At 33.8% G+C, this 53501-nt stretch overlaps 6 protein-coding genes across 7 annotated transcripts; 3 read left to right on the plus strand and 3 right to left on the minus strand.

Annotated features, from left to right (window-relative positions):
- The first annotated feature begins 368 nt into the window (after positions 1-368).
- On the plus strand, positions 369-6123 carry LOC120577612 (beta-galactosidase 3). Its single transcript, XM_039829261.1, has 19 exons — positions 369-660; positions 777-872; positions 972-1084; positions 1299-1365; positions 1465-1557; positions 1826-1969; positions 2378-2466; positions 2554-2659; positions 2755-2842; positions 3007-3125; positions 3210-3374; positions 3457-3635; positions 3726-3835; positions 3918-4027; positions 4271-4381; positions 4458-4571; positions 4673-4875; positions 5144-5480; positions 5568-6123. Exons 1-19 carry the CDS (start codon positions 490-492, stop codon positions 5700-5702), a joined length of 2550 nt encoding a protein of 849 aa, XP_039685195.1. The 5' UTR covers positions 369-489; the 3' UTR covers positions 5703-6123.
- A 1683-nt stretch (positions 6124-7806) lies between these two features.
- Positions 7807-8452, plus strand: LOC120577759 (uncharacterized). Its single transcript, XM_039829692.1, has 2 exons — positions 7807-7962; positions 8070-8452. Exons 1-2 carry the CDS (start codon positions 7900-7902, stop codon positions 8319-8321), a joined length of 315 nt encoding a protein of 104 aa, XP_039685626.1. The 5' UTR covers positions 7807-7899; the 3' UTR covers positions 8322-8452.
- A 2752-nt stretch (positions 8453-11204) lies between these two features.
- LOC112417875 (uncharacterized) lies at positions 11205-15495 on the minus strand. The gene is made up of 8 exons (XM_039829150.1): positions 15363-15495; positions 14964-15287; positions 14547-14888; positions 14373-14462; positions 13845-14289; positions 12824-13752; positions 11513-12736; positions 11205-11428 (listed from the first exon to the last, which is right to left on the minus strand). The coding sequence occupies exons 1-8, from the start codon at positions 15493-15495 to the stop codon at positions 11205-11207; spliced, it is 3711 nt and encodes a 1236-aa protein (XP_039685084.1).
- Positions 15496-16034: 539 nt separating this feature from the next.
- LOC25501606 (uncharacterized) lies at positions 16035-19105 on the minus strand. Its single transcript, XM_024771892.2, has 8 exons — positions 18987-19105; positions 18812-18902; positions 18543-18675; positions 18300-18457; positions 18091-18211; positions 17801-18001; positions 17551-17703; positions 16035-16422 (listed from the first exon to the last, which is right to left on the minus strand). Exons 1-8 carry the CDS (start codon positions 19060-19062, stop codon positions 16342-16344), a joined length of 1014 nt encoding a protein of 337 aa, XP_024627660.2. The 5' UTR covers positions 19063-19105; the 3' UTR covers positions 16035-16341.
- A 3780-nt stretch (positions 19106-22885) lies between these two features.
- LOC25501608 (protein MICRORCHIDIA 2) lies at positions 22886-44760 on the plus strand. 2 transcript variants are annotated; one of them, XM_013590915.3, is made up of 18 exons: positions 22886-23215; positions 23331-23405; positions 25170-25204; positions 26717-26795; positions 26910-26999; positions 27672-27747; positions 29003-29081; positions 29169-29297; positions 35020-35118; positions 36914-37021; positions 37114-37260; positions 38016-38108; positions 39713-39764; positions 39849-39960; positions 42433-42667; positions 43566-43642; positions 44211-44253; positions 44345-44760. In XM_013590915.3, the coding sequence occupies exons 1-18, from the start codon at positions 22990-22992 to the stop codon at positions 44441-44443; spliced, it is 1854 nt and encodes a 617-aa protein (XP_013446369.2). In that variant the 5' UTR covers positions 22886-22989; the 3' UTR covers positions 44444-44760. The 2 variants fall into 2 exon arrangements, with proteins under 2 accessions (XP_013446369.2, XP_024628569.1); XM_024772801.2 differs by having other exon boundaries at positions 43569-43642.
- On the minus strand, positions 31724-32988 carry LOC120577387 (uncharacterized). The gene is made up of 2 exons (XM_039828683.1): positions 32855-32988; positions 31724-32666 (listed from the first exon to the last, which is right to left on the minus strand). Exons 1-2 carry the CDS (start codon positions 32921-32923, stop codon positions 32343-32345), a joined length of 393 nt encoding a protein of 130 aa, XP_039684617.1. The 5' UTR covers positions 32924-32988; the 3' UTR covers positions 31724-32342.
- Positions 44761-53501: the final 8741 nt, after the last annotated feature.

Consider the following 53501-nt stretch of genomic DNA (forward strand, 5'->3'; position numbering starts at 1 on the left):
GAGTAATAGAATAAGATTCAATCTTTAACTACCTACTTGAAAATTTTAGTTACTTATCAACTTTATTACACCATATTGATTGATGTATCATATTCATACCAACAGAACACATATTTTTCATAATAATTATAACCTAGCATTAAATAACCGTTGTACATTTTTAGTAAAACAAATAAACAAATTTTCATTCATTAATTTTGTTTTCACTTTTATTACTACCTTCACGTGAGACCAATTTACACTCTCCATTTTTCTGTTAATACTGAATGCTGACACCATAAAGAGTTTACACATTTTCACTGTTGACAGATACATACCAGTACACTTGGTAGTAACTCTCATCACAATCACAGCCACGCATTATGTCATTCTCAGTACAACTATAAATTAGTTAGTTAGCTATCTCACTGTCACTACTACTCATCATCATCATCATAAAAACTACACCCCCACCTCTGTTTTCATTTCTTCTATTCCCACCCCTCTTCAATGGAAACTACCTCGTTTTCCAAATGGATGTTCACATTCTGCTTTGTTTTATGTTTGGTCTCACAATTCATTCACTCTAGTGTTACATATGATAGAAAAGCAATTCTCATCAATGGACAAAGAAGAATTCTTTTTTCTGGTTCTATACATTATCCTAGAAGTACTCCTGATGTAATAATCTTTTTCTTTTCTTCTTCAAATGAAAACAAAGATTGTAACATAACATTATGATTGAAACTTATGTTTTTTTGTAACAGTTTGAGAATTATGTTTTTTTTCATGTGTAGATGTGGGAAGATCTGATTCAAAAGGCTAAAGAAGGAGGTCTTGATGTGATTGAAACTTATGTGTTTTGGAATGTTCATGAACCTTCTCCTGGCAATGTACTTGTTCTGTTGTGTTGTGTTCTGTTTTTGTTTTCAACCTGTGTTTCTTTGTCTGATTTTTATATATATTTTTTTGTTGCATGCAACCGAATTTAGTACAATTTTGAAGGAAGATATGATCTAGTGAAATTCATAAAGACAGTTCAAAAAGCAGGACTTTATGCTCATCTTCGCATTGGACCTTATGTTTGTGCTGAATGGAATTTTGGGTACCTTCTATTTCTTACTCCTTTATTTTGTTTCTTTCAAATGTATATTTATTCTTATCATAATTCTAAACTATATATTAAATTATAATATTTTAATATATTAAATCTTATAGTTTCTATATTCAAATGTAGTATGATGTATGTATTTATCTTATGTAGTGTTTTTTGAGAGTGTTTTGTGATTTTCTAATATTGTTTGTTTGTTTGTTTGCAGAGGATTTCCAGTTTGGCTGAAGTATGTTCCAGGCATAAGCTTTAGAACAGACAATGAACCTTTCAAGGTTTTTACTTTTCACATAAACAATTATTTTATTTATATAATATTTTCCTAAAATATAAACTTTTTTTGTTAGATTTATGACATATAAATTGTGTTGCAGAGGGAAATGCAAAGGTTCACTGAGAAGATTGTAGGATTGATGAAGAGTGAACAGCTCTTTGAATCACAGGGTGGCCCTATCATTCTCTCTCAGGTGAATTTTCTGAGGTTACTCTTTTTATATATAAACTTATATTTTAAACCTACTAATTTTCATTTAGTAATTGAAAGCTTATACTAGTGACTAAAAACTTGTTGAGCCTAGATCCTCTACGGTCGGCTATAAGGTGTATCCGGTCTATGTCATGATCTAACGGTCTACGGCCGGCTGAACCATAAAGTCAGCTGTACATTATCCAATTTGAAACTTGCCACTATAGATCTAGAAATAATGATGATATTTTTGCAATGTGTTGTTTCAGATTGAAAATGAGTATGGAGCACAAAGTAAGTTACAGGGTACTGTTGGCCAAAATTATGTGAATTGGGCAGCCAAAATGGCTGTAGAGATGGGAACTGGAGTTCCTTGGGTGATGTGCAAGGAAGATGATGCACCAGATCCAGTAGTGAGTATACTAATCTCAGTCTTCATCTTGAAAGCTGTGTAACATGAAATGAAACACATTCCCATGATACCACTTGGTACTCCTTATTCTACTCCCTCCATCCCATTACGAGTGTAACAATTTTACGAGGTTAACCTTAGCAAGTATTGATGTATTTTCTATTATCGTAAATGCAAAGTGGAAAATATTGATTTCAGAGTGGTGCATAAAGTATTGATACGAGATCACACTTGGAAAAAAGTATATAATATTACATTTAAAAATTGAATTGACACTCGTTTTGAGATGAATTTTTTTCCATATGTGACACTTATAATAGGACGAAGGGAGTATTATTTTAAGTTTCTGAGATATATCATTAAACTAATGTGTTAGTTAAACTAATGTCTTTTGTTTATGTGGTAACAGATAAACACATGTAATGGCTTCTATTGTGACAAGTTTACTCCAAATAGACCCTATAAGCCTACAATGTGGACTGAAGCTTGGAGTGGCTGGTAAGCTTGTTCATTATCACCACATTACACTAAAGTTTGAAAATAGAGAAATGAATATCCTATATAACTTTAATTTTAAATATGAAGGTTTACAGAATTCGGAGGTCCAATTCACAAAAGACCTGTACAAGATTTAGCATTTGCAGTTGCTCAATTTGTAACAAGAGGAGGGTCATTTGTAAACTACTACATGGTTAGTTAGTTACTTTAAATAGCTTAAATAAAATAAAAACTGGCACTTACTATTATAAGTGTAATTAGCCTGATTTGTCCTGCATTTTCCTGTAGTATCATGGAGGAACCAATTTTGGACGAACCGCAGGAGGCCCTTTTATATCTACTAGTTATGACTATGATGCTCCACTAGATGAATATGGTGAGAAATTACTGTTGAATTTTAACAATTTTACTACAATAAATAAAAGAGATAGATTATTTCTCAAATGCTTATGCTTGGGATTCAATAGTCGGCATAGTATCTCAAACTACAGTAGTGATTATTAACTGAATAGTTCTGTATTCTGTTATAAAACAATGCAGGTTTGATTAGGCAGCCAAAATATGGTCATCTGAAGGAGCTTCATAGAGCTATCAAGATGTGCGAGCGAGCTTTGGTTTCAACCGACCCAATTGTTACTTCATTAGGGAGCTCCCAACAGGTTTCAACTCAATTCAAAATTATTTTGCCAACCACGCATGTTTAGCTTATTTACCAATCCTATGGTATATGTAACTTTTTCCAGGCTCATGTATACTCTACGGAATCCGGAGATTGTGCTGCTTTTCTCTCAAACTACGACTCAAAATCCGCTGCTAGAGTGCTGTTCAATAATATGCACTATAGTTTACCTCCTTGGTCCATCAGCATCCTTCCCGATTGTAGAAATTCGGTCTTTAATACAGCAAAAGTATGTAAAATGTCAGACACAATTTCTTCCCCTTTGACGCGTCCATTCAACATGATTTAATAATAGAAACTTCTTATTTTAGGTCGGAGTGCAAACATCTCAAATGCAAATGTTACCAACAAATACTCATATGTTCTCATGGGAGAGTTTTGATGAAGATACTACTTCTCTGGATGATAGCTTCACACTCACTGCTCCTGGTCTCTTGGAACAGATAAATGTAACACGAGATGCAAGTGATTATCTTTGGTATATAACTAGGTAAGCCTGATTTTCTTTACCCTTGGAATTCTTTAACCTTATAACTGGTTTCGGCATTTTAAAAATCATTTCATGTCTTTGTTTCTTCAGTGTTGATATAGGTTCGTCCGAACACTTTCTGCATGGAGGTGAACTCCCAACTCTTATTGTTCAGTCCAAAGGCCATGCTGTGCATGTTTTCATCAATGGTCAACTTTCTGGTATGTGAATTTACTTGCCTTCGGTTTAGTACCTCATTCTAGCTGATTATTGAAAGTAAACGTGATGCCTGATAAAAACCAGGTACTACCTATGGAACAAGGGAGTATAGGAGATTCATGCATACCGGCAAGGTAAAGCTTCGCGCCGGAACAAACAGAATAGCTCTGCTCAGTGTTGCCGTCGGACTTCCTGTAAGTTTTGCTTTTCTCTTCTACTTTATAATTAGAAGTTGTTGATTTTGTGGTCAAGTTTACTCATTTTGACCTTTCTATGATTATGAAAGCCATGTAACTAGGTTGTTGGATATTAATATTCATCTAATTTGGCAAAAAAAATTAATAAATAAATATCAGTAATGGCTCCGTTCCTTGTCTGCTCATGAGTCTTGACTGCAATTATTGACTTAATTTTTTTTCTATATTTTGTCATCAAAGAATGTAGGAGAACATTTTGAGACGTGGAGCACAGGAATCCTAGGTCCGGTTGCACTCCATGGACTCAACCGGGGAAATTGGGACTTGTCCCAACAGAAATGGACTTATCAGGTTGCATATTCTTGCTTTAGATACTTAAGTTACATACTTTAAAGAAAAATTCTTACCAAGAAATGCTTACAAGCAGGTTGGACTGAAAGGAGAGGCCATGAATCTTGCATCTCCTAATAGTATCTCATCTGTTGAGTGGATGCAGTCGGCAATAGTTGTACAAAGAAATCAACCATTGACATGGCACAGGGTAAAAGAAATTAAAGAAAAAAAAATTGTACACAAGTTTGACTGCAAATAAAATACTAGCTTCAAATTATATGAAATTTATCTGTAAAATGTGATGTGCAGACTAATTTCGATGCACCTGAAGGAGACGAACCACTGGCATTAGATATGGAGGGTATGGGTAAAGGTCAAATATGGATTAATGGACAGAGTATTGGAAGATACTGGACGATATTCGCTAATGGTAATTGCAACGACTGTAACTATGCCGGGTCGTTTAGACCTCAGAAGTGCCAGCTCGGTTGTGGCCAACCGACCCAACGATGGTAAGTATCGCAAATTTTGTAGCTTCTGCAATTGCTATCATATTCAGAAATAAAGCATGCAATGTTCATTGAAGCACAAAATAGGCTTCATATTCTCTACAGTCATGCAGTAAGCTGGTTATTACTGTCTGCACAAACGATTTTGATTTTATGTTTGGAAATCGTCAAACTTGAAATCCGAGTTGTACGTCTCGACTTGCATGGATTTCATTAAGAAATCTGGATCCAGCATAATACATTGTATCACATTTCATATAACATGTTTCAGGTACCATGTCCCTCGATCATGGTTGAAGCCAACTCAAAACCTATTGGTTATTTTTGAGGAACTTGGTGGAGATCCTTCAAAGATTTCACTTGTAAAGAGATCAGTGGGCAGTGTCTGCGCTGATGTGTCTGAGTACCACACAAATATTAAGAATTGGCACATTGACAGCTACGGTAAGTCCGAAGAATTCCGTGCACCAAAGGTTCACTTGCAATGTAGCCCTGGCCAGACCATCTCTTCAATTAAATTCGCAAGCTTTGGAACTCCTCTTGGGACTTGCGGTAATTACGAGCAAGGAGCTTGTCATTCCCCTACATCCTATGCCACTTTAGAGAAGGTGCTTTACCACATACTTTTGAAATGATTTCACAATCCACTACATTGACTTATAGTTAACTAGTTTTCTGTTTGTCTTTTTTCACAGAGATGTGTAGGGAAGCCAAGATGCATAGTTGCTGTATCAAACAGCAATTTTGGGCAAGACCCTTGTCCGAGGGTGATGAAGCGGTTATCAGTTGAAGCTATTTGCACTCCTGCTACTACAAATTGGAGGGGTTGATCATTTAATTAGTTAAGGAAGCGTCATTTTACGTGTAGAGTGCAGTTACTTAAACCGCAAGAAATAGGAATGCATAATAAATGCAGTTATTATAGGTAAAGTTCTAGTGCAAAGGGGTTGTGTAAATTATTGATAGATAGCTAGGTGAATCTGAAAACAAGGTCTGAATGAAATTCGGACCCTTGTGTGTGAATTTAGATGACCAGTCCCCGGCCTTTTAACCGGATATGGGCACTGGTGGGAAAGAGGAAATTGAATTGGTTTGAGTGATTTGTGTTTTTGTGTGAGTTGAGGTATGGTGCAAAACAGGTTCAAATTAGGAGTGGATCCTAATGTAACCACTGTTTGATGAGGTTTATTATAGAAAGTTCATTGTTCTGTCTACTTTGTGCAAAACATGAGAATGTGAAGTTTAAATTAATATTTTTTTTGCATAAAGTAAGTTGTTATGGCTAATCATATTTTTTTCACCATCAAACTAGTTACAAACCCGTGCTTCGCACGGGTTGAATTACCTTTTTTCGGAAAATATTGTTGTAAAGGAACAGATTATTGTAGGCAAACACATATTTGTTAATTTGGTTAAAAGGATACTAATTCAAATCATACATATTACATGTATATAAATCCGACTTGCCTTCAAATTATTCGTTTACCAGAATTTGAAAAACAATGATACATAAACATAGAAGTTGAATGATGAACTAAAATTCTAAAATTCTTATAACAGCGTTAAATCAACATTCTTCTTTTCTAGACATTGTTCGCGGAATATAGAGTGTTCTAATATCTGTAATATGAAGAAATGAAATTATTTGTAATATTGTATTTGAAATCAATGTCAATATAATTTCTTACCAGAAATCCTTAGTTGATATCGAGATTGTGCAGTGACTTTTCTTAGTAGAAGCAAAAATTATTCGAGTTATGTGGTTTGCCTTGCAAAAATCTTTCCACCTAAGTCCCAAGTTGGTAGTAAAATTGACATTAGTCTATGCAAAAATTTGGAAGAAAAATAGTTTTGTGAATTTAATCAGCATTTCATTTCTAAAGTCGTTTGGAGTAAGTGTTATGTCAAAAAACTTAGTTTCATTTTCTTTCAAGCTTTGACTATGAAAACTTGGAACTGAGTTTTCTGAACATGACCACACTAAATATAGATTGTGACCATAGTATCAAAAAACAACTTCAACATTATCCGGAAAACCATGAAATTCTTTTAGTTGAGCACATCCATCGGATAAAGTAGGATTAATTAAACTTTCATTAAATTTTAATGGATTGACTCCTCCATCCTCATTCATGATTGCCCAGGGATCACGGATTGTGTGATGGAATTTTTCTACGAAAGTAGGATCAACTTCTGCATAGGACTATTAATAGTGCTATATGGTTATATATGTGATAGTAAAAAGTTAAAATTGTAGGAAGCATGTTGTAAAAATCATCAGTTGTTATGTTTTAAGTTGCCACATATTCCATATGCAAGTTAATGTGTTTCTTTCTCCTAGCAACAAATGTGCAAATTTATTTGTGTAAGCTATACGTTGTTGCACATGTATATTATATAATATAGATTGTTATTATAATAATATGTCAATATTTTTTTCCATATAGCATTAATTGAAAAATTAAAAGATGTTTTTGTATGATAGTGTGTATAAAAATATTTTTGAAGTTGTAATGATTAAATGACATTGAAATTACTTTAAAAAAATAATGAAATTAAATAAATTTTGTTTTATCTTAATTTTTTTTAAGACGATTAATAATATAGTAGTGCTTATTTGTGATTTATAGACACATGTTAAGAAACATTAAAAAACAAAATAAATGATTTTTGTATTTGAACTATTAATTTATATCTTGAGAATATAAGTTAATATTTTTTGTAATGATATTGGAAGGGACAATTTTGTTGTTTATGATGTCACATGAATTGTTTATTTGATAGTTTCTACATATCATAAAAATGATTGATTCTGCATTCCTAGGTTGTTACATGTGTCATATATAGTGTAATATATTTCATTCTCTCAACAACAACTGTATAAATTTATACATGCAAGATAATGATATTGGAAAAAATAATTTGGATGTTTATAGCGTTGTTTTTAATCTCTTTAGTATCTATTTAAAGACCTTTGAATGAGGTATCATGTGCATGTACACTAAATGATAGCAAAGTAATATTGAGATGGAATCTATTTCTTGGACTCATAAGTTAACTCAAAGGTGTATTGATGGCACAACTGCTATGGTAATCCTTTTTTTTTTTTTTTTTTTTATTTCTACACCAATCTATCTATATTTTTTTTTATACGATCATTGATAATGTTGATTTGTATATGGTTAATTTTTTTACAGCCTTTTCCAAAAAATGTTTCTGAGAAACTAATTATGAACGATCACAGTAGCTTAACTTTAGTAGATGAAGAAACAGAGACATTATATGAATGTGCTATTGTGACCGATCCAAGAGATGAAAATTTGAGGTACATTGGTGATGGTTGGTTTGAGTATATTGCCTCAAAGAAATTTGCAGTTGGATCTAGTTTAATATTTATTTATACGATTGAATCACGCATGTTGTATGTGACGCTTATTGAACGTACGTAGAGATAGTTAGCAATATATTGTAAGAATAAAGGTACAATGCGAAACTAAACTAATAAAGTTGTATTCCTATCCTTAATGTAATGTTAAATCTTTCTTATGTTTGTGTAATACATATTGATTGTTTTATATTATGAGATTTTGTTTTGATTCAAATTATTTTTATGGTTATGATTATCACGCAGTATTCAATTTAAATACATAATTAATATACATAAGTTATGCAGTTATTAAAAATATAGTACATTGGACAAAGTCAAAATTGTTAAGAGCAATTGTCAAAGGTTAAGTCAAAAAAACATTAGATATAAAGAGTGAAAGATAACTCAGAAGTAGTAGTGAGACAATGGAAATACACAACTTTCTTAGCAGATCAGCAAACCTGCTAGAGATCAAACTGATAAAAAACTGCAGCCTCCCAGCAGCCTATGACAGAACCGCAACCATAGCAGCAGCAGTGCAACAATCTCCCTTGATCTCGTGCAGGTTACAAAACAGCAGAAGCCCCCCAGCCCAAAACAGAACCACTACTGCGCCCAGAAGATACTCCCTAGCCTTAAATGCCAAGACACCATTTTGGGTTCCAATGTCATTCATAGCACAAACACGGCCGAATCTTCAACATAGATAGACTATTTGAGCAATTCTATTTTAAATCTGTGTCAGAAGCATAAATTGAAAGGAATTTGCCATGATAGCCTCAATCTCGGCCACTTTACATTTAGCTATTATTTAGAACAGGTTGTTCAAGAAAAGAAAAAAGGGACAGTTAAGGAACAACATATATAGATAGTGAGTTTAGCAACCAATTTCTTGAGGTTTAATCCATTTCCCTTAACCAAGTATTCGCATCATACTCTCTGTTAGTCATGCCAATACTAAAGATAAACAAAAGCTTAGCAGATACTAATATAAACACAGTTATTTGCTTGGCCAACTTGGTGGAAGAAAACTGTGTATGATTACAATCATGAGATGCAATACCATCACCATATTTTTCACCACAAGAACACTTCGCAGCTTCCAAACTGTTCTGAATCATTATCGCCACAAATGGAAATCAAATAAAACAGAGACAGTAAGTGTACCAGTTAGGCAAAATATGAGAGGAACATCCTTTGAATTTTTTTATCTTTAAAATAAAAAAAGTTGGCAGCTGCTCATTGTGTGTCCTGCATAGTTAAGTTATGAAAAGGAAAGTGTATTAGAAAATGATATTTATCATGTAATGACAATGTAAAATTAAACATTTAGAATTGAATATTTACTCATTAGATGCTAACCTCAGTTTACATTTTGAAATACTTCTCTAAACACAACATTTGTTGTATTAGATAGCCTCTTTTTGGATTTATCATGTATTAGTATCTTTAGACCTTCCTTGCTTTTGACTCTAGATAAGGCAACATATAATTGTCCATGACTGAATACATCTTTAGGCAAGTACAAACCAACATGATCCAAGGATTGGCCTTGCGATTTGTTAATTGTCATTGCAAAAGATACAACAATTGGAAATTGCCTTCGCACAAGTTTGAACGGCCAGGGCGATTCTGAAGGTGACATTGACATTCTCGGAATATATACCCGATTTCCAATATTTTTTTCAGTTATAATTTTTGCTTCAATGACATGATTTGCAAGCCTTGTGACTATTAATCGAGTTCCATTACACAAACCTTCAGCTTGATCTATATTCCTTAATAACATTATTGGTGTCCCAACTTTGAGTTTTATAGAATGATTAGGTAATCCAGATGTTCTAAGACAGTTAAGAAATTCTGGTGTTACCTGCTCATAGGCATCATTTTCATTTTCTTTGCTGCGATCTATTGAATCTGAGCTGAAATATTCCTTCTCCTCGCCTATGTAATGAATGAGACATAAGTGTTGATTTATTATATTATATTTTTAAAAATAAAATATGAATAAGTGAATTACCTGGAATAAGATTCAAAACGTAGTTGTTGATATCATCAACAACCTGAATGGTTGAAGCTAATATGGCCCTATTTCTCAAGAAATCTTCCTGTTGAAAATTTTACAACAAATTCGGATACGTGCTTTGCACAATTGCTTCAATGGGATCTGTAAAATTTGATATCAAAAGTTCATTTGGAATCTCAATATCATTGTAACCATCATTTCCTTCACCCAATTTTCCATCTCCAACCTTCAAAATCCATTCAGAAATTTTTTTGGTATCCTCTGAACATTCTGCCTGATCATGCAAAAGACGCATGTTTTTGGATAATTTCAATACATGGCAGTGGTCCCAAATATATGAGGCATTTATTGTAGAATGGATAATATCAAATCTATTTCCCCCTGGCACTACTGGTAGTATTTGTCTAAAATCACCTCCAAATACAATAGTTTTCCCGCCAAAGATGAGTTTTGAAGGTTTTCCTCTTACACTCATAATATCCTTCAGTGATTTATCTAAAGCCTCAAAACAAAATTTATTCGCCATTGGTGCCTCATCCCATATAATTAACTTTGTTTGTCTCAAAAGTTCAGCCAATTCAGTTCCTTTCTCTATGTTACAGATTGATGATTTTAGTGTAGGAACAGGAATCTTGAATCTTGAATGCGCAGTCCTCCCACCGGGCAGCAATAAGGCAGCAATACCACTTGTTGCAACGTTGAGAACAATATCACCTCTGGACCTTAAAGATGCAGACAGAGTATTCCACATATATGTTTTACCAGTTCCTCCATAACCATAGAGGAAAAAGACTCCACCTTTTTCATTTGTCACTGCTTCCATGATTTTATTATAAATATTTTTTTGTTCATCTAACATAAAAACATAAAACATAGAAATTTATTCTGTGTTAGTTTGATTTTTTTTTTTAAACAAATTTAAATAAGATAGATATGATTCTAACCTGTAAGAGATCCAAACAATTGCTCAAAAACTTGTTTTTGGAAAACAGGATCATAATTTTTTTCTTCGTATATCAGTCTATTTCCCAAAAAATCTGGAACATAATTGCTTGGATATGGCATACATTTGAACTCTCTTAAGCTTCTTCCGTTAGATTGCAAATGCTTCTCAATTTCTGTGAGGGTTAAATCTTGCAATTCTTCATCTGTCAACAATAAATCTGCAAAAAAAATACCTCTACATGAATAAATGAATGCAGTGATAAATTAACATGGATGAGCTGAATGTTTTTTGAAAATTGTACCTCGATTTTGCAACAATTTCCTTTGATTATAAAGAATGCCATCACAAAGTAATCTCCAAGAATTTTCCCATACATGATTAGGCCTATCCATTGATCCAGACAATAGCATACGCGCAAAAAGTTTTCTTAAAAAATAACCTGAACCCCATACAGATGCGTCTTTTATTGCCCCGATGAACTCTCTATCATCTTCTAAAAATCCTAAGGCAAAACATGCTTCTCGGAACGTAAGATATTGGACTCCTTTAATAAATTTTAGATCCTTATAGCATGTTGGTCCCTTAGCAACAGTCAATATCATTCTTAGATAATACAACTCTCCAGTACTTTGAGGTACCCACATAAGTCTTCCAATTGTGTACCCTTTTTTCCGAGGTTTCCATGATCTTTTTTTTTTTTCATAAACAAACTTAGAAACAAATTCTACATAGGTTAATAATCTTGCTTCAGGGTACAACTTATTAGCCTCCATCCAAGAAGTGAACATTGATTCAGTCACACTCGCCTTAAGCAAAACATCAGCAATTTGCTCATGATCTTTATAGTAAACACAATTTTCACCCTCATCGTGAAAGAATAACCTCTCTACAGCAGGCTTTCTACCATGTATTGAATAAGAAAATATTCTCCAACATGCCTCACTTGCTGAAACATATCTGCAATTAAGATATTCTTTTATTTCATCTAATCTGTTATGTTGAGAAGATGAAGCCTGCACTTCAACTGGCTCAATTACAGCACCAATCCTATCTGAACCCTTATTAATATACTTAAACAAATATTTAATTGAGGAACTTTGATTGCACCACTCCATATTGATATGAGCTTGATACTTGAGAAGCAGAGTTGGATTATGTGGAACAACATGTGAATTGTTAAGAAGAATACCTGCTTTCTCTATGGTCCGGCCATTTTTTCTCCTTCTATACACAGGGAATCCTTCTTGATCGACAATTGTCACTGACTGGAATTTCTTAGGATAGTATTTAGAGCATTTCCCATCTCTCATGCAAGGTGAGTTTTCATTTGCTAAACCACATGGACCATGAAACATGTGCGCCTTAACCAAGTTGTACAATTCTGGTTGTTTTACAGGATCAGGTATCTCTGCAGAAATGATTCGATCGATATCATCTGGAGTAGGATACTTGTTCGACGGATGAAAGAAAAGTAGAATATGTGCATGAGGTAACCCTCTTTTTTGAAACTCAATTGTATATATATCTGTTAAAAAAAATAGAACTATTGAAATAAAAATATAATGAAGAAAAGGATAAAACAATGAAAATAATAAAGTTAGAGAAATCTTACATGCCAAGACTTTTCCCAATATTGCATTCTTTATCAAATCCGACATCAGTTGATCAAATTTCATCTTAAAGATCCTTGCCACAATGTCGGGCCGATCGTGTGCTCTTTGATGCAAAGGAGTCAACAATCTTACGATCTCTGGCCACTTGGGATTACATGTAAAGGTAATGAAAAGATCAGGAAACCCAACTTTGCTGCAGATAGCCATTCCATCAAAGTAAAGCTGATCCATAAATCGGCGGCCTCCAACGTAAGTGGACGGCAAAACATATCTTTTTCCTTTGGTTGATCCTGGAGCATTATTCTGCTGACCTTCATCATGAAGATTCTTGTATTTCGAAACTCTGAGCTTTTTTTGATTCCTCTTAAGCCAACTCAGTTTTTCTGCCTCTAACATTGTGAAACCATCCACCAAAAATTCTAGAAACAATCTCCTGGAGGATAACAATGTTTTGGCTTCAAATAATCTCATCTGAATTCTATATGCTAGCCACTCTCTAACTGTTAACCTATTATGTTTCTTCACATCCATAGTATCATCACCTTGATCAATTCCTCTGTGTGCAATATTAGGTCTATATCCATCTTCTCCGTACGGGAAAAGTAACGGATACTGATAAGCAAGATAGCTAGCATGAAATTCATCAATCCTTTGCAATTGACCACCATGAGCTTGAACAATAATATCCCTTTTTTCAGCATCACCAACATCTCCTACAATTAATGCAGCTACTTCGGATACAGTTGGAAGATTGTAAACTCGACCATCTGTTTTCCTATTTGATATTAACCTAAGTTTAAGATCAGGAACGTCTATATCAGAATATAATCTTTCTCTTGCCATCTTGAAACATTTTGCATGAGTGTTATTTTCATACAACATCGTTGATAAATTTTCAACAATTTTGGGATCAATATTTCTATTGTTCCTGTAAAGAATGCATATATATTTGAAAATATCAGAACATACACTAATAATGTATTTAACTGCAACTAAATTTCAAATAAATCCTAATATTACCTTACACCTTGAATTCGATTTTGTATTTCATTTTCTGTGTCATAGATATAGAGCTGACCAAACCTAGGAGGTTCTCCATTCTTTGGCAACATGCTGCCAATCCTATGACAAAATTGACCTTGAATTCTAACTGTAGGAGGTCCTTTTCCATTATTAAAACTGGAATCATATTTAGCTCCAGGTGATGTAAATGCAAACATCATGTTATAGGTTCTAATCTGACTAAGAAAATTTTTACTCTCCGGCGTTTCATAATCAAACAATAAATGTCTCAAAAACTCAGGAGGTTTTGGCAATGTTGGCAGTTGAACCTTTCCCTTACGACAGCACAAAGAAAACTTTGGATTTTGAGAGTCTTTGCTTTTCACAAGTCGTTCATTATACCACAAACATGCTCCGCAATGAACACACTCATGTAAAGGATCTCCAAGATCTACATAGCTTGCTACATATTACAAAAATAATGATTCATTAATGAATTGTAATTTTTTAAAATTTGATCAAGTAGATATGTAAATAGTATCTTACATCGATTAGACGATTCAGAATAGTGTCTTTCCTCAAATTGTATGTGTTCATCATCATCTTCACTGGCAGAATCATAGTTGCTGCTACACTCTAAAAAATTTAAATCTTAATTTTAATTAAATCACGTCAAACATCAGAATAGATTTCAATAAATAAGTTAAAACATTTGATTACCAGAAATTTCTGATAGATTATAATCGGAATCAGCTTCATCTTCACTTTCAAGATCGCTATCACTCTCTGGCAAAAAGACTTCAGAAACAGGTTTACTAAATGAGTCTTGCATAATCATCTTTGACACATCACCATGACATTGAAGATTGCCCGCCAGGTTTTTTTCAGACTGACCAATGGTTTGAGATTTATCAAATGCATAAGGTTGAGATTGTGTTGGAGCCAACAAAGTCTCATCAATAGAACAACTTCTATTAACATTTTTCAGACGATGGTCAAAGCTTCTCTTTTCATGATGTTCCACAACATCAAATTCATGTGAATGTTTGCATTCTAGACTACCTGCATTATTACCATAAATTGTTTCATCATGAGACTTTAACTTAACCTATCAGCATAAATTATACAATGAGTTACCTTGATTGGATTGTGAAAGCTGAGAGACAATTTCCTCAAAATCCATTGCTCTTGACGCTGAACAAACATTGTCTTTATGATTACCAGGATTCATTCTTGTCTCCGAGATATCACTTTCATTGCGGATAATGGAAGACAGATCTATCTCTACCTGACTACTGCTTTGAGACTCATTTAATGCATAAGGTTGAGACTGCAGTTGAGTTTCTAAAGCCTTTGGAACAGAACAACCTCGATCAACATTAATCGGAAGATGGTTTGCGCTTCTCATTTCATCATGTTCTATAGTTTTAATTTCACACAAACGTCTTCGTTTTAGGCCACCTGCATTATCAGCATAAATTCATTAAATCGGAAGGTTGAACCTATACTGTCAGCATAAATTAGATAAAGATATACCTTGAATAGATTCTGAAAAATTTGAGACAATTTGAACGTAGTTCATTGCTCTTGACGCTAAACCAATATTACTCTTAGGTCTACCGCGCCCCTTTTTCACCTCCGACCTCTTGACTTCTAGTTCGTGAACCATGGATTCTGCTACCGAAAAAAAGAGGTAAGAAGATAGTAATCAGAATTTTACCATACACAAAAAATTGAATGCATAGAAATCATATAAATGATTGAGAAACAAAAAAAAAAACCAAAATTTTAAATCAATCTACAATAAAAGTTATAGTTTTTTCAATTGATGAGGTTACATAAAGAATTAAAGCAAACCAAATAATCCACGAATTATAAAAGAATGAACAATAACTATTGTATCCAAAACCTTGAATCGAATTAAACTTTCCGAAAAATCTTTCCCATTAACTCAAAAATATTAGAATCATCGAGAGCAATCCTTTTATTTGTCCCAAAAAAATGAAATCAATGTCATTTGAATAAGAATGATACAAATGTGATGATCAATTTTTTTTTCATCCGTCTCCAACATTAATCAAAGATCCAAATTTTGCACTTTGTATTGATAAAATGCCAGCCATTTTAATCTGATATCTAAAGAGTTTAGTATTAGATGTAGTCAGCTAGTTATAAGGATATCAATACACAAGAAGAAACCAACCCAAGCACATGCAACTTATTGAATCATAGAAAGTCAGCTGTAGCAAGTTGGGACTTAATATATTACAAACCACCAAAAAACCCACATATGTTACATAATAATCAGCCACTTGACGAAACTTAAAACCATTATAGAGCATGGATCAGCTGCAGCAAGTTGAGACTTAATATATTACAAAGCACCAAAAAACCCACATATGTTGCATGATGATCAGCCACCCAACGAAACTTAAAACCATTATAGACCATGGATTACACTACTTTGCAAAATACAGTGGCAATTCTTCAAAAAGAAAGCCAAACATAAAACGGATCACTCCTTCTTCATGCGTTTGGCTGGATGACATTTACATTTCCCAGCAGACAAACAATTCGCAACACCACAGCTTCCAACCTGATAACATACCAAATAGCCATCATAAATTACAAAACTCCAACAAACCAACCCTTATATCATATTCACAGCATTGAAGTAAGATACCAAAATAATGAATTTAGGTTATCACAAGATCAACATCTGAGAGAAAAAGTCGATGAATTGTTACAGACAAACACAAATTTGTTAATATACTTAAAAGTTGTTCTATTTCCTTTTTAGAGGTGCTTATAGCAGCACCTGTAATTATTTGATATTCATTCCTTATGAAAATCTATGTCTTAGTTTAATTTGAGCAATTGTATTTTAAACATGGCATGTCATACAAAAACCTGTACTATGATATCAATATACTAACAAACTATGATAGTCGATTTCAACCTGCAAAAAGGTTTTTGCCACTTTGACTACATTAACTCATCTAGAACTACACCACAAACTTAACTACCAGAGGATTTAAAACGATACTATGCTAAAAAGCCTAAAAATATCTTATAAATTCATGAGTTTAATGAATAAAAACAAAACAACCATATTTAGAAACCTCAAAAACATAAATGGATAAAAAATAATCTGTATATGATACTACAGGGAAAGTTGTTCTAGCACAATTCTAAAATCTTTGTGACCACATCAGCACTGCATTTACAGTTGCATATTCAGCATTTATGCACTATTTTTAAGTTGTCTTTATCAATGAAGATAGCAAAGCAAAGAACAGTTTAATGTATGTCACAAGGAGAATCCAAGAATCGGATCTTGTTTCACAGGTGGTTTCGATTTTGTTCTATACACTTCTAAATTCTAAAGTTGTTCTATTTCGTTTTCACAAACACTTATGAACAACTTTTAGATCATTTATTCAACAACTTAAACTTCAAAATCGCTTATTTTGCAATTTTCATGCCAAAACCCGCATAACAGTCCAACTTCTAATGTGTTTTCTGAATTCATTCTTGATCTAAATCGTACAAAATTTATATCTAAACTGTAGGGAATTGAGGGTAGAATCTTAAAATCCAACAATTTCTCCATTTTGGGTTACACAATAAAATTTTCAACCCATAATTCATAATCAGTCCAATACACTTTTTCTAACAATCTATGTATGAATTAAAATCACTTCAAAGAATAAATTGGACATACCGTAATAGTGGGATCTGAATTCAAACATTCAGCAGAAGAAACAATATTCTCAACTTTCACTGTTTGAGGAAGAGGAATAACTCTCGAACATTCACCAGGACCACTGATTTTTTCAGGATCAGATGGAAGGGTTGTATTATTACGAACAATACTCTATAACAACGCAGTCATTAACGAAACATAAGCCGAAAATAAATAAATAGACCAAACAATAATAGATGCAATTACACAAAAAGCAACCGTAACGAACCTCATTAACCTTCTGCACCTCTGGCCGTATCTCATCAGGATGAAGACGAGCCTTAATATTCTTAATAACAATTTCATCACGTGAAAACGCATTTACAGATGCCTGATGATAATACAGCTGATACTTTACACGCAATGCAAATTCAATCTTAAGCAACTTGTCTAGAACTTCAGGATATATATGAGGATCATCCTCACCAACCTTCACAAACAAACACAATATCAAAATTTATAAAACCTATAAGGAACATTAAAAGAAGAACTAAGACTAAAAAATACAAATAGATTGACCTGTTGCATTGTCTTTCTAAGAGTATCAGCAGCAACTCCAAGAATTTGAAAACATTCCTTGTCCCAAAATAAAAATTCAGCCTTATGATCACGATACTCCATTATCACAACGACCTTATACCTAATAGAACAAATACAATTATAAATATTACTCAAATACATTGAACAAAAAATCATTAGTTAATAACAAAAAAAATTAGATAGACAACCTAGTCAGCGGAACCTCAACTTCCTCCCCACATGAGCATTTGTAACTCGCACCACCCGACCTTGAAGCTTTGGTACACTTAGTGCAGGTTTCATAATACCATCCATATCGATTAGGATTGAACTTAAGTGACTTCGCAACAGTAATACAATAGGTATCCTAACATAAATCAAAAAAATCTTATTTAAAAAAAATATTATTAATCAAACATTTAAAAATATACTCATCTTTAAATAAAACTTACCTTATCGAAATCTCTAAACTCAGCAATAGATTTAACACCAGAGAGATTCGAAAACTCATCATAGTTGACACGTTGAGAAGAGGATGAAACCTGACATAAGCTCTGATCAAACCTATGGCCCTGAGCTTGAAGACTACAAAGTACATAAAAAATATTAAAATATTAAAACCATCATCTTGAAAACAAAATGAATGCAGTAGAACTATTAAATCAAACACTATTAACTACATGATGCTATAAACACCATTCACATAAGAAAAGAAGCTTACCTAGCTCTAAATGCCTCAACAACTGGATGCTTCAAATTAATAAGCAACTTAGAACCCGACCAATTGTTGCAAAGATTTGGCTTACCATTATCTAGAAAATAATAACAAAAAAATTAACAAAAACAAAATGGCACACATCAAAAAACAACAAATTACAAATGTGCAAAACAATAACCTGCAAGCTTGCATTGAGCGTGAGTTAGTATCAAAATAACTGACCCTCTATCTTTCCGCTCAGCAAGAAATGTCATCAGTTGCACAGAATATTTATCCCATAAGATCACATCCACCAAATTTCCACTACATCATCATGGACACTTTCAGATTAATACAAAATGCAATAACAAAAGGACCTATAATCTAGCATCAAAAAATCAGAAAGGCATACCTCTCATCTCTCAGCACAATATTAGTGCAAGGTTTTTTCCCATCACCAATAACTGTTGTCTTACCAATTTCATGGATAACACCGATGATTTCTTAAAAAAAATTAGGGAATAATCAGTAATCTCAAGATCGAAAAAAGAAAGAGAAGAAATTTAGACAATAAAAAGGCAAAAATATACCATATAAAACATCATCTTTAAATACCCCTTCTCCAATCTCCTTAAATGACTTAAATCTAAACTCATGAGAAGGAATATCAGTGAGCTTATCACTCCTTGTGACCTTTGTACCAGCACCAAATACCAACTTAAATGGATAATCCACAGGTTTGAATAAAACATCATTATCGAACATAAGATAATTATGCAAAACATAGGTCTGGTTTTCTTCAATCGATGACTTCAAACGCTGAAAGTCGGCCTGTCGAGTTATCGCATGAGCTCTGTCACCCTAAATTCACAGAGAAAAAGAAAAGATACATTTCAATTCAAATCAACAAAATCAAACAACAAAAAGAAACAATAAAAAAAATGACCACTCAGCAAATTCAAGGTAATTTCCCTAACCTTTCCATCACAAATTATAAGTTCGAGATGCTGACGACCATTGCTAGCAGTGACAGTCCATAAGTCAAGAACTCTAAAACCAACTTTACAAACATTTACGTCCTTTTTTAGATCTTTGATAAAGCCAAATTCCCTAGACATCGCGAACTCTGTACAAAAATACAGCAAAACGGACACAACAAAAATGCATACCAAAAATTCATTACAGTGTCAAAACGATAAACAAATAAACCAACAGGTCATGCGGTAACGCGCTTACGAAATTTTCAACTGAGAATAACCTCAATGTATAAGACAAAGTTAACCAACACCATATTAACAAACTTTCAAGTAAGAATCACCTCAATCAATCTGATGCTAATGCAAAAGCTAACCAAATATCGAAAGTATCAGTGTAACAAATATGAGTTCAGTTACTTGCTCTCAATGTCACCAATCTTAAGCATCAGATTTTAACAATTTAAATCAATCAATTTTATGCAACCAAAGTGATCCAATCGCATCATCTATTCCAAATTTTGCATCAGAAGTTTATATGAGTTCAATGTATGCAAACTTATTTTATAGAATGATGCAATGATGGCAGAACCAAAGGTTATTGTCAATCAAATTTAACATGTAGCCGTATCTTTGAGTCCTACAACTAATGAAATCAGTTCAATATTTCAAAGAAGTTAGCAAAAATCTAACTGATTTCAAAAGGAAATAACAAAATCATGATTCAATAGCAAACAAAAATAACACAAACAGGAACCAAATTCTTAAAATTACTTAATGATCAAGCAAATGATATCCATGGTCATCTTTAACATCAATTGATCACAAACACTAATTCAAATGGCTTATAATCCGTTTATTTGCAACTTAATCAAATATGCATAATCCAATGATACATTAATCTAATACAATCTTTTGAGAATACCTTCAACACCCAAAAAAAAAAAAATCCCAAATCATAAATATCATAAAACTATTAAACATGATACTTTGACACATCAAGAACAAACATATTTGCTGAATCATTCCACCATTTTTCTTTATCATCAGGTGAGTGAACAAAAATATTCTATGAATCAGATCACCTCAACATGTCATAAAATACTAAACCAAACACAACTCAAATAAGAAGAGCAACAAACTGTAAATGTCATAACCAGAATCAAACAAAACAGATGATAACACACAAAGTCAACATGCATGCATGAAAAACAACAACCCAAAAAACCAACAAACGTACTATAACACAAGCAATCCCCAAAACAGAAACTGAAAAAACTTCAACCCAAAAAAAAAATGGGAACAAAACCTTCCAATAACAAATAAATCAGAAACTGAAAAAACTTAATTAACCAAAATCCAGTAAGAGTCTCTCAAAACAAAACTTCAACCAAAATTTTATAAACAATTTCCCCCTTTGTTAGAAAACCTAAATCAATTAAAACCCCAAAAAAAAAACTAAATCAATTGACTCAAATCAAAATACCATGCAAACAAAATTAAATTTCAGAATCAATTAGGCTCAATGGTGAACACTCATAGAAAAACAAATAATTAAACAAAAGAAACCACAAAAACAAAAAAAAAGAGACATGCATGCACATAAAAGATTGAAACACCAACCTTTGATGTACAACGGCGATAGCAAGGAAATATGCCAAACCCACTGAAGAAGAGAAAACGGGACTTGAAGAAGAGAATGAAGTTATGAAGTAGTGGAAAGTTATGAAGTAGTGGGAAAGAGCTGAAATTGAAATCCCACGACTAAACATATATATAGGTGAAAAGGAGGAATTTCTAATTTACGAAAATGCCCTTCCATAAGGGCAAAATGGTCAAAAAAAGGGACAAAGATTGTCCTACATAGTATAGTAGATTGGTCCAAATCTCCAATTGAAAGAAACTTGCACAAACAAATTACAAAGAAAGCTTAATGCAAGGAGATTTATATTAAAAAGGTCGTTGAACCCACTTTGATGGGTCTGGTGGTACTGGCTTGAGTCCTGAGAGTATGCTCAAGTTCGATTAAAACATACAAGATGAATCTGCGAACAAATTTACAACATCTATATTAATGTCATAAAAGGCAGAGTATCTGTGTAAAAATATGACTATGTTCAAGTTTTCGGAATACTCACGTTCTTGAATCTGCAACGTTGATGACGCCAAAACAATTAATTAAATATGTATATATTGAAAGATAATTGAACATGAATCAAATAAATATCACATTAAGACGGAAAATAAAAAACACACAGCACAAAGGATGGAAAACAAAACAAAAAAGTTGTACCATTCATAATTAATAAGGAGTAAATAGACAATTACCCCTTGAAAATTGTAAGTTTCGTCAATTATTCTCTGAAATTAACAAAACTTCAATTACTCCTGAAATTGCACAACATTAATCAATTTACCCCATATGTCAAATTCTTGTCAAATTATTTTGTTAGTCAACATGACGTTTTGCAAATACCATATAAAGTTTTGCACTTATGTGCAAAATGCCTCCAAACTTAAAAATTTATATATTTTTTTCTTATCCTTAACTCAAAAGATCTTAAAGGTAAAAATTAACAGTTAACTTAGAGCATACTCTACATATGGACCTAGGAATTTTCAATTTTGTAAGATTTTTTTTTTCTTCTGGGTATGCATGTAAATCCATGTATTAATTATAGTAGTATTGATATTTCTTCATCTCCTCTTCCACATTTGTCAGAGATAAGAAAAAATATAATAAATTTTTAAGTTTGGAGGGTATTTTGCACATAAGTGCAAAACGTCATGTTGACTAACAGAAGGATTTGACGGGAGGGTAAATTAATTAACGTTGTGCAATTTCAAGAGATAATTGAAGTTTTGTTAATTTAAAAGAGATAATTGACGAAACTTATAATTTGAGAGGAGTTCTTACTCATGATAAACTCACGTGACATACCATTCATAATTAAAAAACACTCTTGACATAAAAAAAAGCACAATTTATTTAATTAAAAATAAACAAAATCATAAAAACAAACGGAATAATATTGAAAATACGTTTTATTCAAAAAAAAAAAAAAACGGAATAAAATTGTAAAAACGTTGAACTTAGACTCTCCGTTCGAATAAAATAGCACACGATTTATTTTCTGAGCAATAAAAAGAAGTAAAACAGTTCACTCGTTCTTAGTGCAACTAACCACCAAGCGAAAGTACATAGTTGTTGATCCTTCTTCCTTCTCCATGTCCATAGTTCCCAAAACAGAGAAAAACGACACCGCCATCCCCGTCGTCGACCTCGACAGCGACGACGACGAAGGCACATCCGCCACAATGAGCGACATTCAATTACCATTTCAACAAAACCCTCCGGAGTTAATTTCACCTCCGCTGGTTTCTCAAAGCCAAAGTTTCTGGAAAGCCGGTGATTACGTTGCTGGTCCTTCTTCAAAACCATCTCCTTCTCAAGGTCTTCGCATTACAACCTTTTTTTCACTCTTCGAATTTAATTATTTTATTTTACATTGTTATTGTTTGTTATCTTATTTATTTTGCCCTAATTCTGTTTTTTTTTTTTTGTTTAGGTCATTTGGATCATGCACGTGTTCATCCTAAGTTTCTTCATTCTAATGCTACTTCTCATAAATGGGCTTTTGGAGGTGTGTGTTTTCTTTGTCATCGTAAATGGTTGTTACGACTAAATGTTTTGGAAGTAAAGTTGTTTGTTTCAATAGTTTTGAAATTGGAGTTTATTTGATTTTGGAATCACTTTGATTTGAAAAACCAATTCAACTTCAAAATATGGGAATTAATTTGATTGGTAACTTAGTGCATGGGATCACGGTGAGTTCGAATGAGTCATGGTGAGATATCGGGATTTCAACAAACTTACTGTGATACCAGACATGCACTTGGTAACATTATTTGCTCCAAATGTTTTGAAATAGGATTTTTTTTTTTTTTTTTTTTTTTTAGTTTTTGATTTTGGAATCCCTTTGATCTGTAAAACCAATTCAACTTATAGAGTTCAAAATATGTAAATTAGTTTCATAAATCAAACCAATTTCCAAATTTTTATAACTTAAATCCAAACACAACGTGAATTTCTTCTTATTTTCTTTTCTTTTCTTATTTTGTTTGGTAGTCATTAGATTTTTTCAAAAAAAATTCATGTTGGCCATATAATATATAATATAAAGGGAGATAGAGACGGTGTTACCAACGACAAAGGTCAAACCGTCAAATGAGCAAGATTTTCAAGTTCCAACTAGTGATGAAAGGGTATGAGACGGCGGAGAGGGGGAAGACAATGTGACGGTGGATGTCGCCAACTATGCGGAGGATTGGTTGGTGATTGGACTATTTGGAATGGCTGATTGGGCACTATCGCATTCATGGTGAGGGGTAGCTGGTTGAGAAATGAAGACCCTTAATTATAATGGGTTGGCAGGTTCATGTCATTGCCCCGCCAAAAGAGGTACGATGAATATGTTGGCATGTTTGTCCATTCCTCTCCTCATAGATATGGATGAGGTTAACATTGGAGGGGCTCACATGGGTCATGTAGCCGAAGTGGAGGCCGTTGATGGCACAACCCGCACGGGAGAAGTGGAGGATTGTTGAGCTGAATATGACAATCTTCGGCAAATGTTGGTCGCCCATGCAGAGCAAGACTCTGATACTATGTTAGGTATTAGAATGAAAAGAGGGAGAGAGCCAAAGCTAGAGAAAGTGTTTAGCTGATGGTGTCACATTCAATGGATACTACATGAATTTATACACATAATCAAATAGCGACAAACATTATCAACCAACTAACTGAGTGTAATAGAAACCTGGACCTTCCTTCTGTTAGTTCCACTCAAGATTTTGGTTGCTTGGCAATGTCAGAGCTTTATACAAGACACAACTTATGTTCTCACTTTCACAGGCTTTTTGAAATGTACATCAGGCACTGGCAATCATTTGACACCCCTCTTGTGTCTGCACCGAAGAAGTTAAAAGACTTCATACCATATTGATTCAACTTTGAAGTTGCTGTCCAAGTCCATTACTGTGATTTTGGGGGTATTTTCTATATTGATAATGAGGGGCTAGGATTGGATATCTAGAGCATGGACACTTATGGATGGCCGAATAATAGATATAGAATACTATTTTAGAATTTAGTCTAGGTCTAACTCAACCCGGAAAGCTAGCTCAAGGAATGAGGACTGCTAAAACCTATGTACTAATTTGATGGGATCTCAACATGCTTAGGTGATTTTTGATAGCTAATAGAAGAGGGTTTATACTATCTTATTGCTCTCTTATCAATGTTAGATGAAGACTTGTTTTTTTAATGTTATTGTGACAACTATTGACAGAGTTTTGGTATTTGATGTTTTACTGTTTTATTAATGCATGCCTCTCATTATTGGCAGCTATTGCTGAGCTAGTGGATAATGCTGTTGATGAGGTATGATTCAAGTCAATAATTTTTTTCTTTATAAGTAGTGAGACAGACAGTACTAGTTAATCAACATGAAAAATATTGTTGAATGTTTGTTGCTTACATAAGTGCCCTCTTAGTGTTATGTTATGTTATGATTATGACATTTAAAACTGGCATTAGTACACGGTTAAGGTTGAAGGATCGGTTAAAAATTCCCATTCCCATGTTCATTGGTTTTGAATTCCCTTTGACTAGTAGTCATGATTGGTGATCATTCCACCCTAGGTGTTCCATGGTATCCAGTTTAAGTAGTCAATCCTGGATAGCGGCACAGAGCAGCCAACCCCAAAAGTGGGATGGCGGGATAGCGTATAACGGGATGACCGCTATTTGATCATTTTTTTGGAAAATTACATGAATAATACTATAAAGTATAAGCAAAGTTATGTTTGCTATAAAGATTAAACAAATGACTAAAAACTCATGAAGCATTCATAAATCAAAACACAATTTTTATCATTCAAGTCCTTCCAATGGTTAAAGAACAAAGTCAGAACAAAGACAGAAAGAAAAAGAAAACATAGAAACTAGAAAGAAAAAGAAAAACACAGAAAGACAAATTTAACAGAAGAAGAGATTCAGAACATAGAAAGAAAAATAGAATAAAGGAAGAGAAAACATAGAAAGAAAAATAGCATAGATTCAGAACAAAAAAAGAAAAGAAACATAGAAAACATATGAGAGATGATAGGACATGGGAAGAATGAGAGATGGAACAAAACAAAGCCATGAAACTTAACAGATATGAGAAAACAGAGGAAAATGAAAGGGTTAGGGTTATAATCGGCGACGGCGGCAGTTTGATGGATGAAGAGTTAGAGAGAAAGTTTTTTGAGATAAAATTTTGTTAGGGTAATCCGAATTCCCCAAATTTCCCTCGAAACGGCTTAAAATTTAGGGTGAATTTGTGGTTTTCACATTTACAACAAAATAGAGGATCAGAGCCCGCTACGCCGCTGTAGCACTTGGGGCGTCCGCTATCGCAAACTGCTCTGCTATAGCCATTCCTGGCACAGCCCACGATCGCTCCGCTATAGCGCACTATTGACTACCTTGCATCCAGGAGCTAGCTGAGTAGGCTTCTTGCTGGGAGACATACCTGGAGTTGGAGACTTCAAGCGATCTGTAATCCTGTGGGCAACTTTCTATTCTACCTCCCTTTGGGTCATAGTATGTCAGACATGCTGCTGCATCCTAAGTTGTGTCCTTAGAGCAATTAATACTCACTTCTACTTTTAGCAAAACAAATTTAAATGGAATGTTAAGTATATTTTTATAGTTTTGAATTTTGAATGGTACATAAACGTATATATTTAGTTTGAATTAACAATGTCGGAGACTTAAAACTGTAAAATAACTTGCAACTCTTGCCTCTGATCAAGGCCTGCCAATATGTCAGAACTTTTTAAAAAGCTATTAAAAAATTACTGTTTCCATAGAGCAAGAGTAGTACTGAATTTTCCTTTGTGCTATTAGATCCAAAATGGTGCAACTTTTGTTAAGGTTGACAAGCTTGAGAACATGAAGGATAATTCACCAGTGCTTTGTTTTCTAGGTATGCTATCCAAACATGCATAATATCTACTATTGTAGTAATTTACTAATTTATGTTGGCCTTATATGATAGTCGTTGGCAATAAATTTAATAGAGCACATGTTTCATATGCAGATGATGGTGGGGGAATGGATCCTAACTCATTACGGAAGTGCATGAGCTTGGGTTATTCTTCAAAGAAGTCGAAGACAACAATTGGACAGTGTAAGTGTGTATCTGAAATCAGTCTATTTGTTTCTTTAAGCAGTGGCGGTTGCACAATCATATAAGAGATAAATGATTTAATTAATGTTTCGTTACATACATTGATACGTATAGAGATGATTTTTATAGTATTGACCATGAAGAAATCATAAAACATTTTTAGAATATGAAAACCTGTAGAGATCAGAAACTTGGTTATTCTGAGTTTTTTGTCATAAAATTATGTAAAAGCTTATACCTCCAGTGAAAAAATTCTGGACTAACCCCCCCACCACCACCACCACTACACACACACACATACATATATATATATATATATATATATATTTCTCGTTCCACCACTGTCTTTGAGCATATGGAAATCTAATAAAGTTAATTTTTTCCTATTGCTTGTACATTTCTATCTTTTTCAGAGAGCGCTCGGTTTATTTTTGTTTTCATTTATGCAAATGTAACATTTTTGTATACCAAGTATTAATCGGAAATGGAAAAAATGAACCAAATACTATGATACTATCAAAGGATACATGATTTTGGTGGTATCATTTCCATAGGACACTACTTTCGTCTTATTGGATGAAGTATTTCCCTTCAAAAAATTTAGATGTATGTGGTTAGTTTTTATGAAAGGTAAATTATTTCTAAGTAAAAGAACTTGTTGTTTTGTTCTAGATGGCAATGGATTCAAGACTAGTACTATGAGACTGGGTGCTGATGCTATTGTTTTTAGCCGTTCTACACGTTCAGGGTACATTTTTATCCTTTGTATACTGGTTTGTGTTAGTGGATTTTAACAATTTTTTTTTTTTTTTTGTTGAGTGGGTTTTACATACTTCACCCTTCATGTGTAATGGCACAATAGCGAGTTAGGAGTGTGCATTCAATTGGTCCACCTGTCATAGGGTCAACTTTAATAGCAAACATTCACCGAGAGCCAGTCATTGATTTTTAGGAGGTGGACAAAGGGTTCATGTATTATTGAACTCTAAAGCAATTATCTCATTAATCATTGCTAAAAGATGACAGCAAAATTAAAGGCACAACAGAAAAAGATAATCAATGGTAACTCAAAAGGGGTTGTAAATGGGATGAGGATTGAGAGTAGAATAGAATGTTTACCTACAGAGTGCGATAGGTAGGTCAGTGGAAATGTCAGGCTGGTACATAGTGGGAGAAGATATTGGAGTGGGAGTTTTATAACGAGAATCAAGAGAAGAATTGTGGGCTTGCAAGACATCATTGTTCATACTAATACAAAATTGACGCGCAAGGGTCATCCTATGACTGTAGAGCTAGGGTGATAGAAACTGCTGATTCTAAATGAGGAGTCTAGATGGTGTTGATTTAGATGTAGCTGATGACACATAAATGTATATCCTCAAAGAATATACTATCTTCGATGACACATAAATGTATATCCTCAAAGAATATACCATCTTCGATGACACATAAATGTATATCCTCAAAGAATATACCATCTTCAACGTACCCTTATCCTCTATTGTCCACCAAAAGACCCATAACACTACTAATCCAACTTTCTGCCTAATATTCTCACTTCCAAGAATTACTTTTTTGTATGCTATTGCCACCCACCCGCAATATCATTCTAATCTTGGTTACTCTTAACTGTCAACCTCCTGTTGACATTTTTCTTCCTTGTATTTCTGTGATAGTGTTGCTGGTGTTATAGTGGTCCGATAAAATTTGCCCTTGAGTTTAATAGACATTTTGTAATCAATGGTGCGTAGAAATAAATAAACAAAAACAGTAAATATGTAGGGCATGGTTTGTTTTCTGGAGGTATTTAGATCCTAGTTTTCCTGTGGATGCACTATGTGTAGAGCGATGTTAGTGTTCTTGTAACATATTTTCCATTCAGGCTATTTCCTTTTTTTTTGTATCTAATTTATATGTAAAAATCTTTATCTTCTGCAATTGAATTTTAAACCTATAGTTGTTGACAAGATTTAATTCTTTTAAATGGTTAAACTATCCTTCAGTCGGGCAACACAAAGTGTGGGTCTACTATCCTATACCTTTTTGCGGAGAACCGGGCAAGATGATGTAATCATTCCAATGGTAAATTTCCTAGTCAAATGTTCAAATATGTATTAGTGAATACTTTCTACTTTTGTATTTTTATATACTCAATCATTTCCATTGCAGATAGATTTTGACATATCTGGCCATTGGGTTGAGCCAATTGTTTATGGCACACTAGACGATTGGTCCGCGAACTTGAAAACAATTCTTGACTGGTCTCCCTTCACATCAAAGGAGGAGCTCATGCTTCAGGTTTATTGCATTCCATTGTATATCCATGTAATCTTTTCACCAAATAAAAATACCCATGGAAGGTTACCTTCTTTGAAACAACATATATCAAATTTTGGGACATATATTATCAGTTTTAGTAATATTTCAAGTACCTATTTGCCTCTAGAGAAGAGCTTAGGCTTGCGAAGTGTCGTATGGGTAACTTATTAGTCACAATGTCCAATTTTGCACTCACGCATTCTTTATGTAAGGTTCCTCGGGATGCAGCCTTCCTTTTTTCTGATTAAAATGTTTCATTAAGATGAGGAGAAGAAATCACATTGGAGTACAAGGAATCGTCCTGAACTTAATAGTCAAAAACAAAACAATTAACATAAGAGATATAAGAGAGAGAGAATCCTAACTAACTTTTCTTCAATATTGATTCTTTTTCATTGATTGATAAAATCTGTTACAGACTACCTTATATAAGAGGCTGGGGAATACCTGCTATAGCAGGTTGACCTATCTCTGACTGACATCTGTCAGTTGTATGCCAGCTGTTTACAGCTGGCTATTACATGACTCAATCTATGTACATGCTATACCGAGATTAGCTACATGTACACTTATACACCCCCCTCAAACTCAATGTGGGTCTTCAGCAACATTGAGTTTGGAGCACATGAGAAGGAACTTAGCTGTAGAGACAGGTTTAGTAAGAATATCAGCCCATTGATCTGTACCAGGAATGTGCACAACAGATAATTGCTTTGCCAGGACCTTTTCTCTAACAAAGAAAAGGTCAACCTCCATGTGTTTTGTTCTTGAGTGTAAAATAGGATTGTGAGCCAATAAGACTGCTGACTGGTTATCACAGAGAATAACAGGGGAAGAAAAAGGGACAGTGAGCTCTGAGTAATGTCTGAACCCAAAGAGCATCTGCAGTGGCTTGAGCTAAAGCCCTTCAGCTTTTGTGCTTGATCTGGCAACAACAGGTTGCTTTCTGGACCACCAAGAGATAACATTAGGACCAAAAAATATAGCAGACTTGTAATGAGAGAGGCTTATGGGTTCGGGCAGGATACAACTTCAAACCATAGTGTAGGGTGCCTTTTAGATACCTTAGAATTCTTTTGACTGCAACCCAATGAGATTCAAGAGGTTGTGACATAAACTGACACACCTTATTGACAGAGTATGCAATTTCTGGCCTTGTGATAGTAGCATATTGGATGGAGCTAACAACTGATCTATATAGAGAAATATCCTGAAAATGGTCTGAACCATGTTTAGAGAGCTTGCAGCTGGACATCATAGGTGTATTGATGGAATTACACTCAAGTAAAGTGTGGTTAGAAAGATGTTTAACCTCTATGCCAAGGAAATAGTCTAATTGACAAAGATGTTTCAAACTAAAAACAGAATCAAGCTTAGTAATCAGGGATACACCAGGAGATATACAACTTGTTTCTGTTTAGCATAGGTAAATACAGAGGGATCACACTTGCTTGCTTGAAAACCAAACTGAATAAGAGTATCAAACCACTGTCTAGGTGCCTGTTTCTGACCATACAAGGCCTCGTGAAGTTTGCAAACTAAACCAGAATCACCATTTTCAAAACCTTGAGGCTGTTGCATGTAAACTTCTTCCTCAAGAATACCATTTAAGAAGGCATTATTGACATCCAGCTGTTGAATAGGCCACTTGTAGGAAATAGCAAGAGTGAGAATCAACCTGATGGTAATGGGCTTAACAACTGGAGAAAAAGTCTCAGTGAAGTCAAAACCTTGAAGCTGATGAAAGCCCTTAGCAACTAAGCGTGCTTTGTATCTATTGACTGAACCATCAGAATTTTCCTTAACTCAAAACACCCATTTACAGCCAATTGCTTTTCTATTAGGTGGTAGAGGAACAAGCGACCATGTGTGATTTTTCTGAAGAGTAGTATACTCTTCCTGCATAGCATCTTTTCCATTGGGGATCAGCCAAAGCCTGTTTAACAGTCTTAGGTTCAGTGTGAGTCAACAAAAGGGTAGGGTTGACACGTGGCAGAACTATACCAGACTTGGAACGAGTTGTCATGGGATGAATATTAATAGGAGGATTAGGAGGAGAAACAGAAACTGACTGATAGGAAACTGACTGCTGGGGAGAATCAGCAGAAAATGCAGATTCAGAGTTATGAGAAGAGACAGTAGGTAAGGGTGAGGTAGCAGGTGTGTTAGAAGGAGACGATGACGAGATATGTGTGGTAATAGGCTTAGAGATACTGACAGTAGAGTTGTGTATAGGAAGGAATGATATGGAGACATCCTTAACAGGAGTAGGAGGGTCATAAGGCTTATCAGCAAACAAATCAGGATAAGGGAACCGAAATTCATTAAAGAGTACATCCTTAGAGATGAAGATTCTGCCACTAGGAGATAAACATTTGTACCCCTTATGAGATGAAGAGTAACCTAGAAAAAGACACTCATGAGATTTAAAATCAAACTTTTGAGCATTATAGGCCCTGAATAAAGGGAAACAAGCACATCCAAAAACCCTTAAAAAATTATAATTTGGTTTTTGATGATATAAAACTTGGTAAGGGATTTGAAAATTTAGAGAGGCAGTGGGAAGTCTATTAATTAGGTAAACAGAAGCTAGAAAAGCATGATCCCAGTATGTTAAAGGAAGAGAAGCTTGTGTAAGCAAGGTGAGGCCAAGATCTACTATATGCCTATGTTTTCTCTCCACAACACCATTTTGGTGATGTGTATGAGGACAAATAAGACTATGACTGATCCCTAGAGTGGTAAGATGTTGTGTAAAAGGTCTAAACTCCCCTCCCAATCAGTTTGTAGAGATTTAAGAGGGTGTCCCAATTGAAGTTCAGCCATATTCTTAAATTGTTTAAAAATGGTAAGGGCATCAGACTTGGCTTTTTTAGGATAAATCCATGCAAATCTAGAGAATGCATCAACAGATGTAATGTAATAGTGATAACCAAGTGAAGACACAGTGGGTGAGGGACCCCAAAGATTAGTAAAGACAAGTTGCAGAGGTGAAGTGTAAACAGTTTCAGAAGGTGGTGAGTGTTATCTATGCGCCTTTCCCATACTACAAGCTGTGCAAAAAGTAGAAACATCTTTTTCTTTATTGATAATGGGTATATTAAATTGTTGTAGAACAAGTTTAAGAGTATGATTATTAGGATGGCCTAATCTTAGATGCCACAAGTATTGAGAGCTAAAAGAGGAATGATTATTACAAGTGCTAGATCTAGCAGTAAGTTTGCAATTAGAATTATTATTTGAAAAAGGTAAAGACAATGGAGACTTAGCAGACTGAAGAGAGACACTTGGAAAGGTATAGAGACCATCTGGACCAACTTTGCCATGCAGCAGAACATCCTTATTGGCCTGAGATTTCACAAGACAGTGATCAGCATGAAATTCAAAAAACACAGAGTTATCCCTAGCAAATTGGCTAACACTAATTAGATTTTTGGTAATGGAAGGGACATGTAAAAGATTATGAAGAGTGAGTTGAATGTGTGGTATAGAAGGTGAGTGAAATACACTAGAACCAGAAGATTGTATATCCAAACCTTGGCCATTCCCAATGAAAATTTGCTCAGGTCCATCAAAAGGGAAGGGTTCCTGGATGTTCCTTGCATCTCCAGTTACATGAAAGGAGGCACCAGAATCTGGAAACCAAGCAGTTGAGGCAGTAGAGGAACCACTAGTAGAAGGAGCATTTGTAAGCATAGCACTTGGTTGATTAAACTGAATAGAAGGTTGCCTCTGTGGAGGTGATGGATTAGTCCAGTTTTGGAATGGATTGAAGCCAGCAATGTTGACACCATAACCAGAAGTAGGAGCATTAAATCCAGAGAAATTACTACCATAACCTGACATGCCAGGAATGTAACCAGGATGTGAAGCACCAGAAGCATGCATAAAGCCTTGAAAATTTGCAGGAACAGGTGCCTGAAATTGCTGGTTGAACTTGTGCCAGCAGGAAGAGGCCAGATGACCAAATTTGAAGCACACCTGACATTGAACATTGGAGAAACGTCCCCCTCTACGACGTCCTCTGCCATTGCGTCATCCTCTACCACGGAATGAGCCAAAATTAGGAGTAAAAGGAGAGGAATCAGGACCAACAGTGTTGTTAACAGATGATGAGGACATGGATGAATCAGTAGGATTCTGAGAGCCAGAAGCAGGTGTATGAGTCAGGTTTAAAGAGCTACATCATCAATAGTCTTCTTCTTGAACTTGTCAAGACGAGTCTCATGAGCAATTAACAGAGACTCTACCTCATCAATATCAATAGTGTCAAATTTGCTTTCAACAACTGAAATCACTGGACTATACTCTTGTGGTAAACCTTCTAAAATTACATCTAAATGCTGAGTAATGGGAACTGGATCACCAATGGAAAGCAAGATTATCAATTAAATTGCGAATGCGAAGAAGATGCTCCTGTACCGTACGATTATCAAGAGAAGTAGAACGCAGTTCAACACGTAACTGCCTTGCCTTTGCACGCATCTGCTTGTGAAAATAGGTCACAAGTTTGTTCCGAAGTTCATACGCATGCGAAGAACCAACAACACGTGCAAGAATCTCACTGGAAAGGGTAGATTGAAGCCAGGACAGGAGCATCTGATCCTTGAGACGCCATTGGCGAAACTCAGGATTGAGTTTTCCGGTGGCGCAATCTTGTGCAGTGAGAAAACGAGGTTGTTCTCATTTACGTACAGTTCAACCTGTTGGCGCCAAACAAGGAAGTTCTTCTCGTTGAGCTTCTCAGAGATCTTCAGTGAGAAGAAGAAATCGGAGCGAAACGAAGCAGTATCTTCTATAAAAGACTGGAGTGGAATCGCAGTCGGATGCAACGGAGGAGTTGGCACGCCGGCGGAATGCGGCGGCGATTGCGGTGGAGTGAACACCGGAGAAGAAGCCATGGATCAGAGGTCAATCTGATACCATATAAGAGAGAGAGAGAATCTTAACTAACTTTTCTTCAATATTGATTATTTTTCATTGATTGATAAAATCTGTTACAGACTGCCTTATATAACAGGCTGGGGAATACCTGCTATAGCAGGTTGACCTATTTCTGACTGACATCTGTCAGTTGTTTGCCAGCTGTTTACAGCTGGCTATTACATGACTCAATCTATATACATGCTATACTGAGCTTAACTACATGTACACTTATAAGAGAAAACATGAATGGAGCCGAGTTTCCCATCCCCCAATATTTCTGTCGGGCGAACTCCCTTAAAAGATCATGTGCCTTACTCCAAAAAGAAGTCAAATACCTATTGTTATCCTTAATCCACTGACAACCATAGAAACCTCAATCATGATGAGTTAACCTCCAAGCACTTGAATTGAATTCTAGCCTAAGTTTCACATTAGCCTCTTCTACCAATTTCTGATACATGATTGACTGTAGCACTATTTTTCTATGTACCAAGTCATGGAATTTCATTCATATGCATGTGTATGGGACATATGGTTCAGAGCAGACCTTTTCTTTTCTTTTTTCATTTTAAGATGAGAAATATATTATCGGGTACTTACCGTTACAGGGTCTTTATCATCTGTTGGGCCAATGGCCAAAGCACAAGCATGTGAATCACCTGAAAACGATGAATGTAATAAAATGAAATGCAATAGAGCTTTTGATAGGTCATTTCTACCTTCGGAATGTTAGCTATGGACTTTTTTACTGATAAGTTTTTTTTGTATTTTTCAGTTTGATGATATAGGATCACATGGAACCAAGATTTTAATATATAATTTGTGGTTGAATGATGAAGGAATATATGAATTGAGTTTTGATGACGATGCTGAGGTATGTTGTGTATATTTATTGCTATTGCTATACAAACCTTTTCATTTGCAGGTCTTTTAGAAGTGTATTTTCAGATATTCTTTATCGGATGAGGAAAATATTATAACGTATCTTGGTTAATAATATGTGTTGAAATTATTACAAGGTTTGTGTAGGGAAGTGGGAAAAGAAAGAAACTTGTCGATAATATTATATCGACACATGTTTGAATTACAAGCACTTGTACCTATTTATACTAACTATTAGGGAGAAACTGGTGTATTACTACTAGTACAATTTCAAGCCTACAATAGCAACAATGGAGATGTCTGAGCAAGAGTGAGACAACTTAGTTTGCCACCAGTCTTCTCTCTGGATTTGAAAATGGCTCCCATTTATTTGGTGGAAGCTTGGCATTAGGATCCATAGGAGAGTAAATGTGTTTAACATTAATCAAATCTATTTCCTTTAGAATGTCATCCTTGGATTGTGCCACCTATGAAGTCTCAAAGTCTACCATACTTTTGTCTAAAAGTGGTGACAAAGATGTTGTTCTGCCTTAGCAATGTCATGATTATCACTACCTGCGAAGACAATATCATCGACATATGTCACCAAATTGATACATCATTTAACTGAATGAAATAAAAGATCAAATTTTCATTTATGTCTAATTTTAAGTCATACCAAAGAGCTAACCAATTTTACTGTATCTACTAAGCCCTGACAGTTTGTTTGAACGCTTGAGAGCACTTGCCTCGTCCAGTTTTCCTGTAACTTTGGATCCTTGAAGATCATACAATTCCCTAGAACACTTTTGACATCTCTAAATAGTTGCTACCAGAAAAGGTGGAAAAACACTAAAAAAGAAGGGGGACATATCGATAAAGAGCGGAAACCGGAAAGGAATACTATTGCCAAACAAAGAATTTGGAGCAAACGAATAATAACAAGGAATTTATTTGATGCAATTATTTATCTTTGTATTTAAAATTCTCTGCTTTTAGAACACTGCATTGAATTGTTAAAATTTGATCCGTACAAGGTGTTTCCATAGTATCTATTCGAAAGAGATTCATCTTAATTTTTTGATGCATTTATCAAGCGGAGCTTTTACATATTGAGCTCCACAGATTACACAAATTATACATACTTAAATTTATGACATTTTTTATGGAGAAGATTGCATGAGGTATTCCATCATATGTAGGTAATCAGAGTGCCTAAAGCCATAGGGCAGATATAGCATTTTTATTTATTTACATTCTTTACTTCCGTTCTTACTTTTATACTGTTTTTATTATTTTTTATTTTTTTATTTTATCAGTTAATAATAATGCTTTTGGACGTTGTTCCTACTTGTCCTTGCCTATTTTTCTTACTGTTAATTCAGAACCAATTGAGGCCTTACTAGTCTTCATTAGTATCTTTATCACAAGAGATGAGTTGCAAGAGATGATTTTATACCCTGACTTAGTTTTTGTTGGTGTAATGATTTTACACCTTCATTTGGTTTCTGTAAATTTTTGTCCTAGCTTGGTTATTTATGTCAATGCAAATATATTAGTGATACCAAGTGCCAGGTTTGGCCAAACTTTTCATCCTGTCATACTCGATTCATGAACACATATAACTTGCCTTTGAGGTAACTGTTCTGTTCACATATTTGGCTAGTTGGTATTGTCCACATGTGTCTAAGGTAGTGAGTGACTGGGGGGTGTATGTGTCTACTTGGAGTGCTATTACCATATTTTTTATACTTGATATTGTTCAATATTTTGATAGAAATCATGATATGATTTATTCTTCTGCACAGGATATCATGCTCAGAGATGAGGCCAAGAATGGAAATGGGAAGAAGTTGGACAAAAGAACTGTTCAGCTTCAGTCACATATTTTTTACCGCATCCGTTATTCTTTACGTGTAATGATTAATACTTGGAATTTCAGCTTTACATGTTACCATTGATTTCTAATCTTTAATTTCTATTACGATTGATTGTTAATATTTTTCAGGCATATGTATCACTTTTGTATCTCAGAAAATTTTCAAATTTCAAAATCATACTAAGGGGAAAACCTGTTGACCATTTTGACATTAATGATGAGTTAATACATTCAGAAGTTGTTAGATACAAGCCCCAGATGGCTGTGATGAACGAGGTTAGATCAATAATATGACAGTATAAATTATTTAAAGCAACTTTATACAGCACTGCTATGTAAGTTGCCAGATGTTCCTCATAAAATGAAAGATGGGTGTTCCTGATATAATACCTGTTTGTATGGATCTTTAGCTCCAGACATTAAATCAAGATCTGTAATTATTTTGTAATTTGTAATTTGTTAGTTTTGGGAATCTTTCAGCTATTTTAGGAAGGGATATCAATTAGTCTAAAGATCTGTAATTATTTTGTAATTTGTTAATTAGGTTGTAATCAATGTAATACACTTTAATCAAGGGATTTCAGCTCAGAGCAGGGGGGTTGCTCAATGAAAGACAACTTGAGGCTAATTTTCTAGAATAGTTAACCAGTGGAATGATCATAAATTCAAAATATTTCTGATCATTTATTTGTTTTGGTAATCTTCCCATTGATAAGTCTCTTTAAACATTAGTGGGGTGTACAAAGGGGGAAAAGTTAGAGGAGAGTAGGTGATTTAGAGTGATGGAAGGATTGGGAGGAGCAAACCCTCTAAGATTTGCATTGTCTCCCTCCTTCTCCCTTACTCCCTTAGTGCATCTTTTTCTTCGTTCTAATGATTTTCTTCCACACAAGTATCAGGAGAAGATATAGTGTTTTATGACTAACACACTAATTATTTGTCCAGTATCCTATCACCCTGTGAACATTTAACTAATTAATAAAACGATTTATTTTTCAACTTTTCAAACTAAGAACTTCAATCTGATTTAGGCTACGGTGGAAACGACCGTTGGGTTTATAAAGGAAGCTCCTCGTCTTAATGTTGCTGGATTTAATGTATACCACAAAAATCGCCTAATCAAGGTATGTTCTGACTGAGTGCTTGAAATTCCTTATCTCAAATCGTATTTACTTCAGCTGCATTTTCAAGTGTGTATATATATATTTTATATTTTTTTGTCATACAGCAAACCACCATTCTTATGGGAAATTCTTGTTTACCCATCAATAAAAGGTGGGTAACACTACCCATGCTGAGTTGGCCCAATCAAAACCATGTATTTATATAACATTAAAAATAATAGAAAACAAATAAATAATTTTGATTGGTGCCAACTCAACATGGGTTGTATTACCCACCTTTTATTGATGGGTAACGAAGTTGTCACCCATTCTTATATATTGTTGGAAGTAGAAGTGGAAATCAATAAATATATTCACAAATATATGTTTTCATGTACATTGGAAGTAGCATGTGACTTGTGAATCTTATTAGCTTGGAAATCACACCTGTTTCCATAACTTTATTAGTTGATCGAGTCTATTTGAGTTCTCCTCATTTGTGTTAGTTTGTTTGGATGTCTATGTTCCAATTTGTATAGTGCTTTTTCTAGATATGGACTGTTTTACGTTTTTTTAGTGATATTTAGCACAAAATATCCAATTGGAACTTTCCTTAAGTAGTAATAATTCTACCTTCTTCAACAAAGCAGCGGGGGTTAGAAAACATGAATATCAACACCTCTTTAAAACCGCTGGGACATTTTTACTTTATAGTATATATACGTATTCCCTTTCCTTTTTGGAGTGGTGATGTTGCTAGTGCTTGCATTCTAACAAAATCGCATGCCCTCTTCTATCCCTGATCATCAAATGCCTCACTTTGCATTCTACCTAATACATTTATGATGTCACTGTGTGTCTCGATAAACGTTGTGCTTGATCCTTATAGTGTGTCGCTCTTGATTACATCGGTGTTCATCCAATATAACAAAACCCACTAAGGAACACACATTGATGTTCATCTTTTTGAAGTTTACCATTTTAAGCCACCTCCACTAATACCTCTGGACACCGGCCTCTGAATTTTTCACATTCTCATGTTGCTAATGAGGATAGTATAGACTCGACATCAAATCCAACTCCCAACACTGCCTCTTGAGTCTGAGCCTCCCATTACATAAAAAAGTTATACATCTAAATTGTAACCTTTCTCATTATATCATTGTCTTATCGTGAACTTTCTTCTTCACATCATGCATGTCGTTATTCCTTATCTTTAGTTTTTTTTCCTTTGTCTATTGGTGGTGTATTATCCTGTCTTTGGTGAAAACAAGCAAAGCCTTGATGGGTGAGATGCATTCCATTCAAAGCAATGGCACTTGGGACCTAGCCCATCCTCCAATTGGGAAGTCTGTTGTTAGTTAACAGTATAGTTTTCCGTCAATTTGGTTGTGATGGGGAGATTGACTGCCTTTTGTAGAGTTTGAGAAGCAGAGAAAATGAAAGGAAGAGAGGGAAAGTAAAAGAAAGAGGAGAGAGATATAATCTTAATGTGAATGCATGTGTACACTTGGAAGTTTACTATATTTTGTTAAGAAGTACAATTGGAAAAGAAATTTGTTCGTTAATGTAATATTTTCATACCATTCTGATCTGATGTGGTTAACCTTTTTGTGAGAATGCAGCCATTTTGGAAAGTACACGCAGACGGCTCATCTAAAGGGAATTATGTTGTTGGTACATTCTTATCCTCCCCTGATGATTTCTTCATGCTAGGATTTCAAAATATCCATGTTTTTTAATTTACTGGTACATATTTAGGAGTTCTCGAAGCCAATTTTATAGAACCTGCACATGACAAGCAAGATTTTGAGAGATCACTGCTGTTCATACGGCTGGAAGGGAAGCTGAAACAAATAGTATATGATTACTGGTTTGTGTATACTTCATAGTTTATTTTGAACAGTTTCTCTTATTATGATTTATGATTACACTTTTCTGCTCTTGTGAGTGTCGTCGTGTCGTAAATTCAACGTTGAACTTCATTACTAGTAGTAGTTGATGTCTCCTAATGCTTCCTTAATGATGCATTTTAGAGTTCTTTTTCTTCTATATTTTATTAATTCACTTAATAAGTTGTCATAGTGATTGTTCAAGTGTTGCTTAGCACATTTACTGGGCTTATCCCTATGCTTTAGGGTCTGTTTTCTTTGAGAAAGCATTTCCTATTCTTATTTTCTTTTTTCACGTTTGACTACAAAACTGCCATCTTGTTTTCAATCTTTTTTCTGTTTATTTTTTGACGCAATATATTTGCTGTTACTAAAGTTTTCTACAGTAAATAATGGAGGAAGTAAACTGTTTTCAGTATTTCCTGTACAAATCTTTGAAACAGATGGTAAACAAGGTGACAGTTTTGTAACTAAAAGTTAAAGCATGCAATGCAAACAGAACATTTTTCCGAGTTAAGAGGCCCTTAGATTTTGATTTTCTATTTGTTAGAATTTATGAAACATCTCAGTATATTTGATATATTGTTATAATTTCTTACTTTGTCTCCTAGGATCAGTTTAGGACTTGTTTCTAATGTGTACACTGTGTCTTAGGTTACCTCCTAGGATTGCTTTGTAGATCACTTAGTCGTTATGGCTCTGTTTGGTAAAAAATAGCGAATAGCTGATAAGTTAGCTGATAGCGAATGAACTAACCGATTGAATTTATAGTGTTTGGTAAAATTAAGCTTTAAGCTAACTGATAATAAGAAGCCTTAAGCTTTAAGCTATAAGCTACTTGAATTGCTTATCAAAAACGACTATAAGCTAGTAAAAATAAGCTATAAGCTCACGAGGAAGTGACGGTTACCAATCAGGTCTTTTTTAGTCAAATGAGCTTATAAGACATAAGCTATAAGCTCAAAAACGGAACTATAATGGTGGAGCAGTGCAGGGGCTAGCCGTTCACACACGCAGCGGTGCAGCGCGGAATTGTTTATGTACGGCGCTACAGTTTGCTACCCCATTCTGTTTCTACTTCTAACTTCTCTGGTGGCTGTGTTGGCTGGGTTTTCCTTTAGTTTGCTACTGGCTTGAGCCTTAAAAAATGAGATAATGGTTTGGGCCTGGGATTTAAGCCTACTCCTAAGAAACTATCTTTTATTAAGTGCATCTGTTCAATCAAATCAAAAAAAGTGGGTTTGTGTTTTCCGACAAAAATGGATTGTACATGCCAAGATAAAATATATAATTAGATAAAAATGATTTTACATAGTAATACTAGTAAATGTATAAAAAAATAATAACTTTTCTTAGTATTTATTTAATTGTATTTTGGTTATCCTGTGACTCTTATTGCTAACTATGAAGATTTCATATCTTTTTCATTCTAAGCATTTATGTGTATATGTATTATTTACACTTTAGAATAGCGGCCAACCCGCACCCCGCTATCCCAGTTTTGGGGTCAGCTGTTCTGCTATCCGAGACTGACTAGACTGCATAGATTTTATTAGAAAATGATTTTATTTGATGCTTTAAGTTTTGGTTTTCAACCAATATGACTGTAGCTATATTTTCTTAATTCTCTAATTCACTCTCTTTATATAAGCCGGCTAAACCAGTTTATGGTCTAACTACTTAGCTTACAAACAGACCCACCATGAAAATTATGTGTTGGATTAAGCTTTCCATGAACGGAACCATTATTCACTGCTGTAGTATGATAGGAACTTGTTGATATGTATCTAAGAACTTTGGGAACTCTCCCTTAAAAACTAGTTATCAAGGGACCAAGCCACTTAAATACACCACCGATCATCCCATACTACTCGACTTGGGTACCCGATATAATACCCAAGTTCCAATCACAGAACCACCCCTCTTTACTTTGTCTTTAGCCCCTCCGGAGGTAGTCCTTTATGAGCCACTGGTAACCAGTTTGGTACCATTTGATAGAACCAATATAGGATAATTGTATTGAGAATGGAATAAAATAGATTAAGGACACAGGATGTGCAACAGCCTGTCCTATCCCAATATCCATCAATCTGAAATTCAATAATTGCCAACCTAACTTCCTATTCCCTATTCTATTTAAACAGATACTACAGAGATAGTTACAGTAAAATACAAACAGTTACCATACCTGTAGTCATAAACCCAGGCAGTTACAAGCACAGTTAATAGGCAGTTACAAGTTACAAATATAATTAAGTTGGTCCAGCATTATTGTATTTTGCGCCTCACATAATTAAGTTGGTCTGTTGCTAACATATTATTTTAATTTATGGGAAATAGGCAATAAGACTTCAGTATGTGAAAAATTAAGTGCTTCCTGATATTTCTTTTCTAGAATTTCCATATTACTGAGACATTGTTTGATTTGGTGAAGTTTTTTCTGGACTAGACAGGAAGGATCACTGTCACTTAGTTGGATTTCAGCCTACAAATTTCAGATCACAAATTGGGCAAAAGGAAGCCCGCATTCGTCAATCAGCAGGGCATTTAACTAATTCACGGAATGAGATTCTTGCTGATCCACATGATATTTGCGTAGCAGCTGAGCATCAACAAATTGTGAACTTACATCAGCCAAATGAGGGCCTTCGTGCAACTGGCAAGCAATGTTTGACTCATGAGCAGGGTGTAAGTAATTGATATAATCTGCAAAAGGCTGTATTTGTCTAATTTTACCATTTATAATCATACTTGCTGCTGGATGTTGAATGAAATATATTGCTTTCTTAATTATATTTTTTTCTTCACATTTTTAAAAATAATTCATTGAACACAAGTAGATGCATGCTATTGTGAATAACACATTCATAATCATACCTATTAGAGATGTCGATGATGCTTCGGAGTAGTCACTGTCAATTTGCATGTGAATTCTTCTAATGTCTAGCATTAACAAACAAGAGGACATTTTGAAAACTTATAGCATATTATCAAGGTTTAGTTGATTCAAATTTCAATGTTGCACTTGTCAGCAGAGGACCTCAGTTGATTGCATCTCGGGTTTGATTTTACTATTGAATGCATCAGACAATGGATAAAGCTTCCTTTTTAGTTATTTTGAACTCCTACTTCAATAAACCCATGCATCAATTTATTAAAAATTAATGGTTCTCTTTTTAAATTCAAGATGTGACTAATTATACAAAAAGATTTTGCCTGGCCAAATTTGTTCCAGAGTGGGGTCGATAAATTTTAGACAATATTATCTGGAATGATGGAGTCTCAGTTTAGCTGAGTGACTTGGTTATCGATAATTTATATATGGTATAGAGGAACTAGAGGGAGATGACAACCATGGGTTCTCAGTAGGATAAATGAAATGGCAAAATGCTTTGGGAGTAACAGTGAAAGCCTTTCCACAACAAGATTAGTTGGTTTCCCACTGATAATTTTATCTGGGCTTGTAATTAGCCATATAAACCAGTCTTCTACCAAAACCAAAACAATGGCTTTTTAAAATGTCTTTCTTTTATTTTCTGAGTACACTACTTTTGGGGGCTCACGAGTAATGTGTTATTTCTATCAGCAGGGTACATCGAGTGGAGCTTCACCGTCCGTATCTATTGATGCCATCTGTGATGAAAACATCAAACTTTTCACCAGGTAAATTACTTTTCCTAATTATCTATACAAAGACAAATGAAATACTTCAAGAAAACACAACTTCAATCTTTGTTGATATTTATTGGCAAGCTCTAACCTTACTTTCAATGTAAGGAATGTAAAACATCCTCCCCTCCCTCCCTGATCTTAATGGGCGTGCTGAACGCAAACCAAAAGCTTATTGACTTTTTATTGATCCTCCCTGTGACAAGGATGGGGTTTTGAGCCACCATGGTTTAGTTTTCACTTTGTTTCCAGTTTTTGGTGATAACCTATGTTGTACAATTCTCTTTTACATTTGTATTCATGCATATCATACAAATGAAATTTCACATTAATGAAATCTTTTATGTTCCATGAATATAAATCTTAAATTGGTTGTAAAATATGGAAATATAGGCCATTAATAACTGTATGTCATATTGACCAATGGTTAAATATTTTAAAACTCTGGCATGCAAGATCACTTGACAATCACTTTCGATTTTATATACTTTTGTTTGGTGCTCTGGCATCGTATATACTAGTTTAATTGATGAATAAATTCCACTGAAACCCTTTTCTACAGGTGTGAGGAATACAGGCAAAAAGAGACGGAGTTGAGAAAGACGGTAATAGTAGTAGTTAGAAGAGAATAAAAGTTTGATTCTTATGACAAAGGCCATTATATTGATTTTTGTTTGTGTTAATGACATAAAATAGGTTAAACACTTGGAGGAGGAGTTGAAAGAATACCAATCCAAGTGTGCATTTGTTTCTTCACAGATAGAGGCCAAGAGGAAGCAGAATAATGCACGTTGATTATAATTTCCTGATTATCCTTCCAAGTAATGTGCGCCTTTGGGCTCTGGCTATAACAAATCTGGCTTGATTATGAAGAAACAAATTTGCTTCTAAAGCACTTTGCATTCTTATGTAATTTAGCATATGTTTTTTTGTGTCTACAATCCATAGACGCAGGTTGTGACAGGTTAAATGTAACTTGACTGTGCAGTAGTAACATTTGTTAGATTTTCATGAGAAATCAATTCTCTGTTTGATCGTTGGTTGCCAGTACATCTTTCCCGGTTGCCCTTTTCTCTTGTTATTACTTTTTTAGAATTTGATTTTGCTGAAAATTGTCTTATCGTATATAGAAAGTGGAAGACTGCTTTATCCTCACCCTACTTTAATAGATTTAGCTCCTCTGAAGTGGGCAATTAGTAAAGTGAAAAAAAAATAAACAGTTTGCTTTTCAGTGTTCGTAATTTGTTATACATGTCGTATAGTATTAACAACCAATAAGGTACTTGCAGAGAAAGCCTCGAGACTTAGTTGACAAATGTACTTACATATTACATATTATTTGTGAATTAAATCAGCACTTTTGCAATGAGATTCGAAGTTGGGTCCTTCTGAGATGAGTTGAATTTTTACCAACTAGATCGACATTGACAATCACTATTATTTATTGGAAATGCTAACTAGTGTCCAAGGACACTAGTTAAGGAAACTAAATAATATTATTTTTATCACTCTTCAATATATTCTACTTTTCATTTATGATAATGGAGAATATACTAATACTTGACAAGACATTCAATAATTTTTTTTGTTCTTTCACTTATACATTTTTGTCTTAAATACGTGTGAAATGAGTAAAAAGTTAGTTATTATGTGACGGATGGAATAACTTGTGTTAAGAAGTAAATGCGATTAGAGGAATAGCAAAGACAATAAGATATGAAATATGCATCTACATTTTTATTTATTTTAAGAATAGGTATTCATAAATAATTAAGAAAGTTACTTTTCTGACATCAAAAGTTTCCTAAAGACAAGTAAAATACTAAAATGCCTCCCGCGGTAGTTAACTACCGTTGAGGACCCAACGACGGCAGTTAATTACCGCTGAATTCATTTCTTCAATTTATGTCTCTACGTTTGCCATTGCCATTCCACTTGCTCTGTCTTTTTTTCTTCTTCTCCATCTTTGTTGCTTTTCTTCAATTCACACTACCTATTGCTGGCATCAATTATACATCATATTGTCACTACAATACTCTTGTTTCACCAATTTTTTTCCTCATCAATCTGTTGAAGAATTGCCTCTTTCTCCATGGCCAAGCTTTTCTTTTTTTCCTTCATATCCATAAATAACAGAAATATTGGACTTTTGTTTTGAGTTCCTCTTTTCATTTGTATGTTGTAGCAATTCATATCTCCAAGTTTTGACAACTAAATAACATAAGTTTTTGAGTAATTAATTTATGATAGTTTTTCAACAAATCAACAAAGATGAAAAACATTTTTGAGAAATTGAAAAATTCATGAGTAATCTAGTTGTTTTGGAAGTTGCTAATCTGCTCTAGCTCCTAGCTTCAAGAAATTGCTATAAGACTTCAAGCATCAGGTAAGAATTTTATTTGGGTAGTGAAGAAAAGCAGCGAAGATGGAGAAGAAGTGTTGTGTAGTGTGAATTGAAGAAAAGATTTCAGCGGTAGTTAACTACCACTGGGGCCAGCGGTAGTTAACTGTTGTCGGGTCCTCAGCGGTAGTTAACTACTACTTAGGGCATTTAAGTATTTTACTTGTGTCGATGTGAAGTTTTTTATGTCAAAAAAACAATTTTCAATATTTAATGAGAATAGATATGCAACGCTAGGATGTAGTAGCATATTTCTTATAAAATAAAATAAAATAAAATAAAAGAGGATGTAGTAGTATATTAAAGTCGATATATAATGCATTTGATTGACCAAGACATATCTGATTATAATTCCTTATAAAGTGTTCCAGAGTGCAAAAGTTTTTTCACTTTTCAGGACATAGTATATGGGTTTTTTTATTTTATTTTTATTTTTATATATATTGAGAGGTGGTAATTTATGTGTTTTTTTAGGGGAGGCAGTAGTATGTGTATGTTGGTCACCACATATATTAACTCATTTATGAACTCTTTCCTTAAAGAGTGTTGTTTTGATCCTTTGGAATGTCAACTTGGATTTTAGACTCTGTTCACTTCATTCTTTCTTAAAATTTGTATTAATTTTATTAGTTAACTAACACCAAGACGTGCACTAATATGTCTATCTTGATGTTTTTATTGGTAAATAACGATAAAATGATAAAAATTATTTAAGCGAAGACTAAAACTGAAAGAAAAAATGATATATCAAAACATAATATATTTTGATATAAGATCAAAATAAGTATTTTATAGTCTCTGTTATTTTATGAATTGATTTTCTATTGTTGTGGGTTATTCATATTTCTATGTGATTTAATTAATTTAAATTATAAAATAGTTTAAATAAAACATAAAATTGAACGAAAAAGTTCAGACCAAAATGATATATTTCCTTTATATATTGATGCAGATAAGGTGATACTAGAATTTTTTTTTTTTTTTTGAGCAAAGGTGATACTAGATTTTTAAAATGCACAATTGTTTGCTTTCTTGAAAACAATGAGAATGGCAAAAGAATTGTTTCCAAAAATCCATCATCCCTAATTAGTATTTATCTTCACTCCGTCAAAATGGTTCATTTCTAAAGTATCTTTCTATTAGCAACTTAAAACGAGCACATATTTTCTAAAATGTGTTATTTTTCCTTTTTTAACAAAGAGATTATAGACTCTTCAATTGAACAATTATTTGCAATTTGTTTTTTTTTGGAAACAATGAAAATGTAAAATAATTGTTTTCATTATTTTTAAAAATGCGTCGTTCTAATTAGCATTTCATCTTATTTTCATCACAGGTCTCACATCTTCTTAATAGGAAGTTAAAAAGGGCACATATTTTAGAAAATGAAAAAAGAAAACATTTTCACAAAGTAAATGGATCCTTGTAACTTGCAAGTTACACATATATATGTCCTATAAATAAGATTAACGTGACATTGCGAGGATTGTATCTTGAAAAAGATTATGCAAACACACTTTTATTCTCTATCTGTTATTCACAATTTCATACTCCATAAATCATGATATTTATTAATTGATGTACAACATATCATTACATCTATGTGTAAAATAAATATATACTAATAGAACATACTAATTAATCTCTTTGAATTAATGTATAAGTTGTTCAACATTGTCAAATTCCAGTTATATATGACATTTGTATCTACGGTTGGATAAGCTAGTACTTGTTCCACAGTTCAGAACAAATACATACATGAAAAATTAATTAAGTTCACTATCCCCACATAATTATCCTCCATACATGGAGGACGATTCTAAGCTAAGAAATCAGCCAGCATTATAAGGCTAAATCGTGGTCCTATTCGGTTATTTAATTTGACTTTACTTTGTAACTTGTAATTTAAGCAAAAGAGCTGACCACACATTCAATGCCGTGACAGAAATTTTTACTCCCTCCGTCCCTAATTCTAGGACCTTTTTAAAAAAATAACGGGAATTAAGATAGTGGATATTTGTATTAAATATGTTTGTAATTACTATTGTTTTTACAATTTTATCCTTTAAGAGAGAATTGATTTATGTTTTCAACATGATATTTATTGCTGATTGAAGAAAATTATGTATAATAAATAGGGGCATGTAAAGAAATAATTAATGTAGTTGGAAATAGCAAAGAGGTCTTATAAAAAGGGACAAAAAAAATTCCCAAAAGGGTCTTATAATTAGGGACAGAGGGAGTATAATGTTATAAATATGTTTATAAAAAATATTTAAAAATTTAAAAGTTGAAAGCTAATTAAATATGTTTTGTTTTAGCATAGATTAAAAATGTTTGTAGGATAATTCTTATCATATCTAGCATATATTTTTCTTTTGAAGAAGCTAAAATGAAATATATTAACCAATCATCTTAATCTTGATAGTATAAGAAGTGACATAAGAGAACTAAGGAAAAGAAATATTTGTTACAACAAGAAATCAAAGGAAATAAAAGTGTAAAGCCACAAAACAAGCGGCATAAAGAATACAAAAGAGCAAATGAAGCTAAAGAAAAACTCCCAAACAAAAGAGGGGATTGAGCCACCACATATGATAATTGAAAGCGAAATTAGGATGATTTGTCTTCAACCACCAATATGATTGAAACTTAATAAGATCTCCGTTGTTGAAAAATTATAGCATTTCTGTCACGCCAAACTATCTAAACACTAGAGTCAAATCAAGTAAAAGGCATTGCTAACGGTTAAAATTCTAACATGCCATGCCTCTTTAGTTATAATTCTTATCCTGAATATGAGTTGGGTTAAAAATGAGCATAATACAATAGGTGAATAAATTACTAATTTATCCTTATAAAATATAAAAATTTAAATATAACAAAAATATAGATACAATTTTTTTTCAAAGAAAAAAATATAGATATGATTAAAAGTAAACAAAAAAAATTAATATTAAATTAAAATTGAAAAATATTTATAATCAATTTATTGAAATTAGAATATTAAAAAATAAAACTATTATTAAAAGTTACAAAAAGAAATAACGAATTAAATATATTTTTCTTTTAACAATGACCATAGAATGTATGCGAATAATCCACAATATCACTTATTTTAAGACCTGGAAAATATATGAAAGTCATGTATTACTACTCCATTCGTCTCACAATAATAGTCTCTTTAGCATTTTTTCTTTTTCTCAAAATAATTGTCACTTTAGAATACCAATGCAGCGTATATTATTTTTTTCATTGTTATACCCTTATTTATTGAATTTCATCAAACTTAACTACTTCATTAACTACAATTAATAAGGGTATTTTAATAAATGATATTAATTTTATCATTGAAATCAACAGAATCAATCATTTTCTTAATAACCGTGCACAAACCTTAAACGACTTTAATTTAGAGACGGATCGGTATTAAGAGAAGTACTGTAGTCAACTACGAGAATACACAAAGGGCTCGAGAATGACACACGACAACAATTATTGGGACTCGCTCGTATCATTCCTTCTCTTCTCACCTCATTCAAAGTTGGAGTGACTAAAACACTGCATTTACATGCCTAGGCCTCCTTTTCATTGCACAATACATTGGATATTCAACATATTTTTGGAACAGGCAACATATTTTTATACTGCTTTGTTGAGGGTAAAGTGGACAAACATGTAAAAACGTTGATAAATATGAGAAAGCATGCTTTAATAATCAACATATTTTTATATTGTTCGTGGTTGATACATTTGACATTTTACATAAAGTTTAAAAGGTTATGTATAACAATATCATATCTTTTAGATTCATGATATTGTGTTTAGGAGATTGATTTTCTCATAAAAAATAAAAAATAGTTTAACAACATAACTTATTGTTTGTTTATCTTCCATTTCTGTGTAATTTTTGTATATATGAAATATAAAGACACTGTAAATAAGAAGTTGAAGAAACGAGTAAATACTCAAATGTAGTCAGCCAAAAAATTTGCACATAACTTAAAGAACAATTTTATAATAAAAAATATGATTGCATCCAAGTACTTAGAAACTTGAACAATTTTATAAAAAAAAAATATGATTGCATCCAATTACTTAGATTAGGACGAGTTGAAACATATCTCACTCTACCTATTAGAGACTTCCATGGTCAAAGAATAGTTATTTTAGATTTTGGAACACTTACAAATATTAAAAAGCAAAAGAGGAAGTAGTTAAATCAATTTGGGTTGACATTATCTTAAAACCTTAAAGTGTGTTTTATATTAAAATTTCAAATTCAATTCTTTCGATGGCAATTTTAATGAACTAGTAGATACAAAACTTTATTCTGATTTTAAATAAGGTCCTATAAAACAAGGCTCGGCTTAGACTAAAAAAAATAGACACTGATATCTAAAATGTCAAGAATGATTTTGTAATTAGTTAGTCCATTCCATGATTTGTCTCGGTATATTCTCCAGTACCAAGTATAGAGATAACCATCCTAGTCATATCTACATATACCTGTTCCCTAAACCCAACCATTTAAATAGAAGCATGATTCATATAATCCACAATCTATAGAACCTGAAATTTAACCTCTACTGCGTTTACCGCTAAGTTCATCCAACTAATTAATTTATTTGGAGTTAGTCCAACTAGCTCTTGATATTTTATTTTTACATTTCAGCTTGAGGCACACATAATTCATAAAATACGACTGTAGTGTGTAGCAATACCTGCACATGTTATCACATATAGTTCAAAAGAGAAATGACTTTTGGAATATTGATGTAAAATACAATGTCTTTTTTTTTTTTTTTTTTTTTCTGTGTGTATTATTAAAATGTGTTTAAGCTGTACAAGATAAAACGTATGAGAGAAATAAAAGTAAACATATACATTTATTGTCTAAAAAACACAACTGAATTCGCAAATGGGATACAGTATTTTTCTTTGGATGAAATCTTTTTGTTTAAATTTTTTTACTTATTTGGTCCCTTAATTGTAGGTAATGATTTGGTTCTTTAATTTTTTTTCTCATGTCATTTTTGCCTTTTTGGTCCATTTACATATGAATTTTAAAACTTCAATTCTAAGATTCATATGCAAACATAGTGAAAAACCATAGATTTGAAATTATAGATCTCAAGATTGATATGTTGGTCGATGAGATTAAGATCTTGGAAGTTAATGTGGAAGTGGGAGCCCTTTCTCCGGATGAGTTTGTAGCCCGGAGTAAAGCTTGTTCTTACATGTGGAAGTTGCTGAAATCTAAGAATGCTTAACTATTCCAAAGGCCAAGAGTGCAATGGATGAAGAAAGAAGATGCTAATACATGGTACTTTCACCCTTGTGTTAAAAAGATAAAGTAGGAAGAATTCTACAATAGCTTTGCATGTGGGGAGAAGTTGTATCGATGATGTATTCGAGTCGGGGTAAGTTCACTAAATCGTTCCAAGTAATAAAGTAGTAAATTATTGTCTCCGTAAGGATTGTTGTTTTCAGCTTGGCAATGAAAGTAAAACTACTCAAAGCAGTAAATTGGAAGGATTTGCAAGATTTGTTGTTGTACAAGAAAATAGAAGTAACAATGAAACAAGGTTGATTGCAGCGATTAAGACTCTTTAAACCCCCTTTATCTCTATGTTGGATAACACATGTTCCTAATTCAATTACTGTTTGAGGTTCATGCTCACGATACCTAACAAAGTAAGACTTATTCGAGTTACGATTCAAGGCCCATTCATGCAATATTGCTCCCTAGGATTAGTTACTGGCTAAAAAGAAAAAAAAATTATAAATCAATATAATCTATGTTTGAATACATTTGTCAACATTAAAACATCTTTTAAAAAGGGATTTTGTCATTTTACTTAAAAATACATTGTTCGTAGAGGAGTTACGGCGGTAAATCTCTAAGCGATACAGTCGATCCTCAAAAGCTTCTAAGTAGCTTCAGGTCTCGAAGTGAACTTTTCTAAAAGCCGTGTTATATGAGTTAATATGGGGAACATTTTTTTGGCTTTGAAAAAGTGTTTTATCCATTGCAATATAAGGTCTCTTTCTTTTAAGTATCATGGCTTACATATGGGCGTTAACCTCCGGAGGGCTGCTACCTGGAAACCTATGTTGTATCTCATATTTAATCATCTTGGGTCTTGGAGCAATAGCTTTTTCATCATGGGTGGTAAGGTTGTCCATATCAATTCGGTCATTAACTCCATCACAATCTTCTTTTTCACTCTCACGAAAAATGTCGATCGGAGTATGGAACCATTTTGTTAGGCTTCAAAGGCGGTTCTTGGCGGGGGGGGGGGGGGGGGGGGGGGGGGGGGGAGTATATATAAGGGATCGTGAGATTCCTTGCTTCAGGTGGTCTACCTTCTGTCAGTCAAATAGAGAAGGGGGTCTTGGAGTGAGATATCTCTGCCCTGTATGTTTGGTTTTTTTTTTGTAAGTGGCGTTTGTAGTTAGACTCGGGAGGGAGTATTTATGGAGGGATATTGACTGTGTTAGGTATGGTAGGGAGGCTATCCTTGACCACCTTGGGAGCGCCCAATGAGGTTTCAAATTATCTCCATATTAGCAACAAATCTGAATGTTACTAGTGACTTGTTCTTTAATGGTGTCCGAAAAAAAAGTGGGTAATGCGAGTTTCAGTTCCTTCTAGCAGGTTTCTTCCATATAACCCAAACACTGGCTAACCAAATCAAATGAACCAAAAACTTATATTTTCTTTCTTTCTGGTATTAACTTCTAGACTTTCAAATTGAATGAGATGATCATGAATATGCAAGTGGGATGCTGAATGAATACCTAACCATTGAAAAATGAGAGACCATATACTACCACAAAAATCACTTCCCACGAACATAGGATCATAGTTCTCCTACACCCCACAAGTACAACAAGTAAAAATAGTTGGAATAATTCCACGCCGAAACTATTATCCTTCGTTGGTAAGTGATTACGAAATCATAATCAAGCACACTAAGAAACCTTAAAGGGTACCATTTAGTTCCATACCATGTCAACGATGTCAGAACAACTAACGTGCTCCACAAAAGACAACATATGGTATGCACCACTTACTATATAACCGTTGACTCGATCTATATTCCAATCCCATTTGTCTTCCACATCTTCTTGTAGAAAAATATTATACTCCCTCCGTCTCAAAATATAAGCAAATTTTACTTTCTAGGTTCATTCAATTAATGATGTATGTGGTTCATAATATGGACCACAATACCACATACATCATTAATTGAATGAACCTAAAAAGTAAAATTTGCTTATATTTTGAAACGGAGGGAGTACAACAATTGTCAACACTCCCACATTTGCTCCTCTTCCCAAGCGAATAACGTCTTCCGTCACTTCCAACCTTCGTCCCCAGCACCCTACCCTAAGGAACACATCTCCGCCACTATCACTAGACGATTTTCTCATAATTCAAAAAGA

This window comes from Medicago truncatula, chromosome 8 (assembly GCF_003473485.1).
Source record: "Medicago truncatula cultivar Jemalong A17 chromosome 8, MtrunA17r5.0-ANR, whole genome shotgun sequence".
Lineage (NCBI taxonomy): Eukaryota > Viridiplantae > Streptophyta > Magnoliopsida > Fabales > Fabaceae > Medicago > Medicago truncatula.

Bases quoted from the DNA above. Each gene is read 5' to 3' on its own strand.
- LOC120577612 (XM_039829261.1), top strand. From the start codon at position 490: ATGGAAACTACCTCGTTTTCCAAATGGATGTTCACATTCTGCTTTGTT. The intron at 2,843-3,006 runs GTGAGAAATTAC...AAAACAATGCAG, and splicing joins TGCTCCACTAGATGAATATG to GTTTGATTAGGCAGCCAAAA. The intron at 3,636-3,725 runs GTAAGCCTGATT...TTGTTTCTTCAG, and splicing joins TATCTTTGGTATATAACTAG to TGTTGATATAGGTTCGTCCG.
- LOC120577759 (XM_039829692.1), top strand. From the start codon at position 7,900: ATGGAATCTATTTCTTGGACTCATAAGTTAACTCAAAGGTGTATTGAT. The intron at 7,963-8,069 runs GTAATCCTTTTT...ATTTTTTTACAG, and splicing joins TTGATGGCACAACTGCTATG to CCTTTTCCAAAAAATGTTTC.
- LOC112417875 (XM_039829150.1), bottom strand. From the start codon at position 15,495: ATGGTTCACGAACTAGAAGTCAAGAGGTCGGAGGTGAAAAAGGGGCGC. The intron at 14,889-14,963 runs GTAACTCATTGT...GTAATAATGCAG, and splicing joins GCTTTCACAATCCAATCAAG to GTAGTCTAGAATGCAAACAT. The intron at 14,463-14,546 runs GTAATCAAATGT...TAAATTTTTTAG, and splicing joins TAATCTATCAGAAATTTCTG to AGTGTAGCAGCAACTATGAT.
- LOC25501606 (XM_024771892.2), bottom strand. From the start codon at position 19,062: ATGACATTTCTTGCTGAGCGGAAAGATAGAGGGTCAGTTATTTTGATA. The intron at 18,676-18,811 runs GTAAGCTTCTTT...TGTACTTTGTAG, and splicing joins GTTGAGGCATTTAGAGCTAG to TCTTCAAGCTCAGGGCCATA. The intron at 16,423-17,550 runs GTATGTCCAATT...GTATGTTATCAG, and splicing joins ATTCAGATCCCACTATTACG to GTTGGAAGCTGTGGTGTTGC.
- LOC25501608 (XM_013590915.3), top strand. From the start codon at position 22,990: ATGTCCATAGTTCCCAAAACAGAGAAAAACGACACCGCCATCCCCGTC. The intron at 23,406-25,169 runs GTGTGTGTTTTC...CATTATTGGCAG, and splicing joins TCATAAATGGGCTTTTGGAG to CTATTGCTGAGCTAGTGGAT. The intron at 29,298-35,019 runs GTTTATTGCATT...TGTATTTTTCAG, and splicing joins AGGAGGAGCTCATGCTTCAG to TTTGATGATATAGGATCACA.
- LOC120577387 (XM_039828683.1), bottom strand. From the start codon at position 32,923: ATGCAAGGAACATCCAGGAACCCTTCCCTTTTGATGGACCTGAGCAAA. The intron at 32,667-32,854 runs GTTTGGATATAC...GTGAAATCTCAG, and splicing joins TTTCATTGGGAATGGCCAAG to GCCAATAAGGATGTTCTGCT.